At 50.7% G+C, this 69686-nt stretch overlaps 2 protein-coding genes and 2 long non-coding RNA genes across 8 annotated transcripts in view; 1 reads left to right on the top strand and 3 right to left on the bottom strand.

Annotated features, from left to right (window-relative positions):
* Positions 1–2001, bottom strand: part of LOC129511192 (uncharacterized) — a 5773-nt gene extending 3772 nt beyond the window's left edge. The window contains exons 1-3 of the long non-coding RNA XR_008664761.1: positions 1807–2001; positions 1109–1210; positions 662–729 (exon numbers count right to left, since the gene is read on the bottom strand). This is a non-coding gene — a long non-coding RNA (uncharacterized LOC129511192). The remainder of the gene's footprint in view (positions 1–661; positions 730–1108; positions 1211–1806) is intronic.
* Positions 2002–10735: 8734 nt separating this feature from the next.
* On the bottom strand, positions 10736–18138 carry RRM2 (ribonucleotide reductase regulatory subunit M2). Its single transcript, XM_055327754.1, has 10 exons — positions 17977–18138; positions 17828–17902; positions 17309–17452; positions 16887–17003; positions 16163–16296; positions 14193–14287; positions 13935–14068; positions 12938–13042; positions 12738–12851; positions 10736–12660 (listed from the first exon to the last, which is right to left on the bottom strand). The coding sequence occupies exons 1-10, from the start codon at positions 18088–18090 to the stop codon at positions 12508–12510; spliced, it is 1185 nt and encodes a 394-aa protein (XP_055183729.1). The 5' UTR covers positions 18091–18138; the 3' UTR covers positions 10736–12507.
* Positions 18139–18448: 310 nt separating this feature from the next.
* Positions 18449–52986, bottom strand: LOC129511190 (uncharacterized). Of its 5 annotated transcripts, none has more exons than XR_008664758.1 (7): positions 49944–52986; positions 47222–47281; positions 45939–45997; positions 45707–45841; positions 40396–40525; positions 38079–38195; positions 18449–18844 (listed from the first exon to the last, which is right to left on the bottom strand). It is a non-coding gene; the product is annotated as an uncharacterized LOC129511190 (long non-coding RNA). The 5 variants fall into 5 exon arrangements; XR_008664760.1 differs by lacking the exon at positions 18449–18844 and adding an exon at positions 19727–19880; XR_008664759.1 differs by lacking the exon at positions 18449–18844 and adding an exon at positions 37882–37973.
* On the top strand, positions 49312–68050 carry CYS1 (cystin 1). The gene is made up of 3 exons (XM_055327753.1): positions 49312–49701; positions 62400–62452; positions 66125–68050. Exons 1-3 carry the CDS (start codon positions 49339–49341, stop codon positions 66237–66239), a joined length of 531 nt encoding a protein of 176 aa, XP_055183728.1. The 5' UTR covers positions 49312–49338; the 3' UTR covers positions 66240–68050.
* The last annotated feature ends 1636 nt before the right edge of the window (positions 68051–69686 follow it).

The following is a 69686-nucleotide window of genomic DNA, read 5'->3' as shown; positions in this document are numbered from 1 at the left end:
CTGGAACCAGCCTGCCCTGCTGCCAGGCTCAAGTACCAGTTCCTCCCCTTAACTGGCTGTGTGACCCTGGGCAAGCACTCAGCCTCTCTGTGCCTTTGGTCCCTCAATCGTGAAGGGACTTTGTGAGGAGTGAATGAGTCAGTATATGAAAAGGCCTTAGAACAGCCCACGACAGCGCCTCATAGCAAAGGTCTCAGCCTCTCGGGACCAGAACGCAGGGTAGTGGTGAGACGGGGAGGAAGCAGAGCTAAGGCGTGAGGGGACGTGGGTAGGTGGTAGTAGCTGCAGAGACGGAACAGGATGGGAAAGGGTGTCCGTCACCTCCCAAGGATGCATCACAGGAGGGATAGAGAAGCCCAGATGTGGGGTCCGAGCGCCCAGCACCCTGTGCCCTGCACCCCTGCCTGGTTGTGGCAGTGCTGGCTGACTGGTGTGAATGCCGACCCTACCCGCCCATTGCCTGCGTCCTCTCCTCCAGATAAAACTGCTTGGCCCCAAACTGAGTTCACCCTTCTAGGACCCTGGAGCCTCTGACTCCTCTGTCATACGCAGGCAACCCCTGATCTGATCCCGCTGGCTGTCTTTCCAACCCAGAACTCGGCCTGCCTGCCACCTCCACTATCGCCCCTCACCACCCCTGCAAGTCTCCAGCACCTCTGACCTGGACAGCTGCGACAGGCTCAGAGCAAGGCTCCTGCTTCGCCTGGGGCACGCCCACTGACACTCGACCTATGGAAACAAGAGTGTGCCTTTGAAAAGGTTAAGACTGATCCCAAACCTCCCACGCTTCTCATTCCACTCAGAATGAAATCCAAACTCTTTACCGGGGCCTACAAGGCCCCACCAGACCCACTGTACACACACACACTGCCACCCCCATCCCTTACTCTGCTCTGGCCACACAAAAAACAAAAGCATCCCGGCCGCAGGGCTTTTGCACTAGCAACGCCAATGCCAAAAACAAGCTTTCCTCTGCTAACCATGCGGTTTGTCCCCCACTTCCTCCTCCAGTTCCTCGGAGCTCTTCCTCCACTACCCACATGAAAGAGCATGACCCCTTTGCCTGTCGCCGCCTCCTCCCTACTTCCATTTCCTTCCCCCGACTTACCGCACATCAGTTAGTTGGCTGGTTTCCCAGGTCCCCCGGGCTGCACAATCTCCACGAGGGCCTGCGCTTCACCTGCTTTGTGTTTCATTGTCTCCCTGGCACCTGAGCAGAGCAGACACGTAGTAGGGCTCTCAGTCAACACAGGTGAGTTAACGGCCTCTCCACCCCACGCCTCACCCCTCCTCCCAATTGTTTTGTGTCTTGTGTGCGCTACTTTCTGGCCCTGAAACAGCAGTCCTCTCACCCACCCCTCCCCTCTTTCCTTCCCAACAAGAACAGGTCGGGACCTGCTCTCAACCCCCTCCTCCTCCCTAGACCCAATCCCACCCTTCTCTTCACCCAATCTCTGGGACCTTGGGACACAGGACCCTTCATCGCCTGCTCTCTCGACTCCAAGACCAGGCCTCAGACACCAGGCTCCCAGACACAAGCAGCCACCACCTATGCTGAGAGCTGAGGCCTCTGTGGCGGGAACCAGGATGCAAAAGGAGGAGATGGTCCTGCCCCCGGGTTGACAGCCTCCCCGGGGCGGCCACCTCAACAGAAGGGACGTCATCCCAGCACAGCCTAACGCTCCGCCCGAGGTCCTGGCTCTGCCACCCGCAGACTTCAGCCCTGGGCCCTGGAGAAAGTCTCCTGAGCAGCAGGATGGGGACGTAGCTGGGTGTGCTGGGCTCCAGGGCCCAAGGCTTTCTGACCTGAAAGGGGGGGCTTCAGAGCTGGCCCCCCGGGAACTGGCTCCGGGTTCCCTGAGCTCCAACCAGAGGCAACCGCAGAGGAGTGGGCCGACGCATGAGTCACCAGCAGGCCCTGCGAGTGGCCATGACGTCTGCGTGATTCAGCCCGCACACTGCAGGGCACTTCCGGTGACAGCTCCGGGGCAGGCCCAGCCCTCCAGGCTCTGGGGTGTGGGTGGTGGTGGTGTGGTGGGGCACCAGCCATCTGCCCGGGGACGTACCGCCTTAGTTGCCACAACCGCTCCTCAATATTTATTACAGGAAAATTAAAACAGGAAAACAGAACAGAGAGAAAAACTGCTGTCACTCCCACCTCCCTGTTTTCCTTTCTCCATTTGCGATACCTCCTGTCTTTACCCGTATGTACCCAGATTTTTATGCCATCGTAACCACGGTACACGTATAATTTATGTGCTGCTATTTTCATCCACCCCTCTTCTGCGAGCTGCTCTCCGTGTGGCTGCATGGCCTTCATTTATTTACCACCCATAGTGACCGGTTTCGCACTCCCTGGTAGAGATACTCCCTAATTCGTTCACCTGTTCTCCTCTGCTCGGCGTTCAGATTATTTCCAGCTCGAACTCTAACTGGAGACGAAAGCCGAGTCCCCTTTTAAAGATTTCAAAATGAATGGGAGGATGCGGCCATTCAGCGAGCATCCCCGGCGGAGAGCCTTCCACCTGCAGAGGGCACAGAGAGAGCAAGTCCAAGTCACGGGGCCTTGCTTGCACACTCTGTGCACAGGCACAAATGCAAACCCACTGACAGCCACTAGTCCACTCCTCACCTGTCCCTCCCCGCTGCGCCCAGCTCCTAGCCTTTCAGTGGCTCCCCAAGGTCCTGCCCAAGCACCCATCACCAGTCTCTTGGATTCCCATCAAGGGACTCCTGCTCTACTGGGACCATAGGCCGCCATCCCCATCTCTTGCCTCAGGGCTTTGCAAACCCAGGTCACCCCACCTCCCCCTCCATGGTGCCCCTTGGCATCCTCTCGTCTATGAAAACCTTCCTGCCTCCCCAAAGCCTGGCATCCTCCTCTGTACCGCATGGCACCCAGGCTGACCACCTCAGCCCTTAGGGCCCCGCACCAGTGCTGTGTAGTAAATGTTTCACCGCCAGCTCTCCAGAAAGGGATCCTGAATTGTAGCATTTACTAATTCCCATGGTGTAAACACTCCCACCAAAGCCAATTCTGAGCTACCAAATGCTCAGCAATACACCGTTATACAGTTATTTCTATGGTAGAGACGCAACAGGTGCAAGACAGCCTCAGGAGCACAGATGACAGTAACAAGTGGTAAGACAGGGTTTGAGTATTTCCGCTATTTTTCCTTTAATATAATTTATCTAACTTTGAGCTTGTATAATTTACTTTCTAATGACTGTATCTAACCTAGCTCAGTGTTACAAGCTGAATTGTGTTCCCCTAAGAGTCATGTGCTGAAGTCCCAACCCCCAATGCCTCAGCGTGACTGGTTTTGGAGATAAGGTGTTTAAAAGGGGTAATTAAATTAAAGCTAAATAAAATCATAAGGGTGGATCCTGATCCAGTCTGACCAGTGTCCTTGTAGGATGAGATTAGGATGGAAAGATGGAGGAGCGACCGTGTGAGGACACAGAGAACACGGCCCGTCTGCGAGCCAAGGAGAGAGGCCTCAGGGAGAAACCAACCCTGCCGACACCTTGGTCTTGGATTTCCAGCCTCCAAAAGTGTAAGGAAATAAATTTCTGTTGTTCAAGCTGCCCAGTCCATATTTCCTTATGGCAGTCCTAGCAAGCTGCTAACACACTCACAAAATTCCTAAAAATTTAGTAATTTGCCTACTGCTCGTGCTCCCCGGCTTTATCACTGACCATCTCCCACTTTCCCTTTTCCCAACTTGACTGTGGACCCTCAAGAGCAAGGTCACGTCCCACTGAAAAGTCACCAAATGCCTTCTGGAAAGGTCCAAACAAAAAATATTTTAGCTCTACCTAAATATGGCCGGTCCACTCTGCCGTGGCAGCGTGAAAGCAGGTAGTGGACGCGGTACACATGTGAGTGTGCCTCTGCCCCTGGGGAGCCATCCGTGAGTGCTGAAATGTGGACTGTGTCATTTAAGAATACAAAGTATTCTTCTGACAAATCTTTAAAAATTCTTAGCTCAGAATCTGTACAAAAACAGGCAGTGGACCAGATTGGGCCCTGGGCTAGTTTTGGGGGCCCCACCCTTTGGTCTGTCCCCCCCCCCAAGTCCCCACCCCCCCACCCCCACCGCAGCACAGAGCCAGGCACAGAGGGAGGAAAGACGCTATGTTAACGTTTGATGATCCAGGGACGAAGAAACGAAGCTCAACCAGCCGGCTCACAGGCTCTCCAGCTCTGCTGCCACAGACCACTTCCAGGCAATGTCATGAATCTTTTTTTAATGCAATTTTTTTGTCTAATATGCAAGAGAAAAGAAGAGCTTTCTGAAACATTAATCAAGTCTCTCCCTGCAAAGTAGACACATCACCTCTTTGTTGGCTCTAACATTCTAAATCATCTCTCAGAAATAAAATCCAGCACCTCTTCCATTCGTAACTTGCATTTACTGAGCATTTCAGAAACGTGCCAAATCTAACCTACGGAGACAGAGCTTCTGGGCAGGGGTTTGCCAGGGGTTGGGAGGGGAAGGGGCAGTGGGGAGGGGCTGCCAATGGGTGCAGGGTCTCTTTCCAAAGGTAGGAAAATGTTCTAAAGTCAACTGTGATGGTGGTTACACAACTCTGTGAATATATAAAAGCCAGTGAAATTTGCACTTTGAATGGGTGAATTGGATGGCCCGTAATTATATCTCAACAAAGCTGCTTGAAAATATTTGCTAGGCATTAGTCACCTGACTCTCACAATGTAATTTTTTTTTTTAAGATTTTATTTTTTAAAGGAATCTGCACCCAACGTGGGGCTCAAACCCATAACCCTGAGATCATGAGTCGCAGGCTCTATCAACTAAGCCAGCCAGCGCCCCTCAGAGTGACAATTTCTAAAGCCAGGCTTTTTTGCTGCTGTCCTTGCACCAACAAACAGGCCCCCTGTAGCATGAAGCTAGCTCAGCAACTGAAACTCAGATGGGCCCAAGGGAGGCCGGGGCAGCCCCAGGCAGGCACCTGTTTGCACACCTTCCACGGTAAATGTGACGGTGCCTGTCCTTGGCCTCTGCAGGAGAGGCTGCCCCCCCCAGGTGGAGGAGAGGCACATTGCAAGCCACACACAGGTAGCTAGTTCCCAAGCCTTCTAGAAACAGCTGGAACCTTCCTGTTTTCCACCTTCAAGTTCGGTTACTGAGCTGGAGGTTCCAATTAGCTGTGTGATGTGTCACCCTCCGCAGGCAGCCTTCGTAGGGCAGTGCAGACTCTACAGGCCCACGACCTCGTTTGGGAGTCTCGAGCAAAGGTTGGGAGTGGCTCCCTGGGTCCAAAGCCTGTGCCCGTGATGACAGGCGAGACTCCCGCCCAGATAGGCCACCTGGCCCCCGTGACACTGGTTGAGGCAGCGCAGAACAAGGGGAGCGAGGACACGGTCCTTGCTGAGTAGAAGCCACTTCCTCAGGTCCGGAGTGGAGGCCTAGGGCTGGGGGCAGGACACCCAAGTTCCAGTCCTGGTGGGCTGCCGTGTTTCTACCTGTGGTCCTCCGCAAGGCCCATGACCTCCCTGAGCCTCCTGAACACAGTTGTAAAATGGGCCTGGTCATCCATGTCCCCCTCTCCACCCCCCCCACACACACACCCACCAGGGGTGGTTGTGGATCCCTTGAATTCAGAGCTGTGGCTTCTGTTTGGGTAGAACTTGGCTGCATGTGGCACAAACATCCTGATTCTGTCAGGACTTTATTGGCTTACTTAAGTGAAAAGTCCGGGGAGTGGAATTCAGGCATGGCTGGATTCAGAAAATGAGCAAGGTGACGAAGACCTCGTCTTCTCTGAAGATCCGCAGACCAGCTCCCCTTTCCTGAGTATGGGCTCCTCTCTCGACAGGCCTGCCTTTCTGGCTGCCAGGTGGCCGCAGCAGCCCCATCCCCTCGGCACCCAAAATGCCAAAGCCAAGGGTAAAAACAGTCTCCCTCTCCTCCCCAAACGTAATGCAAGTCCTAAGCCTCTGGTGGGGAAGAACAGAGCCCTCATCACATGAAGTCTGGAACAGCAGGGGCTGTGGCCAGGGAGCTTTTGATCCTGGGCAGGTCAGTCAGTGGCCTGAGGGAAAAACCAGGCTTTCCAAGGCCCTACCCAGTCCCAAAGCATCTAGCCAACACCAGGAGACACAACAGCTCCCCTCCCACCACCTCCACCCGATTCAGAGTGAGGAATGAAAGGCCTTCTGGGGTGCTGGGTGGTTCATCGGTTCATGGGTCCAACTCTTGGTTTCAGCTCAGGTCATGATCTCAGGGTCACGAGACTGAGCCCTGGGCTCAGCAGGGTGTGTACTTGAAGATTCTCTCCTGCCCCTCTTCTCACTCACACACTCTTGCTCTAAAATAAATCTCAAAAAAAAAAAAAAAAAAAAAAAAGGCCTTCTTTGGGTCACAGGCAGCGTTGGCCCTGATCCTATAAACTTTCAGATCAGGCTATACCCCGCAAGGCTCAGCCCACCCAAACTGGGAGGGCCTGATGCACCCTCTCTGCAAGCCATGCCACCCACCACTGTCCAGGCCCCAACTCCTTGCCCTATGTTACTGTTGCCCAAATGGTACCAGTTGCACCAGTTCGTGAACAGCCAGTAGGTTACATCTGCCCAACCCACACTGGGCCCCAGAACCCCACCCCGGTGCTCCTGCCCGGACACAGGACTAGGCACCTTCTCATGTCTGGAAGGAATGCAAAGGAAGACAGTCTGTAAAGGCTGGGCTCCAGGTCTGAACTTCCAACCAACTGCATCTAAACTCAGAGGGCTCTCTAAAATTGGCATAAAAGCAAACACAGGGACAATGCAACTAGAGAAGTTAAAAAAAAAAAAGTGACTAAAGAGGATTAGATTTGGGACACCTGGGTGGCTTAGCAGCAGTTGAGTGTCTCCCTTGGGCTCAGGGCATGACCCCGGGGTCCTGGGATCGAGTCCCCGCATCAGGCTTTCTCCAGTAAGCCTTTCTGCCTTAAAGTCCTTTTTTTCTTACGACACAGGGTAGCCCAGGGCTTTCCCTCATCCTTCCCACCCCTTTGCATTACATAACATTCAGAAACAGCTTCTAGCTAGAGTTCTTTTCATCAAATCTTGAGTTTCTGTGACTTTAACTGGTCTACTCACATGAATTGGTCTTATTGATCTACCAAGCTTTCCATTGACTTCTCTTGCCTTTTTTTTTTCTATTAGACCGATCACCTGTTCACTGCCACCGCTTTGAAAGTGACACACTCTGGTGTGTTCTTGTAAGGACTGTAGACTCTTCACGTTATCTGGTGTTGAGCCTGCTGGCCTGCTCTTATTTACAGCACAGGGACCTGCTATATCATCTAGTGTTCTGGGTCCACTTGATTTTATCAGTACTTAGATTCACTACCTGCTGACCTTTCTTCACTGCCATCCTTTCTTTTGGCTCAATTTTCTCTGTAAAGTGTATTCTTTAGTCATTCTTTTGAAGAAGGGGTATGAATGAACTTTGTCTGAAGTCTCTCTTACTTTCAAATAAGTTTATTTTCTCAGCACTTAAAGATTTGGTCCCATAACCTTTTGGCTTCAACTGTAGTGCTGTTGAAAATTTTGCTTAATAATTACTCCTTTATAGATCTACCATTCCTGTAAACTTTAATGACATTTGCCCATATACTCTGCAGATTCACTATATATAAATGTGTCTAGATATGGATATATTTTAAGATTTTATTTATTCATGAGAGACACAGAGAGGCAGAGACACAGGCAGAGGGAGAAGCAGGTTCCACGCAGGGAGCCCGACGTGGGACTCGATCCTGGGTCTCCAGGATCACGCCTGAAGGCAGCGCTAAACCGCTGAGCCACCCATTCTGCCCTGGATTTATTTTCATTGGAATTCCTTGCACTTTTTGATTGAGTCACTTCTAGAAAGTTATCAGTCATTGTCTCTTTAAATATTAGCTATCCAGTCCCTCAGGAACACCTTGTTTAAAAATAACATGCACCCCCTTCCATCATCCACATCTCCCTCCCATCTACTTCTCAGTAATCCCTCAGGTCCCTTCCCATCAATACACCCTCAGCTGTGTCTCCTTTAAGCATCTTTCTTTTTTTAAACTCCAAGATCTTTAATTCCAGTAATTTTGCTATATTCCAAAAACTGTAGCAAGTTTTTAAAAAATCATCCCGTTTCTTTAGAATATTCTGTTCTTTGGGTTTTCATTTCTCCCCCTGAACCCGTTATATCGTCATGTATCATCTTAATTTTAAGATTCTGGATTTTTAAAAATATTTATTTTTAGAGAGAGGGTTGTGGGTAGGAGGAGGGCCAGAGGGAGAGACTCTCAAGCACTCTCCATTGAGCACAGAGCCCAACCAGGGGCTTGCTCTCAGGACCCCGGAGATCATGACCTGAGCCAAAATCAGGAGTTGGCCCCTTAACCAACTGAGCCACCCAGGTGCCAGTTTCTGGATTTTCATACCTGTGGTTCCTACAATCCTGTGGTTTCCTCCTGTGTTTTAAAATTGGCAAGGATGAACACCATCTGTGAGAATCACATGCACCCAGGTTGGGCTGACATATGTTTCTAGACCACAAACTTGTGAGTGGTACAGGCCTGGGGTTGTGACTTTGGAGTTCAGGAAAACGAACAGGTTTATCCCCCCACCCTACCCCTCCCATGGGATTATCTCCTAGCCCCACTTCACTAGGGGTCCTGGCTTGATAGCGGGTTCTGGCTCTAGCTCCTCCACTAATAGAGGTTAATCCCTCCCCTCCAGATCCAAGAGGTGTTTGGTCCCTCACCCCCCAATTTCTCTAAGGGAGGAAGAGCTGCAATGAGCCTGTTTTCCCAGTCCCGGTCTATTCCCAGCATCAGAAAATTGCCATTCCTTAGGAAATCATTACCCACTTAACTTTTATGATTACTGGCCAAGTGTTTAAAACTGTGGGGGAAGGGGGGGTGTCCAGGTCACCTCAGTCTGCTCTCTTGCTGGAACCACCAGTCCTTAGAGGCAGGCCAAGGGGTCTGTGGTCCCTGAACCTTACATCCACAGTAGGTTTAGCCACTCATAAGAAAACATCCTGATGTGAGGATCCCCTACAGGGAACATGGGCCATCACTGATCACACTCTCAAGTGCCCAGAGTACACCAGGGGGGTAGCCTCCTCTATAGGAGCAGAGTCGGGGGGAGAGAGATGATGGGGTGTGGGGTGTGCTATCAGCCTTCTCTGGGTCCAACAGGCCAAGCCATACAATCCTACTCTCAAAAGCCAAAGCAGTTCCCCAGGGAGCTGCAACCATATTGCTATGCAGAATTAAACCACTATTAGGATCTCCAGGCCAGTGGTGGCAGAGCTCTTCATCCTCAATGGCACACATAAACAGCCAGTCAGCAACCTGGCCAGATGGCCTTAATACCCATCCAGTTCCAGCTCCACAAGAAGCTGGTCGTCAGCTCAGATCACAGGCCATGGTGAGCGGATGATTCTGACTCTGTGGCCTAACCACTTAACTGATGCAGGTCCTCTAGGTGAAGTATGAGAAGTGTGTTCTACAGTGGGCAGCTGGCACAGGTGGCCCACAGGGAAGCTATTTTAAGTTGATCCTGAGAGCATGGCTGCTCGGAACACCCCACTGGGCCTGTCACCACCCTGATCTTACACATCCAATGACATTTAGAGTGCCCTTGGGGTATGAAGGCAACGATCTCAGGTTCGTCCATGACACAGAACACACCTGCTCCCAAGACCTCACCCACCCCAAAATACTCAGCTCAAATTAATTTCTCATTCACCAGGGCCCAATCCTAGGAGGCTTTATGCTAAGACAGGGGCACAAGTAAGGACCTGAATGTGCCTTCTACAGGAGCCTTGGCAGGAAGACCAGGAAGGGAATCTGGAGGACCAGTCCCCACCTCCCTCCTCCTCCTCCACAGAGAAACAAGATCACCCCCGCAACACAAGCTTCTCCTAATGCTCCCATCCACCTCAAGTTCTCGGCTATGCCTTCCCTGCCCTGGCTCATGGTCTAACCAAGTCACTCACACCTCAGCTTCCTCTTTGAGAACCTAAGCTGCACAGAGGGCTGGTTAGGTTCCCTGCTGCCTCTCCTATGGTTCAGAACAGTGCCTGATGGGGCAGCTGTGGTCACACACATACCTGCAGATTTCAAGTGGCAGGATAGACAAGGTCATGAGTTCAGAAAGGCTTTAGGAAGGTGGGCCAGGAAAAGCCATTCATAGACAGAGGGGCCAATCCCAGCCCACCAAGAAGTCCACGCAGCTCAATTTGGTGAGGAAGAGCAAAGCAAGGAAGACCCACCCGCATCGTATAACAAGATAGGAAAACTGAGGCCGAGCAGCAGCTCACCCACGGATGTTGGGAATTTAAGCCCCCTCTATCCTGACTCACAGACTCCGTGGGCAGCATAGGGCATGCTTTTGACCATCACCTCTCAGGCACCCCTTCTCCTATAGACCTTGTGCCAGAACAGGGATCAGAAGTCCCCTCCTCAAAATGGATGAAAAGCAAATAAACTCAAATCTTCAGGAAAAGTATTTTTCTTCCTAAACTGAAATGCGAATTAATTTATCAAGGAACAGACATAAGAACAACTCATTTAATCCCAGTGCAGTATTCAATTTTGAGACTTTGAAACGCTTGACTAAAACCTGCTTCCCTCTAAACGGCTTAGGAAACGGAATCGGAGTTGGCAAAAATTAATCCTCACGTTACGCACCAACGGGGAGGCAGGATCTGAAAATCTGCTTCCGACTTCCGTCTGCACCCGACACGCAAGGCAAAAACGTTTATTCACTTTTGTGTTGCACAAGGGTAAGAACCACATTATCTAGATTCACTTTAGGTAACAATAATTTAAAAGACAGCCACCGTTACAGAAATTTTTAAATTGACTATTTGACAATTTATACAATAAATGAAGAAAACTGACAAAAGAACAGTTGGTCAGTGATCACCCAACACAAAAAGACAGGAACAAATGTGGCCAAAGGATCAGTGCATATCATCCACATCCACCACCTTCTCGTAACCTCCTGGCTGGGTTTTTTTTTTTTTTTTTTTTTTTGATGGGGAGGGAGAAAGCAGGGGTAACACAAAGGCAGGTTGATTCAAATTAATCCTATTAAGTATATTATTTTATACTTTTCTAAAATTACTGTGTAAACAGAACATGTATTAATATAGCTCATGCAACTCTAGTTTTCTACTGCAGGTCAGGAATCCAACAAGGTAATGCTCAGATTGAGGCAAAAGCTGGAAGTAAGTGCCCTGAAGACTATCTGCTCCAATCATGAACTGCACTAACTGAGCAATTATTTCAAAATATGAACCAGATATAAAAGAACAAAAAACAGAAAAAATATCTAATTGAAAAAACATGTAGTAGACACAAATGGATTAGGTCAACATTACCTACTTACAAATTAGACCAAATAAGAGAAAATGGTCAACTTTCCAGGGAGCCAATTTCAGTTCTTGTTGTGCCACTTAATTGGAGCAAGATCCTAAGTGGGTCAATTCGTGCAAGGATTGATTTCAAAATCAATTTACAATATTATCTCAGACCCTACAGCTAAGGATCTAAGGATCTTCTATAAGAACTCAAGGTGGGGGAAAATGTGATTTGAGAAATAAAAGGATGCTGCTCCTCACACACCCCCAGGCGACCAGCAGTCAGCCTACATCACACTTCAAGCTCTAATGATTTAAGAATTAGAACCTCCTTTCCCCTCTTATTCCACAATACTTGACCTGGCCTCCAAAATATAAAACACACAAAAATTATATGTATATATAAAACACATCCTGCGTTTCTTCATGGCACCAAGTGGCTAATACCTAGGTATATGAAGGATTGACTTTAAAGTTGATTAAAGAGAACATCAATTCATTATAGAAAATAAACTGAAATAACATGCTTGATTCACACAGGTTTGATGGACTTTTTGGTTACCTAGTAAATTGCAAACTGGCTCCCATTAGTGGTCAATAGAATGCTCTGCATTTGGGCTAGAAACCAGATTAAGTTAAATCAAGCCTTTATTTCAACAGTACAAACTATGTTTATTTGTGTGTAAAGTGCCAGTTTTATATAAAAATCGGTACGTAAACTTAAAAATCTGCTTTGAAGCACAGAGGCTGATACCTCCCAAGGGCCTTAGAGTAACTGATTAATCGTGCTAGATCAGACTCACTGGAGTCCCCACACTTTGGAGACCTGACTGCCACCGAGAGCCATTGTGAAGTCATTGGACAGCCAGCCTGCCCGCAAAAGCCAAACACGGCCAATATCTTTCATTAAGAATCCGAGTAGCTTTTTGTCTATGCTTCTTTCTGGGTGAGACGACTAGCATTAACTGATCAACAGGCTTGCTTATGAGGTAGCTACACAGTTTTAACAATACTATTAATGAACGTTATGGATGATTCATGGTGTAGCTGGTTTGATACACTTCAAGTAGCTGATTTTTTTTTTTTTTTTTGGATGAGAAAGGGGAAAAAAAAAATCAGCAAAGAGCACATCTTCATTCACTTAGAAGTCAGCATCCAAGGTAAAAGAATTCTCTGTTGGACTTGACATCACTCCCATCCTCTGATACTCGCCTACTCTCTTCTCAAAGAAGTTAGTCTTCCCTTCCAGTGAAATATTCTCCATAAAGTCAAATGGATTTTCTACTCTGAAAACCTGAAAAGGTTCACAGGAAAATTTAAATACAGAACAGCAGTTTCAGGAGAACCAGCAGGCTATAAACAATACTGTACCTTGCTAAAACCGAGCTCCAGCATAAGTCGGTCTGCCACGAATTCAATATACTGCTTCATTAATGTGCAATTCATCCCAATGAGCTTCACTGGCAAGGCCTCCGTGAGGAACTCCTAGGGATCGAAACACAGCTTCTCAATAGAACAGAAGCATAAAGACCTCTTCTGGTGAGCACAAGAGACCCTCATGTATCACCCACCTGTTCTATCCTAACGGCATTGATAATTATTTCCTTCACCCTCTGCTCTGAAGGTTTGTGGACCAGGTGTTTGAACATCAGGCAGGCAAAATCACAGTGTAAACCCTAGAAGAAAAGGTTTAAGATCACTATAAAACCAGACATCTATCGTTAACATGAAACAGGAAATGGCTTTACCCTTTTCTGCATTCTCCTCATATGTCTCGTGCGACCATACTAAAAGCACTTAAAACTGTCAAAGGGAAAAGGATTTCAACTGCCATCTGCTCTGTGTAGGTCACGGCAGGTTTAGCCTCATCCCAAGGCCCTCAACACTGCTACCCAGGGCAATGACAGCAGGCCAAGTCTGTTCCCTGCTGCCCCATACAGGAGCACAGGACAGGGTAGGACTTCAGCTCAAAGCATTTTTTTCTACATCCGTGAGCTCTCATTTTGCCACTATTCCCAGCAGTGACTAGGCTGCTTTGAGATTGACTTGGCTGGTTTTGAGATTTACAACCTAATGGTCAGGAAATCGTGATGCAACTGCCAGTGAATGGAGTCTACAAGTCTTAGTGCCAAGTAACCCTGATCTTCCTAGATCGGAAGGAAGAACTTCTTACAAAGCAAGATCAACTCATTGGTCACTGGGCTCCAAGCATGACAGGGTCCGTGGCTCTGGCTTTGCCAACTAGAATCAAATGAGAGCATCTAGACATCTTCGCCTTTCCCTCCAGCTTAATCCAAGTGCAGTCAAAGACAGGACACTGGACCAGAAGGATTCTCACTTCCTTTAGGATGCTTATCGACGAACTTTGGAGCACAGTAGGCTCACACAGGAGACTGGACAAGTATTGAGAATACGAGTACTTTCAATATATTTCATGTTCTACCAAGCCCAGATATGGCTGAACTCACATGTTCAATGTGGACATGAGGCAACATTTTATCGAGTTCCCTTCAGTGAACCAAAGAGTTGTAGATGTTTGGGGTGCACATTAGCCTGAATTAGACTCACCTCATCTCTGCTAATAAGTTCATTGGAAAACGTGAGGCCAGGCATCAGGCCCCGTTTCTTGAGCCAGAATATCGACGCAAAAGAACCCGAAAAGAAGATTCCTTCCACGGCAGCAAAGGCCACAACCCGTTCTCCTGTGAAGAGTTAACACCGACATGGTTCCAGTGAGCAACTGTGCATGAGCACAGGAAGGGCCAACAAACCATGATGTCACTTAGAGGATGAAACTCAGGCATCCGTGGGGCCAGGTGGCCTTACCATAGGTAGCTTCTTTGTCCCCAATCCAACGCAAGGCCCAATCTGCCTTCTTCTTTACACAAGGCATCGTCTCGATGGCGTTGAAGAGAAATTCCCTAGGAGACACCCAGAGTGTCAGCAATTACAGCAAAGACTTCCTACCACAAACATGTAGAGAACACTGGGACCAAGGCGAAATCAAGACTCAAAACTGAAATGTTTTCTCATTACCTTTTTTGCTTCCCACCCCCACCAAGTGTTCTTTTTAAAATCCCAACATTCATTTGGCTCCTGTTAATACCAATATAGGTATTCTTTACTTCACAGGGAGCCCTGAGATCTACTAACCTTAAAAGTCTTAGTCCATTACACCAAGAACATTTATCGGCTTTATTATCAAGTCCAGGTCATGACAAAGTTCACAGGCCCTATCTTTAAACTTGAGAAGCCATAAAATCTTAACTGCTAAGACTATTTAAGCTACGCTGACCATTATCTTCCTAGGTAGCACCATCTTCACTAATCATATCGGGCTAATTATATAGGCCCCAAATGCCATATATGCATTTAATAAAATAAATGCCATATGGATATAATAAAATAATTAAAGCCAATAAACCGAATAATCTGAGCTTGCTTCCTACTTTTAAGTCTATACTACACTGATGATCCCAGATCAGGAAAGTAAATCAACTGTCCCCCCAACTTGCCTACTTCTTCCTTATTATCCTCTTCCGCCTTCATTGTATCTCTGTGCCCAGTTTGGGAGTCTAGATTCCCCAACCTGTTCCTTTATCAGGTGACCTTGTCTTCTGAACCCAAGGTCAACAGAGCAACCACATTGCTCTCTTCATTCTCTTTCCATGTCGACATCCTGAGACCAGGGTCTGCCTCTCCCTAGCTTTTGAACCACCAGACCCTCCTGATCCTACTGCCCGTTCTGTTTATTTATCTCAGTCAAGCCTACGTTTATCCTTCCTCATTTCGGTCTATACACTTGTCTCCCTAAGCCTGCCAGCCCTTCCAAGCCACCACTCATTTTTCCCCTTCACATTATTCCAGATAAGCCACAAGAGCCTACTTTACAGCTCTATCACTTCTGTACCACGCAGGACTCTCATCCTGAAGTTGACCTTGGTATCTAGACCACTCACACAGCCTTTTCTAACTTTCTCCTCCTCTCCAATCTGGAAAATGTAAAACCGGCCTCAAGCTACCTTGATTTCTCCTCTGTGATCCCATAATGCAAACCCATCTCCTCACAGTCCTGTGCCTAAACTCATCTATCAGTAAACTGCTGCCTTTGCTTCACTCTAGAATCTCTCTCTTAAACTTGTTTTCCGTACCACATTTCAAGGTCTTTAAGAGGAAAAGTAACGTTCTATTTGGATGTGTCCTCTATTCCCCTCCACTTTGCCCCAGCTTCTCGTTTGAGGTTAACAGATTTGCACATGAGTAAAAACTGTCAGACCTAGGATTTCCTTCATCATACAGCCTCAATGGATGTGTTTTGTTTTGGAAGAAAGACATTGGATTCAATGACCAACAGTATACTCCCACCTCTAAAAATGGAGTAACCTCATGACTTTTTTTTTTTAAGATTTTATTAAAAAAAAAAGATTTTATTTATTTATTCATGGGAGACACAGAGAGAGATGCAGCAGAACACAGGCAGAGGGAGAAGCAGGCTCCATGCAGGGAGCCCGATACGGGACCCGATTCCGGAAACCTCAGATCATGTCCTGAGCTGATGGCAGACGCTCAACAACTGACCCACCGAGGCGTCCCTCATGACTTGTTTTTAAGTGACTGGCCAATAAAGTGAGTTTAGGCCTCTTCCTCAGAGCACACAGGACCAGGGGCAGTAGAAACTGCCTTGTCTGCCTGCCTAGTCTCTTGGAATCCTTCTACCCCTATGTAAACGCGAAAACTTGAAATATTTTAACAATTAGTGAATCCTGAACACGTTGGCAGACCACCCAAATACTCACCTTTCTTTGGAATCTTTAATATAAGTGTCAATGAGGAGACTATACATCTCAGAGTGGATGTTTTCCATGGCGATTTGGAAGCCATAGAAACAGCGGGCTTCTGTAATCTGAACTTCTTGGCTAAATCGCTCCACCTAGTGGTAGAACACATCACAATTCAGCTCCAGGAGCATCCCCTCAGGATCCTGGATACATCACACTCCCTTTATAATATTATAAGGTTTGTTTCTATTTTTAGAAACAATACGTCTTCACTATTCTGGGGTAAAGCTGGACATTTTATGCCAAAATTTTACCTCGATTTACAGATCAGGAAACAGATAAGGTCTATTTTATAGGGATTCTGCAAACATTCTTCATTTCTTCCTAATCCACTGCAGGAAGGAACCACTCACAATAAGACATCTATGGAATCCAATTTTTAAAAAAGCAAAGCCACAAAAAAGAAACAATGTCATAGTCATAAGGAGCAAACCTACTCCTACCACTTGACATTGTCTTTAAGCTTCTTGAGCCCGGAGGGGGGACAATGACTAACAAGACTAAAGAAGAAACCACTGCAAAGCAGATTATAAAACAGGAAACACCATGTAAGAGAACTACCAGCTTACAAATACAGAACTTGAAAAGATGAGGAAAGAGGATTAGTTTTTTTTCTGGAATAGCTTGACCCATTTCTTTAATCTGGAAGCGAACGAAAGCAGATGTTTTTCTGGAAACTCACCAAGTTTTCATTTACTATGCCATCGCTCGCTGCAAAGAAAGCCAGAACATGGGATATAAAATATCTCTCCTCAGGCTTCAGGGATTCCCAGTGCTGAATGTCCTTGGAAAGATCCACCTGAGGTTTAAGAGGTTCACAAGGGTCGGTAAGCATGTGGGGCCGTACACACACATACCTAACCCTCAGACCTTCTTCTGTTAAGTGTCCTGACACCACTTGATCGGGAACATCCCTCCCACGCACGGCTCCCTTTGCCACTTGGAACATCTCACATCCTCGGGGGGCAACCATCCCCAAGAGGGGCAAGAGGAAGAGTTAAGTATATTTCAAGCAAGTTGCACCCACTCCTGCAGGGGGCTTCCTCTGGGGGCAACGCTTACTACACTTAACCTTGTAGGGCCCCAGCTCCTGCCTCGGTTTACCTCTTCGGCTGTCCAAAAGGAAGCCTCCGCTTTCTTATACATCTGCCAAATATCATGGTACTCGATAGGGAAGATGACAAAGCGACGGGGGTTTTCTCTCAGCAGTGGCTCCTCCTCCGCGCTGGAGGCAAGTACCTTAGTTTTCTGTGGGGGCGAGAGAGTAATGAAATGTCTCTGGTAGGGCGAACCACATGAAATCGCCACTTTTTGCGGCCGAGCGCGTTCAGTTACCGGCAATCCCGTGTGGTTCGGCGTGTGAAGTGTCAGCTGTCGTCGTTCATCGTACAGAGAACACAACCGGGGTGCAAGAGGGGAAAGGGGGGAATCTGCGCAAGTGTGAGGAAGGGCAGACGGGGCGGGAGGGAATGCCTTGGCGGGAAAGGAGCGCGGGCCGGGAGGGGCTGGGTTAGAAACGCAGGGGAGACAATGAGGCTTTGGCGCCAACAGGCGGCGGGCGCCCCCTGCCGGCAGCGCCCCGCCCGCACAGGCCGCTTGCCCGCCGGCCGCCCCGCCACTCACCGGCTCGGCGGGCTCCTGGAAGATCCTCCGGGCGGTCTTGCTGGCCAGCACGCGGGTGCCGCTGAGGGCCGGGGGCTGCGGGGAGACGCGCGGTGAGGGGCAGCCCCGGCCCGCAGGCCCCCCGCCCCCGGGCCCGCGCGCGCGCTCACCGTGTTCTCCTTGTCCGCCAGGCTGAGCCCCTTGAGGGGCGAGAGCTGGAGCTGCTGCTGCTGCTGCTGCTGGGGGTCCGCGATGGTGGCGAGCGGGACGCGGACGGAGAGCATGGCGGCGGCAGGCAGCTCGGCGGCGCTCGGCGGCGGCGGCGGCGCGCAGGTCCGGGGAGCCCCCGCGCCGCCGGGCCGGCCTTAAAAGCCCACCGCCGAGGGGCGCGCGCGGTGGGCGTGGCCAGGCGCCGCCTTCCCATTGGATGCGCCGGCCGGACGTCCGCGATTCGAGAGCCGCGCGGGAGCCCCCGCCGCCGGCCGCCCCGGACCCTGCGGGACCCCTCGGGGACCCCCGAGACCCCCGGGACCCCCGGGCCCGCCGACCGCGCGAGGGGCGCCGCCGCCCGGGCCCCTGCGGGCCCCCCGCCCGGGCGAAGGGTGCAGCCCCCGCGCTATTCGGTGGCCGTGGCGCGCGCGGGACTCGCCTACCCGGGAACCGCTCGGGATTGAATGAAGCAACGCGATTGGAGGCCGCCCGGGAGCGGGCGGGAGACCATTCCCCCACCCCTGAACCGTTTTCGCGGGTTGAGGCGAGTGGTTTTGCAAATGAGGTTGGTGCAAATGCCTGGAAACGCCCCCGGCTGCGAGAGACGAGCGCGGGGGTGCGACCGTTTAGGTACGTGTCCCTGGGTGGGGGTTTAGGGGTCCTCGAGTTCCGGCTGACCTGGCGGCCGGAGGGTCGGTGACAACCGTGCTGCCTAACGGTTAGGGTCGCTGGCCACTGAGTCCCGCAGTGCAGTTGCTGTGTCCCTCACCTGGTTGTAAAAGATTCCTTGCCCTCCTTGGTAAAATGGGACTAGTCGCCCGACCTAACCTGTGGGATCATTAATAAAATGAGATCAGCGCGATAATTCTGGTAAAAATGCACAGTCCTTTGTAAAGCCGAGTTAACTAAATGCCAGAGAGGGCCTTTGGTACAGTTTGCCACTGAACTTGTGCCTGGTGTCAGACCACCTTCCCCTATGTCAGCATTTTTAAAAATCAGAAGCTGAGCAAAAACATCTTGAAAGCTTGAAGAACTGGGAATTCATCTGCTGCTTATTGGGCATCAAGTAGTCTGAAGAGATTGAAAACCTGCATTGTCATGAGGCAGACACGAATTAATTAACAGTTTTTGTTTTACTTTGTATTTGGTTTTTTTCAGATTTGCCAGACATTTGCCGTGCAAGTGGCAAAATGCCAGAAATGAAGAGAAAGAAATGTTAATAACCAAGAAATAAATGATTCCCCTGTGAAAAGTTCCAAAATCTGCAAACACTCTTAGGGCTGTCACTAAGAGAAACACTGGACTTTTTACAGGGTCTTTTGTAGATATTATAAAGAGGTCCGAGGTAGGGAAGATCCCCCTCCTCACTTGGGTCTGTTTCTTCCATTTCTTAGTACCACGTACATACTGTGTTTAATGTATTCTCAAGCCTCAGAAAGATCAGTGACGATCCTAGCCCTTAGACAAAGCAAGAACTAAAACTTTGGTCTAGCATCCTTAGTTTTAAAGCAACTCGCAGGCATTGTCAATTCCACCTTCTTTCAGCATCCAGCTCCAGAAAAACGGGTATTGTTAGGGATGATTTTATGGCTGATAAAGCCATTATCACATCTAATAAATGTGTCAAGGATACCCTGGTATCCTCCACTACCCAACTCACATTCCGATTTCGCATCATCCATAACGAAGTGCTCCTTTCGGTTGCTGTCTCGGGCACCATGTGCTTTTTGCTTAGCTCCTGTTATATACTCTGTATGTACAGGAACCCATGAAAGTATCACTCTGGGAGCCAGCCAGAATTTGACTTCGTTCTTAGCTTCACTTTTTCCTGACTCCCCAAACAACACGGGTGCACTGTAGAAAACTGGGGAAGACCAGAAGTAGGTAGCACGAGGCAGAAAGAAAGGTCGCCGCCATTCTCCCCTTCACCCCTCCCGACGGTGAGTCACGGGGGCACGTCCCGTGCTCCCTCCCCCGCGCTCCGGCTGCTCGGACTTTCCAAGAGGAAGCGGGCGCCGAAAGCTACGTGGCTCCGCTCGGAGGTCACACCCCGAGGAGCCCGCCCGGCCGGGCTTCGGGCCCCCGGTGCCTCCTCTGCCCTGCGGCCCGGAGAGAGACGGGGGCGCACGGCCAGACCGGGGGACCCGGGCGCCGCGACAGGATGCGCCCCGCGGCCGCCACGCGCCAGCACCAGGCACCGGGCGTCTGCGGTTCCTTTTCGTTTCCTCTGGGCGCCCGTTTTGACATCTGCTCTACGATTGGCCGGCGGGAGGGAGAGGCTCCGCCCCCAGCCTCCAGGGGGCGGGGCCTCGGCGCCCAGCCCCGCCCCCCACTTCCGGGCCCGCGCTCCCGCCGCCCCGCCCCTCGCGGTTGCGCCTTTACCCATCCTCCTCCCTCCAGCTGGCAGGGCGAGGTGGCCCCTAAGGGGTCACTTCCCCATCCACCCCCCACAGGCAGAGGCCCGGGCCCGGGAGCTCAAGCGGCTTTCTCAAAGCCACTGCTCACTCCCTCCGCCAGACACCTGCCAGGGACGGCCTGTTAACCCTCCTGGTGACAGCCACCCCGCAGCCCCTGGGCACCTGAGCCAGGTGCTTCCGGCTTGTAACCCAGACAACCGTGGGGGGGGCTTTCAGGCCTTTTCAGGTGAAGAAAGGAAGGCCTAGGAGGCAAGGAGACTGCCCAAGGTCACACAGCTCCAACCGCACAGCTAGAATTTTTCTGTCCCAACTTCTTTTTACTCGTTTTAGAGGTAGGATTGGGTGCTCATCAGTTGCACAGAACACCCAGCGCTCACTCCCTGCCCTCCTGAAAGCCCATCACCCCTAACCCTGTCCCCCTACTCACCTCCACCCCAGCCACCCTGTTTATTTCCTGGAGTTAAGAGTCTCTTATGGTTTACCTCCCTCTCAATTATCCTCTTACTTTATTTTTCCTTCCCTTCCCCTGTGTTCATCTGTTTTGTTTCTGAAATACCACATATGAGTGAAATCATGGTATTTGCCTTTTTCTAACTGACCAGTTTTGCTTGGCATGATACCCTCTAGCTCCATCCACATCACTGTGAACGGCAACGTTTCATTCTTTTTCATGGCTGAGTAATATTCCATCGTAGGTATATACCACCACCTCTTTCTTTTTCTTTTTTTAAGATTTTTATTTATTCATTTGAGAGAGCAAGAGCACTAGCAGATGTGTGTGTATGGGGGAGGGGGTTAGAGGGAGAGAGAGAAGCAGACTCCCCTCCCCACGCAGGGTGCCTGACCTGGGGCTCAATCCCAGGACCCCAGATCAGGACCTGAGCCGTAGGCAGACACTTAACTGACTGAGCCACGCAGGTGCCCCTACCACATCTTCTCTATCCATTCACATGTCAATGGACATCTGGGCTCTTTCCATAGTTTGGCTATTGTGGACATTACTCTAAACATTGGGGTGCATGTACCCCTTTTAGTCACTTATCTTTTGGATGAATACCTGGTAGTGCAATTGCTGGGTCATAGGATAACTCTATTTTTAACTTTTTGAGGAACTTCCATACTGTTTTCCAGAGTGGCTGCATGAGTTTGCACTCCTACCAACAGTGTAAGAGGGCTTCCCTTCCTCCACATCTTCACCAATATCAGTTATTCCTGGAGTTGTTCATTTTAGCCATTCCCTCCCTCAACTTTTTATTAGGAATATTTCAACAGACACAAAAATGGAAAGAATTCTCCAGCATTCACCCACCACCAGTGTAGGATTCAACAATCATTTCCCCTTTGCCATATTTGCTTTCTCCCCTTCACTGGGTATGTGAGGCTTTTGGGTTTTTTCTAGATCATTTGAAAGTGAGGTGCAGATGCCATGCCATGTCACCCTCAGACCTTTCAATATATTTCGGCAGGTATCTCCTGAAACTAAGGACATTCTCTAAACATAACCATGGGAACATGTTCACACCTAAGAAAATTAACATTAATTCCTTAATACTATCTAATATCTAGCCCATAATCAAGTGTTCCCAGGTATTTCAAATATGTTTTTTTCACTTTGTCCATTTTAAGTGCACACAGTACATTTGGTTATTGTGTCTTTTTGTTCTCTTTTATTCAGAACAACTCTCCTATTTCTTTTTCCCCATGACATTGACTTTTTAAAGTTCAGGCCAGTTTTCTTGTCAATTGTCCCACATTCTACACTGGCCTCATTGGGTCTCCATAGTGTCATTTAACTTGTTTTGCTAACCCCTGTATTTGTGTGTGTGTGTGTGTATTTTTAAATATTTTTAATATAAAAAATAAATATATTTATATATAATGGGAGTTCTGTCTAAAGGCTTTATTAGATTTAGCTTTTTTTATTGTAGTAAAATATACATAAGCTATGATTTACCATTTGAGCCATTTTCAAGGAGCAAATCAATGCCATGAAGTTCACTATACTATTGTGCAACCTTCAATCACCACCCTGCATCTCTAGAACCCCTTCATCCCAAACCGAAACTCTGTCCCCATTAAATACTAGCTGCCCATCCCCCCCGCCCACCAGGCTCTCATAACCAGCATCTGTCTTTGCCTTCCTGAACTTGACTAAGTGCCTTAGGTAAGCGGAATCTTACAATATTTCTCCTTTTGTGACTGGCTTATTTCACTCAGCATAACATCCTCCAGGTTCATCCATGTTGTGACCTGGGTCAGGATATCGTTCATTTTTAAGGCTGAATAAGATTCATATTTAAGAAGAATAATAAGAATAATGATAAGAATAAGATTTAATAAGAATAAGATCCATATTTAAGGCTGAATAAGATCATAAGATATGCCGAATTCTGTTTATGAAATTTCCTTCCTACAACCCACCTGTCCCTTCTGTCCGGGGAGTTCTTTTGTTTCCCAACCATGAGGCAGCAAAGTCAGCCATTCTCAAAAACTGTGAGCTGCTCCCGGTGTGGCTCCAGAGCAGCCCCTTCCTCCCTCTGAACTTGACATTCGCCTTTCACATCTTCAGGATGCTCAGAATCCTGTTGAGGAAACTGCCTTGGAGGGAAGCCGGAAAACACAATACTCCATCCCAAGTGTGACTTGCTAGCTGTGGGACTGCAAGAGTGGGGCGGTGAGCCAAGGGTAGAGTTGGGTCAGCCTTTTTCTGCCCTCCGGTCCTCCGTCAACCACAGAAAACCCAACTGGGGACCTCCCCTCCACTCATCTCTCATAAAAATGCTACCCTCCTGCTCCCTGCAGTTTGCCCCAGGGCCCTTTCCCTCCCTCTTTCTGGGCCTGATCACCAGGGCTTTCCCTACCAATCCTCAAACTCCCTACTCTCACCTTCCTGCCAGGCCAAGCCCCTCTCCAGGCTATGTCTGAAAGAGGATTCCAAGGTTGACTTGAAAAAAGAAAGAAAAATAAAGGGCGCCTGGCTGGCTCAGTCGGTGAAACATCTGCCTTTGGCTCAGGTCATCATGATCTCAGGTTCTGGGATAGAACCCCCGCATCTGGGCTCCCTGCTTAGCAGAAAGCCTGCTTCTCCCTCTGTCTCTGCCCCCCAACCCCCATCTCTCATGAATAAATAACTTAAATTTCAAAAAGAAAGAAAAAAATAAGGATGGAAGGGCACAATGTTGTAGGCCCAGGATAAGTTTATTTCCTCACAATCAAGATCAGCTTCCTGTTGGCTTATTACTGATAATTTTTTCTTAATAGCCTCCTTCCCTGGATAAGGGGCCACAATAGTGAGTTCTTTCTAGGTACTGTGGTCGCATACATGTATGTTTGGGCAGAGAGGGGACAGCAGCTGTAAATGTCATTCTGAACTGGTAGACTTAGAGCAACCTATGCAAACGGGTTTGCAAGTAGGAACAAATCCCCATGGGGTGGGGGGGAGGGCTGGGAGGGGAGGGAAGGGAGGATGAAGTCCGCAGAGAAGAACCCAGGAGGCCATACTCACCACTCATGCATTTGAGCTAAATGATAACTTCAGAAGGAGGAGAAGCAAAGCCCAGGCAAATCAATCCTCCAAAGCCCTGAAGACAAACTTCCTAGTTCAGCTGCTTCCAGACTCAGTCAGTGTGATGGAGTGACGGGGACCAGCCCTGGATTCAAGTCTGAATTCCAGGGTCGCTTCTTATTTATTAGATGACCTGGGACAAACCTCTTGATATTTCCGAGTTGGTTGCTTTACTGATAAAATGGGCACGATAATTCCTACTACATGGGGTTCTCCTGAGGATTAAAGGGAGCAGGATATTTAAAGCGCCTTAAAGGTGTTTATGAAAGTCCAGTCCTCCCCATTTAGGGAGCCTTGCTGACCTCTTCTAGTCTTCTGAAAGACAAAACTGAAGCTATTCCAATGTGTCTTTCCTACTTCATTTGCAGGTCCCCAGTGACCCACAGCCCTGGTCATTATTACAGCCCCCTCTGTCCCATCTTTCTTCTGTCTCCTCCCCACCACCAGCACAGTAGTCTCTAGGCAGGCGAGCAAAGCAGAAGTGGGGGCTCCCACTCAAACCAGAGGTCCATGCTGCACCTCTGGCCATCACAATGGGGGGCCAGCCTTCCCCCAAGGAAATGAAGGAGTGAGTCATGAGCAAGAGGGGCCAGCCCTGCGTGTCTCCATCCACAAAGCCCCCCACATCCCCCCTCTGGCCTGAGTCCTACTCCCATGAAGCATCAGGCCCCCTGACAGGCACGTGAGGCTGATCTGAGGACACTCCCCCCCCCCCCCCCACCACCCAGGTTTGGTAACATCCATGCTCAAGTGTGTGCCTGGCCTGGGCTGCCACCTTGACTGCTTTCTCCACACCGTGTGCCAACAGTGTGCTGCAGAGCTGCCTCATTTTCCTCCCTGGCACTGTGCACCCTGTTTGGATAGACCCCCTAAGCAGACAGGTAGGGCACGGCGGCGGGGAGGAAGGAGGTAGACCCGGTGAGCAGACATTGGTTGGATTACATGAATAGGGAAGACGAGGCATCGTGGAAGAGAAGTCGTGAACCTGGATGGAGAATCCCAACTTCACCAGTTAGTGGCTCCTGAGAATTCCCAACACATTGTCCTTGCCACCCTGGGTCAAACATGGCCTTGCACCAGACTGCGGCACACACAGCCTCGGCCAAGAACACGGCAGAGATGTAGAACCCTGGAGAGCAGCTTGGGGCAAAAGCCCAGACTCTCTCTTATTTAGTGAGCAGAAATTTTTTCGTTGCTCTAAGGGTACTAGCATTTGCAAAAAAGAGCGTCTCTTCTTAGATTCAGTGTTAGCTCTTTAAACTCTGTTTTGGGGACACCTGGGTGGCTCAGTCGCTTAAGTGTCTGCCTTGGGCTCAGGTCATAATCCCAGCATCCTGGGATCAAGTCCTGTATCAGGCTCCCTGCTCAGTGGGGTGTCTGCTTCTTTCTCTGCTCCTCCCTCCTGCTCATGATCTCTCTCTCACATTCTCTCTGCCAAATAAGTAAAAAATAAACAAACAGACTCTGTTTTGGTATTGGGAGTTGTTACAAAGGAAAACACAGGCCCCCAAATGGATCCACTCCTATTAAGATCCCCTGGTCAGCAAACCAAGATTTAATACCTAACTGCAGTTGCAACATTCCCCCCCCCCCCCGCCCCCAACACCGGAATGTAACCTTTAATCAGGACACCTGGAACCCTGACACTTGTAAGCACTAGGAAAGTTACAGAAGTTACAGACAGAACCTTTCAGTAAGTTACGGTAGGAGGACAACTCACCTGAAACATAGGATTCTTTGCTACTAATTTTCTTTTCCTCAAGTCCTTCCTTTAAAAACACTTCCTTTTCTGCAGCTCCATGATACTCCCTCTGCTTGCTAGATGGGATGCCGCCTGATTTCATGAATCGATTAATAAAGCCAATCTGGGGCTCCGGAGTGGCGCAATCAGTTAAATGAGGGACTCCTGATTTCAGCTCTGGTTGTGATCTCAGGGTGGTGGGATCAAGCCGCGCAAGTAGCTCCATGCTTAATGGGCAGTCTGCTTGAGATTCTCTCTCTACCCCTCCCTCTGCCTCTTACTGTTGCTTGTATGCACGCACTCTCTCCCTAAATAATTTAATTAAAATTTTTTCCAAGATTTTATTTATTTATTCCTGAGAGACACATAGAGAGAGGTAGAGCCATAGGCAGAGGGAGAAGCAGGCTCCCTACAGGAAGCCCCATATGGGACTCCATCCCAGGACCCCAGGATCATGACCTGAGCCCCTAATTAAATATCTAAAAATAAACAAATAAAGCTGGGGCACCTGGGTGGCCCAGTAGGTTAAGCGGTTAAGCATCTGCCTTCGACTCAGGTCATGATCCCAGCATCCTGGGATCAAGCCCCTCATCGGGCTCCCTGCTCAGCAAGGACTCTGCTTCTCCCTTTCCCTCTGCTTCTCCCAACTCTGCTTGTGCACTCTCTAGCTCCATCAAATGAATAAAATCTTTTTTAAAAACTAAAAAAAAAAAAAAAAAGTACGATTAGATCTTTGAAATTTGCTCAGCTAAATTTTGGTTTTTAACACAACAAATGAACTATTACTTCACTCAGACATAAATCAGGGCCATGTGCATGGTAGCCTCTTAAGCCCAGGGAGCAGGTCCCTGCTTTGCTCCAGTCTCTTTAGGTTAAAACTTTGTAGTTAGTTTCCATGCAGCTCACTCAGTCCTGGACAGGAAATGGTTAAGCAGGAAGCTCTCCCATTCCCCGGCCCATGCCCCCAAATGGATGAAGCTTTTGGATGTGGGTGTTAGCCACAAAGTGACCCTATTTTTGTTTCTCCCAAAGAGGGGTAGATGCATTTTTAAGCTTGGATTCCAATCAAGAAACTGCTTTCTAGCCAGAGTGTAGACAGTTCTTGCCTCACAGCCTTAGCAGAGCTCTAAACCCAGGATGTGCACACTCAGAGCTTGGGCCTTCAAAAGGCCAGAATCAGGCAGCCAGCACAGTGCAGGGCTGGGGTCGGTGTCTGCTTTTTGCTTCAGTAACCCCTAAAACGGTATTGAAAAGTGATGTGCCTCTTTGCATACACTGAATTGACATTTGAATTTTTTCATCCTACATTTAAATAGTTGCAGGGGGGCAGCCCGGGTGGCTCAGCGGTTTGGCACCACCTTCGGCCCAGGGTGTGACTCTGAGGCCCGGGATCAAGTCCCATGTTCCTGCATGGAGCCTGCTTCTCCCTCTGCCTGTATCTCTGCCTCTCTCTCTCTCTCTCTCTCTCTCTCTCTGTGTGTGTGTCTCTCATGAATAAATAAATAAATAAATAAATAAATAAATAAATAAATAAATAAATAGTTGCAGGGGATGTAATTCCCACCACGTTGCCAATACCAGCATTTTTAAAGCTTGACAGGCATGACTTTTAGAACCTCAGATCCACAGACTTCCACGTTTGTTATGCTTATTTATTTATTTATTTGGAAAGGGAAATACTTTTATTTTTTTTAAATAGAAAGCACCAATTTTAACAGCACTAATAGATTTACATAGTTACTTTGTAAAGTCATATGTAAAATCTAAGCTCATATTTAAAACATAAATAATTCCTTACCCAAAAAAGAAAAAAAGAAATGACAACTGGATTTATCTCAAAAGGCTTTAAGATAAAAGAAGTTCTTATGAGATTTTCTTTTTTTTTTAGAATTTTTAAAAATTTACTTAAATTCAATTAATTAACATATTGTGTATTAGTTTCAGAGCACAAGTCAGTGATTCATCATCTTATATAACACCCAGTGCTCATCACGTCACGTGTCCTCCTTAATGCCAGTCACCCAATTACCCTGTACCCCCCAGCCCCTCCCCTCCAGCGACCCTCAGTTTGTTTCCCAGAGTTAAGAGTCTCTTTATGTTATGTTTATTCTAAATTCTTGGTGTGTCCCTTCTAATCTCCAGTTTTTGATGGTATTTGGAATCCAGTTTGTTGTTTTTCTTTTGAAGTAGTTTTACTTTGGCCTGTGATCTCCTGTTCCCTGGGGCGGTGTCAGCTGCTCAGGGAGGAGCCAACCCTGAAGAGGCCTGGAGAGGGTGGCCCACCACCTACCAGGAGTCAGTACCTACTGCAGCTCCAGGACCTTCCTCTACCTTTACCTTCCGGGGAAGGACCTCAGCCAGAGGGAGACACTCCCATAGCAACGGGGATGGGGAGTGGAGCAAGTGCCTGCAGCTGTTAAATTCCTATCAGGTGTCTCTCTCTCCCTCTCTCCTCTCTCTCCTCTCTCTCTCTCCTCTGTCTCCTCTCTCTCCTCTCTCTCCTTGCTCCTCTCTCTCTTATATGTTTGGGGTCTGTTACCTTCAAATATCCTTATAATCTCTCCAATCATAAAAGTGATACATTTTGTATTGTAAGAATTCAAATAGTATAAAAATGTATAAACAAAAGAGTAAATGTTTCCCATAATAGCTAGCCCCAAAGATAAAGTCAGAAGTTTCTTTATATAAACACACTGTTATCTGGGATCCTGTTATGCATACTGATTTTCTCACTCTAATAACACCTGCACATCCGTCCACATTAGCACTTGGAAATGTGATATTTGGCTAAGGGTACAGGTTCTGGACCCAGGCTGCCTGGGTGCGAATCCCAGCTTTCCCACTTGCTAATGAACATGTTTCCCCAGTTGTGAAATGAGCCTAACAGGACCTAGAACCTATTTCATAGGATTATTGTGAGGATTAACTGAGTCGACACATGTGAAGCCCTTAAGAAAGTGCCTGGAACGTCAAAAGCCCGAAATAAATATCCACGGCCTTTATTGTATTTTGTCTAACCAATTGCCTGTAACGAACATGTCAGTCATCTCTAATTTTTCACTATTAAAAACAGTGCTGCAGTGTAGATCTTTGTATTTCTTGGTGTAGAATTACTTGGTCAAATGCTGTAAACATTTAGCATTTGAGTTGGTGCCATCAAGCTGCTTGCTAGAATGTTGGCCAGTGGGCACGTGGGTGGCTCCGTGGTTGAGCATCTGCCTTCTGCTCAGGTCTTGATCCTGGAGGTCCTGGGATCGAGTCCATATCAGGCTCCCCAGGGGAGCTTGCTTCTCCCTCTATGTTCCTGCCTTTCTGTGTCTCTCATGAATAAATAAATACAATCTTAAAAAAAAAAAAAGAATGTTGGCCAGTTTATGCCTACCAACAGTGAGTGGGATGCCCCTTGTCTATAGCCTGGCCAGTCTTGTATAGATGGAAACTAATATTTGCTTATTGTCTTTTTCTTTTTTCTTTTCTTTTCTTTTCTTTTCCTTTTCTTTTTTAAAGGTTTTATTTATTTACCTGACAGAGAGAGCGCACACATACACACAAGCAGGGGGAGTGGCAGGCAGAGGGAGAGGGAGAAGCAGGCTCCCCACTGAGCAGAGAGCGGCAATGAGAGGCTTCATCCCAGGACCCAGAGATCATGATCTGAGCCAAAGACTAACACTTACCCACTGAGCCACCCAGGAGCCTTTGTCTCCCCCCCTCCCGCCCCCGAGATTTTATTTATTTATTAGAGAGAGAGAGAGAGCTCGAGCACGGTGAGGGGCAGAGGGAGAAGGAGTCTCCCCACTGAGCAGGGAGCCCAACATGGGACTTGATCCCCGGGCCCCAGGATCATGACCTGAGTGGAAGGCAGAATGCTTAACCCACTGAGCCACCCAGGCACCCCTGACTGATTATTAATGAGATTGAATATGAACACATGGATATTTGCCTAATGTCCATTTATGTTTCTCCTCAGAATTACCTGATATCTGTCACTACATTGATTGGGTTATTCACCATTTTCTTATTGATTTATAGGATCTCTTTTTATTTTGGATGGTACCTCTTTTTCCATTACATATATAGCAGTTCTATTTTCCTAATTTTTCACGTATGTCTTTTTAAAAAGGATAACTTTCTAATTTCGAAATAGTTTAAGACACCTAAGAAGTTGCAAAAGCAGTACAGAGTCCTGGCATGCCCTTCACGCTGACTCCCTCAAAATCTTACATAACCGCAGTGGATTGTTAAAATCAGGAAATTGCCATTGGCGCAACTCCATTAAGCACATTTTGAAGATTTTTTTAAAAAGATTTTATTTATTTATTCATGAGAGACACACACACACACACACACACACAGAGAGGCAGAGACACAGGCAGAGGGAAAAGCAGGCTCCATGCAGGGAGCTGCATGTCAAGTGCAGGACTTGCAACTCCATGCAAGTCCTGACGTGGGACTTGATCCCGGGTCTCTAGGATCAATCACGCCCTGGGCCGAAGGCAGGCACTTAACCGCTGAGCCACCCAGAGATTCCCACATTTTGAAGATTATTTGGATTTCAGCAGTTTCTACATGCGCTTCTGAGTGTGTGTAGACGGTTCTTGGAAATTGGTCACGTGTGTAGATTTGAGTAACCATCACCAAACAGGATGCAGAACTGTCCATCACCACAAAGTAACACCCCTGTGTTACTCCTTAATAGTCCAAATCACCCCCCTCCTCAACTGCTGGCAATCATCAGTCTGTCTCCATCACCATAATTTGTCACTTAGAGAATATTATATACATGGAACCATGCAATGTGCAGTCCTTGGAGACTGGCTTTTTGCACTCAGCATAAGGAGCTTGAGCTGGATCCATGTTGCTCAATGCATGAGTAGTCTGTTCCTTTTCATTTCTGAGTTGGTATCCCATGGTACGGATGTGCCACCGTGTGTTTAACCACTGCCCTGGTGGAGGACATCTGGATTTTTCCCCCAGGTATTGGCTATTACAAATAAAGCTGTTGTGAATACTCATGTATAGATTTTTATGTGAATATAAGCTTTCATTTCTTTAGGACAAATATTCAGGGGTATAATTGCTGGCTCAGACACTAAGTGTCTGTTTAACTTTACAAGAAGCTGCCAAGCTGTTTTGTGGAGTGGTTGTACCATTTACCTGTTCACTAGTGATGAACGCGAGTTCCAGTCACTTCACATCCTCACAAGCACTTGATATTGCTGGTAGTTTCTATGTGACCATTCTAGCAAGTGAATAGTGATGTCTCAATGGAGCTTTAGGGATTTCCTTCCTCGCTCATGGTAATGAACTTTTCCAGTGCACTTACTTTGAATTCACACATCCTCTCCATCGAAGTGTCTGTTTGGGTCTTTTGCTCTTTTTCTACTTCAGTAGTTCTCAGCTGGGCGTGATTTTGAGCCCCCAGGGACATTTGACAATGTCCGGTGACATTTTTGGTTGTTTGCTTACTGTTGAGTTTAGAGAAATCTTTATTATATTTTGGATACAAGTCCTATGTCAGGCAGGTGGTTTGCAAACATTTCCTCCTGGTCTGTGGCTTGTTCATTTATCTTTTAATATCACTTATGGTGTCTTTTACCATTCAGAAGTTCATAAGTGTTCATGCGGTTAAGCTGTTAAATTTTTCCTCTTCTGGTTTCTGGTTTTGTTGTCCTGCTAAAACACCACACAAAAATACATTCTCGTGCAGACATTGATGACTTACTTTGTACCCTTGACTCTCTGGTCTGCTGAATAAGGTTGAGGTCTACTCTACTTTTTAATAGCTGAGCTCTACTTTTCTTTTTAATATTTTTTTTTAAGCAAACCTGACACCCAGTGTGGGGCCTACACATACCACCTGAGATCCAGAGCCTTGTGCTCCACCAAATGAGCCAGCCAGGTGGCCCTGAGTTCTACTTTTTAAAATCGATTGGTTATTGTCCCAATACCCATATTGCATAATCTACTTATCCTTTCTATACTAATTTTAGTTGATAGGGATTTTATGTTTGTTTTGTTTTGTTTTTTAAGTAAGTTATACTTAGCTCAAAGTAGAGCTTGAACTCAACACCTGGAGACCAAGAGATGCATGCTCTACCGACTGAGCCAGCTGGCCGCCCCTTTTTCTATACTAATGTTAAATGTATCTCTATCCTATAAAATACAGTACTAAATTTCCATATGTATGATTTCTGAATGCTCGATTATGTGTCATTGATCAATTACCATATTCTTTTAATTTTTGTATTTATGTAATTTACTTTTTATGTCTCCTGGGGCATGACTCTCTCATTCTCCTCCTCCTCCTCCTCCTTCTTCTTCTTTTTTAGGCTCCACACCCAACATGGGGCTTGAACTCAAGACCCTGAGATCTAGAGCCACATGATCTGTGGCCTGAGCCAGCCAGATACCTCTATAAGTATTTCAGGACTATTCTTACACAGTTACTTGTCAGATGAATCTTAACAACTCATTTGTCAAGTTCCAAATTAAAACAGACTAGAAACAACAACTAGAATTTTTAAATTATAATCACACTGAGTGTGTAGATCGTTTGGGGGAAAATATTATCTTAAGTAATGTGTCCACCCATTCATGAACCTGATATACTTCTTCAGTAAGGTTTTGCTTAACAACTACCAGTGAATTTTATCATATTTTTCTTGTAGGTTCTGCACATTTCTCCCTGGATTTAATTCTCAGTAGTGCTTGTTAGCTTTATAGCTTAGTGCTTGTTACTTCTTTGTGTTTGGTGGCCATTCCAAGTTGAGCCCACACAGAGCCCTCAGGGTAGCTGTTCTCAGGGTCTGAGATGCCCTTTCTCCTGGTCTCTTTCACAGCCCACTCATCTCATTCTGGTCTCAGCATACTGTCACCGGCTTGGTCACTCTGGCACACCCACTCTGGCACATTGTAATGTTCTGCATAGTACTTGTTAATCACTTGAATTTTTTCTTGTTTAGAAAGTAACCTTATGAGAGTAGGACCCAACAAACGGTTTTTCTTCTGCATTTCCTGCTTGGGATCCCAGTATGTTCTTCTTCTTTTTTTTTTAAGATTTTATTTATTTATTCATGAGAGACACAGAGAAAGAGAGAGGCAGAGACACAGGCAGAGGGAGAAGCAGGCTCCATTCAGGGAGCCTGACGTGGGACTCGATCCCCGGTCTCCACGATCACACCCTGGGCTGAAGGCGGCGCTAAGCCGCTGAGCCACATGGGCTGCCCCCCAGTATGTTCTTGATAAATAGTCATTGAATGAATGAATGACGAGAAAGAGAATCTATGATCTGGCTTCACGTCATCTTCTTTATCCAGAAGCATCTGTTGTCAATATTTGATACATATTCTTTATTACATTCAATAAGTGTCACGGTATTCCTAAACCACAGAGAGCTTTTATGAGAAGTGTTGAATTTAATCAAAAACTCTTTTGGCATCTACCAAGAAAACTGTGTGATTCTTCTCCTTAAGTCTATTTAAATGTAATTTGCTACATTGCATCCTGGAATGATGTTAATAATAACAGCCAACTAATATGCAGAATTTACTATATACTGGGGTTGTCCTAAGCACTTTTTGTATTTACTTCTTTTAACTCCTGACAACTGCATAAGATAGGTGTATAGTAGTGTACATATTTAAAAAAATGAGACAGAGGAGTTAGGTATCTTACCCAAAATCAAACAGGTCAAACTAGATTTGAGCCTTACAGTCTTGTTCTTGAATCTGTGCTATTAACCACAAAGTTAGTCTTTGTCTGTCATGGTCTTCTATTCTTTTACTACTCTCCTGGAACCGATAGGATTATTGAGATTTTGCATCAGTCACAAAAAAGAAATGCTAATATTTAAATTATGTTCTTTAGCCTCATGTAGTTTGGAATCCAAGTAGTTTCATTAGAATAAAATTCAGAATCTTTACACATTTTTCTTTGCTCTAATATAGTTTAAGTGATCTGTCTCTTGTAAGTTGGATAGAATTTGCCTGTAAAAACTATCAAGGATTGGCACCTTTTTTTGTGCAGAGGGAAGTAAATTTTTGATAAACTTTTTCACTTCCTTCTACAGAGTATACATATTCAGTATTTCTATCTGCATTTCAGTTAAGGGTCATTTGAGAATAGCAGAAACTATTATAGCCAATTTAAGCATAAAAGGGTTGACTAGGGGGAGTTAATGCTCACAAAATTATAGAAAGTGCTAGAGGGGTGGGCTCTGGATGGAGCTTTCAGGAGCAATTCCCAGATGCTGTAGAACTGCCCACCTCAAGGGAGCTGCTATCATGACCAGAGGACTGGCATCAAGAGGCCAAAGCCAGCCCCAGTGCAGGGTTCAGGTCCACACTGCTTAGTCAGGAGCCTTGCCACCAATTGGATGCTCTGTGCCTTTCCTCTTGACACCCATGTAGCTATAAGCTGCTTTGAACTTTTTCTTTTGAAATAATTTTAGATTTACAGAAAAATTGCAAAGATGTTATAGAAAGTTCCCATGTACCCTTCATTTAGCCTCCCCGAATAATGACATCTAACATTTGTTAAAAGTGAAAAAAAAAACTAACATTGATGCAAAATTATTAACCACAGATTTTATTCTGATTCTACCAGATTTCTCATTGTCTCTATTCCAGCATCCAATCCAGGATCCCACGTTGTGTTTAACAACTTTTTTTTTATGAAATCATTAATGCCCTTATATGTCCTTTTGAATATATTTTGGCCAAATTCCACAGGTTTTAATGGGTTTGGTCTCATTTTTACATTCTTTTCCTAAGTAGTCTGAATTTTTTATTTTGATTTCCACCCTGATCTGAGTGGCTCAGAAAGTCAAAAATGTTAATTATCCATACAACTCAATTTCAATTTTAGACATCTTTTCGTTTCCATTCTCTTTTTATTGCATTGTGGTCAGAAAAGCAGGCATGTACTTTTTCATTTCTTCCACATTTTTTAAAAATTAAAAAGAGACAGAGAATAATGTAATTTTAATTTTTTTGAGGGACTGCCATGGTGTTTTCCATAGCGATTACATCACCTTACTTCCCACCAAGAGTGTATAAGGGTTCCTTTTTCTCCACATCCTCACCAACACTTGTGTTTTTATGGTTTTTTAAAACAATAACCATTGTGGTTTGGGTTTACATTTCCAGCATTAACTTTTATAGGAGCATTTTTTTAAGATTTTATTTATTTATTTGACAGAGAAAGGGAGAGAGAACACAAGCAGGGGGAGTGGCAGGCAGTGGGAGGGAGAGAAGCAGGCTCCTCGTTGAGCAGGGAACCCAACGTGGGACTTCTCCCAGGACCAGGATCATGACCTGAACCAAAGGCAGATGTTTAACTGACTGAGCCACTCAGGTGCCCCTATAGGATTATTTTAATAGGTTGACAGTATAGAATTTGGAACAAAATTGATTCTGTTATCTGTTGCCCATCACATAACCCTATATGGTGAAAAGGTTGACAATGTTTGACAAGAGACCAGCGATCCATTTGAGGTGGGATGTGAAAATACAGGAGCCGTAACTTCAGCACCTGGGCGTTGAGTCACACAGACCTAGTCTCCTGCCACATCCTGGCTGTGTAACCGAGCAAGCTGCCTCTTCATCGAGCCTTACCTCCCTCATCTATAAAACGGGGACATTGATATTTCAGTAGGATGCGAGAGGCTTCAGTGAAAGAATTTATGGCATCTAGTGCAGTACCTGGCATTTGGTAATCCTCAGTAAATGGTAGCTATTATGAGGATTAGGAGTTTTGTTCTAGGGTGTTCCAAGTCTTCCCCCTCCCCATCCAAAAGCCCCACTGCATTGCCTGATGAGACCCAGGAGAGTTGTCACTATTCTTTCTCTGCTGGTGCCTGATGGGCAGGCCCAGGGAGGCTTATCTGGGCTTGGCCCATGGCTGAGGACAGCAGTGTGGGGAGATTACAGAGGTTAGAGACTGGTACTGCCAGATGGGCAGGTTCAAAACCTGCAGAATCACACTTTGGGTGGGTTAACATAACCCAAAGTGTCAAGAAAGTGTTCCAGGAAGTAGAGGGCCAGGATGCCTGCCTTGCACACCCAGCATGGGCCCGATCATTCTGACTTCACTGGTCTCATCTTGTGCAAGTAGATGTCCAAGTCCCTGCAAGGCCCTCAAAGCCCATGGGTCAGCTCCCCACTTGTCTTTCTGGCCTCCAAAGGTATAGGGGGGAAGACATGACCCTGGCAATTTCTTGGCTCTCAACCCATTAGGCATGGGCAACCAACTCAAGCCCTGGGCCAAAGAAGCCCAATTTCAGGCCATTTGCTGGCCATGGGTGGAAAGAGAAGCTCTGATGTCCTGCTGCGTTTGGAGCTTAGGAGAATTAAGTCTGAGATTCAGAAGCACAGAATGGAAAGTGGACTCAGTGCAGAGCCGAGCAGAGCAAAATGAGAAGGGGACATAGAACTCTACTGGTTCCAAGTGATAAGACACTTGAGCAAAAAGGGTGTTTATTGATTTAGGGGCCTGAAAAGCCCAGAGTAGCTGTCCCACCCTGCCTGTCCCAACCCCCAGCACCCAGCAGTGCTGTCAGTGTGGCTGGTCACCCTCTACCTCTACCCCATCTCTGGTACCATCATTTGGCCGTGCTCATGCACTCACCCCCTGTTAATTCCCAAGCATCTTCTTACATGCAGCCCCCCTTTCCTGCCCTCCTGCCCCTTCTAAGACCAGAGGGTGTGTGTGTGTGAGACCCTCCAGTTCTGTGTTAACAATTCAAGGAGAGGATCCCTGGGTGGCGCAGTGGTTTGGCGCCTGCCTTTGGCCCAGGGCGCGATCCTGGAGATCCGGGATCGAATCCCACGTCAGGCTCCCGGTGCATGGAGCTTGCTTCTCCCTCTGCCTATGTCTCTGCCTCTCTCTCTCTCTCTCTTTGTGACTATCATAAATAAATAAAAATTAAAAAAAAACAATTCAAGGAGAGCTAAAGAATGGTGCAGAAAAGGTCTAAACATTACTTACTGTTACTTAATTAAAAAAAAAAAATCCAGGGATCCCTGGGTGGCGCAGCGGTTTAGCGCCTGCCTTTGGCCCAGGGCGCGATCCTGGAGACCCGGGATCGAATCCCACATCAGGCATCCCGGTGCATGGAGCCTGCTTCTCCCTCTGCCTGTGTCTCTGCCTCTCTCTCTCTCTCTCACTGTGTGCCTATCATAAATAAATAAAATAAAAAAAATTAAAAAAAATCCTCCCGATATTTAGTTCTTTAAAATCTGAACTTTTTACTTACTTTCTCATAGAGACTGGCAATTACTTTAGGGTCTAACAACAAAAGACATGTCTCTGGAATTTAGACAATATTCCCTTAAAGACATGTACACACACACACACACACACACACACACACACACACTCCTACCCTTTCTGGAGCACACAGCTCAGGCATCATGTCTAGGAAACCGTCTCTTGTCCTCCTCTCCCCCTGCACAGGGCTCTGTCCAGCTTGGTTCTTGGACGTGGCCAGGGCTGATTTTCAGAAGCACCAAGGACAGCGGCCGTCCCAGCAGGCTGCACAGAGACCCCCCCCCCCCAAAGCCCTGGGGGCTCTGTTTCCTCTGAAAACTTATCCCTAAGACATACTCCTTGACAAAGTGTTCTGGGAAATGGTGCCTCCTCATCTCCCCGGAGACCACATCAGCGGATTGAAGACCCAAGACAGTCCGGGAAGAGGGGGCACCGCTGACGGTCGGCAGGAGGCGCGCTCGGCGCCGCGTCGGTCACCGGCTCTGGGCCTCCAGGCTGGGCGCAAAAACCCTGGAGACCTCTGGGGCTGCCCAGGAGCTGGGAGGCAAGACCATGTAAAACAAACAAGGGTCGTGGAAGGGGAGGTGGGTGTGGGGGTGGTAACTGGGTGCCTGGCACTGAGGAGGACACTTGATGGGATGAGCACTGGGTGTTATACTCTTATGTTGGCAAATTGAATTTAAATTTTAAAAATGTAAAAAAAAAAAAAAAGATTATCTTAAAAAAAATGACATAAAGGAGACGCTGCAGGAGGGATCTCAGGCTTCGCGTTCGCCTGAGAGCAATGACACAGTGTTTGTTATATAGGAGATGCTGGGACACATTTTTATTGCAAAGGAGACATTTTTATTCCAACCAATGGTGATCGATACAGTCCTGCTGAACTCAAACGGAGCAGGATTTTGGACAGGAGCAGCTGTGTGACCCTTGGCAAGTTATTTATATCCTCTCCAGGCCTCAGCTTGCCTATCAGGAGAGATGGCATTTAAGTGTCCTTTGAGCTGCTGACAACTGATTTTGACCCCACCTGATGGTTCCAGAGCCAGAAGGTCTCTGAGAAGTCAGTCCTACCTGTCACAGGGACAGTGGCCGGCATGTGGCTGGTCCTCCAGAAATGTCCACTGAACTGATACCAGGTTGGAGCCGGTTACATGTTCTCAGTTCTGTTACCAAATTTTCTCAGGAGCTCTAGGGAATAATTAGGAAAATAATAATTAGGGAATAATTGGGGAAAAAATACTTAATTTTTTTCATTAATTTTCTGGGGAAAAATTGCATTTCGAATTGTCAACAGTCACCTTTTACAAATGCATTTTTAGCTCACATTCTTTCGAGTGCTTCTTATGTGCTAGACATTATTGTGCCAATGGCTTGAGATGCATGACTACCCTGAATTGCATTCACTTCTCCCAACAACACGACCATGCAGGAATTATGAATCCCCATGTGATGGATGAGGAATCTGAAGTGCAGTGAGATTAACTAATCTATCTGGAGCTACACAGGTCGTGGAGACCAAACTCATACCTGAGAGTCTTCGTTTGCAAGCATTACTGCCCCATCAAGCTAGCACTTGAGAACAGACCCCATTTCTGTTTTGACATTGGCTGGGCAGCATGCATGTAGCCAGACATATTTCTGCTCTAGGAGAACAAAAACCTATGAAAGAATAGTTCTGTGCCCTTGTTGGTCTCTGGAGAGGAAAAGGCCATCCTATACCCTTCTGGTCCACTAATCATTGACTCAACAAGTGGTCACTGATGTCCAGGTACTATTTGCTGGGAGCAAATGGTAGGGAATAATACAGAAAAAATTCCTGCCCCCAGGGGTTTACATTCTAGCAGGAGGAAAACAGAAGCCAACAATAAACTAATAAGTATATTAAATTGTATATTAGAAGGAGAAAGAGCTATGGAGAGAAAATAGAGCAAAATGAAGAGGGTCTGAAATGTAGGGTGGAGGGTTGATTTAAAATAGGCCTCGCTACAATGATGAAATGGGAAAAAGAGGGATCCGTCCATGTGGATGGATGTGAGTGGTGCAGCTTTCTGAATGAGCGACACAGGTATAGTCAGTGCAAAGGCCCTGGGGTGTGCATGTGTCTGGTATGATTGGGGATGGGCAAGGACAGCAGGGAGGCTGGCGGAGGAATGAGAGGGGCTCATGGAGGTGGTCAGAAATGGCCAGATTCTGGATCTGTAACTGGAAGGCTGAACCAAGGGAACTGCTGATGTTTGAAGGTGTGTTGTGACAGAGAGGAGGAGTTAGGGATGACCCAAAGGTTTTTGGCCTGAGCAACCGGAACAGTAAAGAATCTAGGAAAAGGCTGTAGCATTAAGAAGAGGCCAGCTGCTCTGTTTCCCCACAGCTTCTCGGCCTGAGTGACATGCCTGTGTCACCGTGCGGGAGACAAAGAATCAAGGCAGTCTGGCGGAATTAGTTTATGAGGTCCCAGGATCGGAAAGGAAGTATCTCCTTTTACGCTAACGAAGAAAAACACACGGTTTTTAAACATTTTATTTTGAAATACTTTTAGACCTATGGAAGACTTGCCTAGACAGTACAGTGTTTGCATGGGGCACCCAGCTTCCCTTAGCGTCAACATGTGGCATGACCACTGTAGGGTTGCGAAACCAAGACCCTGACTGTGGACGATACTATCAACGGTCCTGCAGACTTGATTCCATGCCCTGAATATTCCCTTATGGTCATTTTTTGTGACACAGGATCCCTGCCACCTCTCCTCACTGTCTAACCTGAGACAGTTTCTCCGTCTTCTTGTTAACCGCCTGGCACCTCTCTTCTTTCCTGCTGAGCACCAGGTCTGGGCACCGGTCTGGGGCGGGTGGCACCTGGAGCTCCAGCCACGGGCCCAGGCAGCCAGCACCACGAGGGGAGCAGCCAACACAGGACTTTTTCCCTGGCCTGGCCCACCGCCCTGGTCCCCTGCTTGCTGCAGCTCTTGGCCTTGGGGACTGCCAATCCCTGGACACCCTGGCCACATCTGATCAACACAGCTGGGGGGGCACCTGGCTGGCTCAGTTGGTGGAGGGGGTGTGTGGCTCTTGATCTTGGAGTTGTGAGTTCAGGGTGCACGTTAGGTATAGAGATTGCTTTAAAAAATAAATTAAAAAAACCCATCAAACAACAACAAATCAAAATCAGAGCTGGGTCTAGAAGGCAGCAAAAAGCCCCCTTGTGATGCCAGATTCCCCAACAAACACAGATGGCTAAAGAAAAGCTCTCGTGGACTCCACCAAGATCAAAGTGCTCCTGAGGCTGGAGAACACGCAGCTAGTAGGGAGAGACGCCCCTACCCCGCCCCACCTCACCCCCGCGGGGCACCCCCACCCAGAGTTCTGCAACCAGAGGCACCCCGCTGACTCACCCCAGTGCTGCGTTGTAGAGATAAGACCAGGGTGCAGTTGCTGGCACTATTTAAGTCAGGAAGCATCTGATGGCCCAGTTACCACGGCAACCAAAGTTTGCTTTGAGAATAGCTGGTGCTCAGATCTTATCTGGACAGTGAAGAGACACAGAGATGCATGTCGCCAGGACAGTCAAGGCTCCAGATGCATTCAGATAACTCTCTTCTGCAGTTGGCCACCAGAGCTGGGCATGTGAGGGCCGGGTGATGCACACTGAAGATGGACTGGGATCTTTCTAAGATGCTCAATCTGTAAGAGAGGCTCCTCAGAGGACAGGGGCATGTGCCACATAAGTGCCACCAAAGCCAGTTGTGCTACTGTCAGCTGGTCTGCTAGTTGGGGTGGCTCACTGGTGGTGGAGGGCACAGCCAGGGGCCAGGACACGCGGGTGTTAGGGGAGCATGGGCTCTGCAGTGGGACCGCCCAAGGCTCTGGCACTGATGAGCTGTGTGACTGTGGGCAAGTGTCCTAGGCTCTCTGAGGGCATTTGGAAGAAGGTGCCAGCTCTCATCTCTCTGCCCTCACACCAAGCTTCCCAACTTCCCATGCCTTCAGAACTCTGCTTTCCAAGATGCAACTTCTGCTCCTCTTTTATTTTTTTTTATTTTTTTTAAAGATTTTATTTATTTATTCATGAGAATATACAGAGAGGAGAGAGAGAGGCAGAGACACAGGCAGAGGGAGAAGCAGGCTCCATGCAGGGAACCCGACATGGGACTCGATCCCGGGTCTCCAGGATCATGCTCTGGGCTGAAGGCAGGCGCTAAACCACTGAGCCACCCAGGCTGCCCTCTGCTCCTCTTTTAAAACCCAGCTTTGGTGTTTTCCTTGTGATGCCTTCTCGACCACTCTTAGCGTTATTAACTCATGTTAATCCTCCTTCCTCTATATTTTGTACTTGTTATTTCCCAGGTCTCCCTTTATTTTAACTTTTTAACACTATTTTCTCTCCCACTGGTCTCCCAATTCCCTGAGGGTTGGGATTATGGATCATTTGTTTGTTTATCCCCCAGATTTATCATTTTAAGTAGAATTACTCGAATATATGTGGGGTATATACTCGTTCAAACGGATTGAGTTTCTTTTCTGAAACTTTTGGTTACAAAAACTGGAAATCAGATTTTCCCCTTTGTGTGTGAATAAGAGAAAAAAATGAGGGGAATGGAATTGCTTTCAACATTTCACCTGTAAGAAAAAAAAACGTAAAAGTAGAAATATAAGGATGGCTTGCAGATCTAGTTTCTGGCTCATACAAAAGAAGGAATTTAAAAATTGAGAAGGCTGGGGTGCCTGAGTGGCTCAGTAGGTTGAGTGTCTGCCTTTGGTTCAGGTCATGATCCCAGGTCCCGGGATCAAGCCCCAGGCTGGGCTCCCTGCTCAGCGGGGAGTCTGCTTCTCCCTCTCCCTCTCTCACTCCCTCGCTTGTGCTCTCTCACTCTCTGTCAAGTAAATAAATAACATCTTTTTTAAATAGTTGAGAAGGTTGGTTTGTCTACAAGAATCTTTTACTTTGTATTTCATAGTTCAACAAGCTCACCCAAGGCCTTGGGTGAGAATGCGCTGTTAGGTACAAAGGCAGAAATAAGTTACTAAAAATCTTAGGTGGTTAATATTAACTTCCTTTGCTCGCAGGAATAAGCTATATCATCTGGAACGACTGGGTGAAACTCAGAGGCCTTTCAACTAACCTGGGAATTGGCACAATTTCTGGGAAGGGCCAGATGGTAAATATTTTAGGCTTTGCAGGACAAAGGGCCTCTGAGGCAACTACTCAACCTTCAGAATGATGTAAAACCAGAGGAGGGCTGCACATGAACAAATGAGGGCATGGCTGTGTCCAATAAAATTTTATTTACAAAAACAGGTGGACGCTGTTTTGGGCTTGCTGGCTGTAGGTTGCCGACCCCTGACCAAAACAGCCCATCGTCAGGTCCACCTGTCTCTTCTCTTAAACACATCAAGCACAGATGAGCAGAAGCCATGTCGACCAAGCTGTAAGGTTATTATGGGGTGCAGTTGTTTTTTTAAGATTTTATTTATTTATTCATGAGAGACACAGAGAGAGGCAGAGTCATAGGCAGAGGGAGAAGCAGGTTCCCTGTGGAGAGCCCGATGGAAGACTTGATCCCAGGATCCCGGGATCACAACCTGAGCCAAAGGCAGATGCTCAACCCCTGAGCCACCCAGGTGCAGTTTTTTTTTTTAATAATAAATTTAATTTTTATTGGTGTTCAATTTACCAACATACAGAATAACACCCAGTGCTCATCCCATCAAGTGCCCCCCTCAGTGCCCGTCACCCATTCACCCCCACCCCCCGCCCTCCTCCCTTTCCACCACCCCTAGTTCATTTCCCAGAGTTAGGAGTCTTTATGTTCTGTCTCCCTTTCTGATATTTCCCACACATTTCTTCTCCCTTCCCCTTTATTCCCTTTCACTATTATTTATATTCCCCAAATGAATGAGAACATACAATGTTTGTCCTTCTCCGATTGACTTATTTCACTCAGCATAATACCCTCCAGTTCCATCCACGTCCCGGGTAGAGCCCCGCTCCTGCTGCCACGGACCCTTTCCTTACCATCCGTCCCACTGTCTTCAAGATCCGAGGTCTGCTGAGCCCATAAGGGAGGCTGCTGGCTGTGCTGATCTATGGCAGTGTTGGGACAGCACCGAACTATGCAGGAAAGCCCCGTGCTGCCCCAACCAGAAGTGCTAACTTTTAATCAATGTAGGGAAATAAAATTTGCTTTCTTTATTACTCAGGGATTTTACGTGGCTTGGTGTATTAGCCAGGGTTCTCTAGAGAGCAGAACCAGTAGGATATGCAGAATGCGGTATATGTAAGAGGAGGCTTACTATGGGGACTGGCTCACACGGTCATAGGGGCTCAAAAGTCCCACAATCTTCTATCTGCAAACTGGAGACCCCGGAAAGCTGGTTGCATAACTCAGTCTGCGCCCAAAGGCCTCAGAACAAGGAGCACCGATGTCCAAGGGCAGGAGGAGATGGGGGTCCCAATGCTAATGTCTTCTGGAAACACTCTCCCAAATGCTCCCAGAAATACTGTTCTACAAGCTATCTGTGCATCCCCTAGCTCAGTGAAGTTGACGCCTAAAATTGACCATCACAAGTACTATTAAAGTAACTTTTATCAGAAGAAGATTATGGTCAAAGTTTAAAGAATTTCGTTTCGAAGAATGTATTTAAGACAAACCCTCTTACAAAACCTATTTATGCTTAACAACCTCAATGAGATAGACTAGGGTGGTCTTCGGAAACTGCCAATCCTACTCTACTCCTCTCCAGAGGCCTATGCACAGCTCACAGAGTCAATGTCCGTTTTTTCACCATGGGGTCCTGTGGGGCTAGGTTATGCCACGGCAAGAAGCAACCCCCAGCAGAACCGGCTTTTGGCAGCAAATATTTATATTTATTTATATATTTTTAAGATTTTATTTATTTATTCATGAGAGACACACAGAGAGAGGCAGAGGGAGAAGCAGGCTCCATGCAGGGAGCCGGATGTGGGGATGCGGGCCGATGCAGAGGGGAGAGCATGGCTGAATTGTAGCCACTACTTGCTCCTTGGTCAGGCACTTTTGTTCAGTAAATCACCTGTAGAACCCTACGTGTGGGGCAACGGACTCATTGGGTGAAAGTCCCACAACCCAAGAATACCCTCAGTCCTGAACAAAGAGAAATGGTCAGTCACCTTACCTACATGGGTAGCCCTGGGTACCAGGTTGGTAGCTCCTTAGACCGAGCTCAGTTGTGCAATATTTGGGTATAGCTAGCATAATGAAAAGACCATGAGGACCAGACAGACTTGGGTTTGCGTCCCACCTTTGCTACTTACTGGCTTCAAGACCTTAGGCAAGTCTGCTGCTCCTCTGAGCCTCAGCTTTGCCATCCATAAAATGGAGAAAGGTGTTATCTACCTTATGAGGTAGCTGAAGGGCTCCTTTAAGGAGCCAACATCTCTCAAGGGACCAGAAAGTGCCAGGTGTCCTCCCTGGGTGGTGGTTGATTGCATTCCACAGGACAGGTGGTCCTTCCCGGCAGGAGGACCTGTACAAACAATTCCCAGGCATCCATCCGTATGAGCAGGCTGAGACTCAAGGCCGCTAAACAAGTTAAAACACTATGAACGAAAGGGCCAACAAACTTAATATTTAACTTGACCTTTAATAGGAGTCCTCTGTTCCTTTAGCTGCTCAATTCACTGGGGAATTCTCAGGTCTTCCAGAAGAAGTTGGAATGTAGTAAGCATCTCCCCAGCTCTCTGGGACCATGCACTGGTTCTGTGCAAAAGCTACCAGAACAGGGTGGTCTCACATTGCAGAGTTGCCCTTTACGGTGGGGTTGTTCGAGCTTAAAGTTGGATGTTTTGTGTTTGATGCATCGTCTTTTTTTTTTTAATATTTTGTTTATTTATTCATGAGAGACAGAGACAGAGAGAGAGAGAGAGAGAGATAGAAATGCAGACCGAGAGAAACGGGCTCCCTACTGGGAGCCCAATGTGGGACTTGATCCCAAGACCCCAGGATCACAACCTGAGCCTAAGGCAGATGCTCACCCACTGGCCCCCCAGGAGCCCATGATGCATACTCTTTGGCCAGTGGTATCGCAAAGGTTAACTTCCATAATGAAAACGTGTTAAGGCCATGTTCGCCCTGGCTTCATTGCCCCCTCCTCCTGCCACTGCCCTCTCCCTCCTCCCTTCTCCCCTCCTGCTACACAACTTTCACAGGATGAAACAGAACTCTCACAAAGCCTAGAGTCTAAGTAAGCTTTGAGCGGCCTCTAGGTCTCCAACTCCAAGTTGTGTGTGTGGGACAGTGAGTCAGGCTCTGGCTGTCTGTGCAGTGGACCTACAAGGGAGAAGGAAACAGGTCCCCTGAGACCAGCAAGCACAGATGCTGTACTGGAGAGTCGTGCTGCTCACCCTGTCCACAGCCCCGGCCACACGGGCTACGGCACCATAGCTCACTGGGCCTGGTGTGGGTGCCTGAACCTAGCATAGCCCAACTCCAGATGGCCTGCTTCCTGCCCCTTGTGAACACCCCACAACCAGAGCTCCCCACTCCAGGTAAAACCTCACCAGGAAGTGTCTTTTTTGCACAGCAGCAGAGCTCTGCACCAGTGACCCCATCCTTATTCCTTACCCATGAGCTGGGTGAGGTAAAGGATGATGCACTGTCCGTATGAAGACCTTCCATCAATCTTCTGGTTTGTACCCCTACTTCTTGCTCCCACCTTCATTCATACCTGCTGCCCAAGTCCCCGAGCCTCGCTGTTGGAAGACTGACTCCTATCTCCTCTTCAGTCTCTGACATCACGGGCTGCAATTTCTCTTCCTGTTTCATCTGGACACCCTCTTCTCATGATGAAAAGGTGCCAACTCTGAGGATTTAAAGATTTCTTATTTCCAACTAAATACTGCAAAGGAGTTCTGTAATTCATTGATTATCCTTAATGAATAGCATCAACTCTCCCTTACATTTCTCTCCACCCGCTCAGCGGTGAAGCCGTGAAACCAAATGCAAAAGCGTGGACACTCTGCAAGAAGACAATAGTAATTCTATGACATCGCTGCCATCCAAAGGTATCAGCAATAATTGATAGCATCGTGGCTCTCTCAAGTTACTGATTCAGCATTAAAAATAGAAACATGGCTTGCCTGTGTTTCAAATGCTGTTTCATTTTTCACCTGAATATAAATATGATCTTTCTGTATATTCATAATAACCAGAACCTGCACAGTGTATCTCTCCTCACACAATCCCTGGCGATGTGTCAGGAATGGTGGACGATTATAGAGGTCCTGAGCAGAGATAGTAGATCTGGAGAGTCCCTGATGTAGGGCACTCGAGTAGGGCTTAAAAAGGGGGGGTTGAAAAAGAAGGGGGGTGGTCCTTGGGTTGTGGTAAGTAGAGTACCTGCTTCATCTCCAGATGTCAGGCTAGTCCTGTTGCCAAGGAAAACATCACTCAGGACACATGTCCTGCTGAAAGTATCAACAACTACAATTCTCTCCCAAAGTTTAATTTGCTCACTGCAAGGAAGTTATTACTTTCCAGGAGTTAAGCAGACGTCTCCCCAGCTGGATCTCATCCTCCATCCCCCTCACAGCTACCACCAGGGTCACTGCATAAAGAAGTCCTTTCGCTGGAGAAGTGTGGTTGCCAAGATGCCTCCGTAAGAGGGATTAGGCCTCATTTCCTATGTCCCAATATTCCTGGGATTTTGTTAACCCCTTGGGACAGAGAGAGTCTTGTTTATTTCTAGAGATGATCTTAGGAGGCATTAGTCATGTGGGAAAACTTAGGTTGTTTGCTTACTATGGGAAACTACTAATAAAATCAATCTGGGTTTTTAGCATATTTGTTGGAAGCCAGGTCTCCAAAGCTGGATTCTTAAACGGAGTCTCAGAGTGGCAAGAACAGTCTTTGGCTTTACTGTCATTGGAGCCAAGCAAGCTAGACAAGTCTGGGGAAAAAGATTGGGATCTAGAGCGGTCAGAAACATCAATTGCCCTGGGAGGTGAACACAGGGAGCTCTGAATATAGTTTAACTGAGTCACATGACTAGACTCTACTTGGGCAGAAGTAAAACATGTTTTCCTTTAAATGATTAAACTTAGTTGAACTTAGTTCAAGAAAAATGTCTTTCCCCACTGAATGTTTCTCTTTCCAGGCTTAAAGAGTTTCAAGATGAGATTTGTTTTTTTAAACAGAAAACTTCTATCAATAGCTTCCAAATTAGACACATCTGTAGACTTACAGCACCCAGATGACTTCAGATAATGTATTTGGCCCATCTCCTGCATCTGGATGGTTAAGGCTGTATGTCAAAAAAAGAAGAAAAAAGGTGGTGGTGGGGGGAATGTTAGAAAGATTTCCTTGGTCTGTTGATAATAAAATAAATGAAAATGAACTTGAGTCCCATGTTTATTCCATCTTCTCTGGCATAAAGCTTTTAATCCCTACTCGTGGAGCGATAAAACAGTAACATTTCAAGTCCATGGTTGGAAAAGGTTAGCCAACATTTCACCTCACCAACTGTTCTGCAACTCGGTCAAGATTCTGCTTGACGCCAAGTCGAGATGGGTGAGTGAGACTCACGATGTTGGCATTTGTCTTACTTTGGAACCAGAGTTGGGTTTTTAAGTAAGCGGAAAAGAGGAACAAATCAAGTCTAAACAATACAGGCAAGACCAACAATAACATCGCTGGGGTTGAAGCAGACTGTTTCTAGGAGCCTTCTGCCCTTATTTTGGGGTTAGTTCATTTAAAATAAACATTTTTCTTTTCTTTACTAGCCAATGACCAAAATCTAGAATTATGATTAGTATCTATTCGGTCTTTCCTTTGCTTTTTTTCCTGGGTGGGGGGATGCATTCTCTGTTCCCTCTTTTATAATTTTTCTTTCCTAACAGTGATTGCTTTTTACTATGAGGGTTTTGGATAAGGCTCAGGGCTGGGGCGCTGGTCTCGGATGGGGCAGGAGCATGGACGGACATGAGGGCCACCCCGCCTGCTGCTCGCCAGCCAGCCCATAGACTGGAGGGACTGTCCCCCGGGCGGGTGGCCCCTTCCCTCCTCCAGCGGAGGGAGAGGGTGGCAATTTGAGGCCTAGGGGCCACTAGGGTGCAAAATCCCACCCATTATCTTACTCAATCCTCAGGCGCTGGCCCCTTCTGAGGAATGGGAGGCTTGGCAAGGCGACGTCGCCCACCACCCACCCAGGTCTGGTGGGGCAAGGCTGTGATGTCACCTCTCTACTCTCATCACGTCCTCACGCTGTTTTCCCTAAATGAACCAAAAGCCCGGCTGAGTTTGTCCCAAGGCCTGTCGGGCCCGGGGCTTCCAGTCCCAGGCAGCGGGGACCTGGCTGACCTGAGGGTCGCAGAGCCAGAGCCTGGCAGGTGGACCTGCAAGGGGGTTCCCACCCCAGGCGGGTAGGAGGAGAGCGGGAAGGAGACTGAGGAGGAGGGGGCACTCCGCCCTGGTGTCCCCGACCCCCCACCCCAGTGCCCCGCACCGGGCTCCAGCTCCCAGCACAACGGCTCACAGGCCCTGGCGTGCCCTGCCTCCCGGCCTCCCCTGGCCCTGGCCCTCGCCCGGGGTCTGGATCCCTCACCCCCGACCCGGATCCGCGCCACCCTCCAAGCCCGGGTCTGCACCCCATTTCCCCGGGCGGCTCCTCTCTCCTGTGCCCTCGCTCTCTGCGCCCTACACTACCCCTCCAGGGTCTGCACCCAAAACCCCGGCTGCGCCCCCTTCCGTGTCTCCGCCCCCGGATCCCATCCCTGCTCGAGCCCTTACACTCCAGGCCCGGAGCCGCACCCCTGCATCTCATTAGCCCCCCCCCCCCCCCCCCGCCCCGCTAAACACAGATCTGCATCCCCATCCCCTGGTCGCCCGCCCATCCCTCTAGCGCCTTCACTCCCACGCCCCCAGGCCCGGACCGTACCCCAACCCCTTGCGGTGCCCTCTCCCGCGTCCCCGCCCCCAGATCCCTTCCCCCCATCCCCGGCCAGGACCGCGCCCCCGCCTTGACCGCATCCCCGCCCCCAGATCCCGTCCCCCCATCCCGTCCCCCCATCCCGTCCCCCCATCCCCGCCCCGGCCGCGCCCCCGACCGCGCCCCCGCCTTGACCGCATCCCCGCCCCCAGATCCCGTCCCCCCCGCCCCCATCCACCGCAGGACCGCACCCCCCCGCGTCCCCGCCCCCAGATCCCGTCCCCCCATCCCGTCCCCCCATCCCGTCCCCCCATCCCGTCCCCCCATCCCCGCCCCGGCCGCGCCCCCTCCCGCGTCCCCGCCCCGGCCGCGCTCCCGCCCCGGGGCCGCGCTGGGGCGGCGAGACCGGCTGCTGGGCCGGCGGCGGGGGCGCCATGGGCAGCGGCAGCAGCCGGAGCGGCCGGGCCCTGAGGCGGCTGCGCGGCCCCGACAGTCGGCGGGCGGGACCCGGCGGGGCGGCCCCGGAGGGCGGGACGCGGCCTCTGGCCTCGGCGACGGCGGCGGCCGCCCGGGAGGAGGCTCGGGAGGCGGAGGCGGCTGAGCGCGCGCCGGACCCCGACCCCGACCCCGGCCCCGGCCCCGGCCCCGGCCCCGGCCCCGCGGCGCCCCCCGACGGCGGGGACGAGACCCTGCGCCTGCTGGACCAGCTGCTGGCCGAGTCGGCGGCCTGGGGCCCGGGGGAGCTGGCCCCGCGGGGCCCGGAGCCGCCCCGACCCGCAGCCGGCGCCGGGAGCCCGGTGAGTGTGGGAGCCCGCGGCGCTGTTGGGGCCGCGCCTGCCCCCGCCCCAGCCCCTGCCCCCCGCCCCAGCCCCAGGTCCCAGCCCCCAGCCCCCAGCCCCTGCTCCCTGACCCCAGCCCCTGCCCCAGCCCCAGGTCCCAGCGCCCAGCCCCCAGCCCCAGCCCCAGCCTTGCGCTCCCTCCCCCTCCTCCTCCCCCCTCCCCCGCCCCCAGGCTCCCCTCTGTCCCCAGGGTCACCCACCGCCTCTGTGCCTCCGAGTGCCTCCGAGCTCTGCGGCCCGCGCGGCCTCTCCTTCCCTAACCCCGCCCCGGATTCCCCCCCCCCCCGCCCCCGGCTGCGGCTTCTGGGTGCGGGTCTCCCTGCGTCCAGTGTGGGGTGCGGGTGCTGGGAGCAGCCTGCAAGAGCAGGGACGCGCATCCCTTGGCAGAAACGCGTCCCCCGGGCTGTCCTCTGGCCAGAGCTCCGCCTCTCCTTCGGCTCTGGAAGCCCAGCGCCGGGCCCCTCCAGCCGCGGGGCGCGGGCGGGGGTGCTGCTGCCCGTCCTCTCCTGCGAGGCTGCTAAGTGGTGGCACCGGTAGCCACGCAGCGGTTCACAAATGCCCTGCGTGTCAGACACATCGAGAGCCTTGCCTGGCCAGCCAGGCCATTCACATGCTACCGGCTATTTTTAAGATGCTGTGGAATCTGTTTTTGGCTTCGGGATCCTCTCTTCCAGAACACTTGTAATAACAGCCTCGTTGTTCTACAAAAACAATAAAAACGAGCCCTCCGCTTTGGCAACAGTCTTCACTCGGCGGCGGAGCAGCAGGAACAAGATCTTTACCCTCGGCTCCTGGGCTTCAGGACGGTGCCAAAGGCGGCACCCCCTTCCCTGCAGCCCCGCAGGCTTTGCTTAACCGCCGGGACCGGGGAAGTGTCTTCTGGGGCAGCCACGGAGCAGAGAATCCTGCAGAGCCACTATCCCCTCCCGCCGCCCCCCTCCTGTCCCCCCCTACCCTCCCGAAGTGAGCGGCAGCAAGCAGGGCTAAATTCGTTCACGGGATTCCTTCGAGACTACGTCACCATTCGGTTATATAACACTAGAAATGGATAAACAGTAGAGAAATTTGGGGGAAATTCTGAGCTTGGAAGCGAACGTCTAGTGTCCAAGTTTCAAGCGCCTTGGAAACTTTAGAAGTGAAAACGAGAAGAAAAGAAAAAAATGGATTTCCCCCTGATATACTGAGCATCAGTGGCTCCCCGGGTGCAGGGCTGCTGGACTCCCTCTTTCCGCTATGTCTGTGTGCCCGGCACCCCTCTAGGCGCTAAAGCGAACACAGATGGCCCCGATCCTTGCCCAGAGAAAGCCAGTCTCTTGGGTGGGGGGTGGGGAGACCCGCAGACAAAAGGCAGAGCACAGCGTGGTGAGAGGTGCACCTGCACCTGCACAGCGAGTCCAAGGGGGAGTGACGGATCCCCTGGAGAAGTCAGGGTGGACTCCTGAAAGACAGCACTTGACCAAATCTGGAAGGATCTGTGGCCTTAGGCAGGCAAACGAGCAGAGATGAGCATTTGTGCAGATAACCCCGGGTGCCTGTGCATGTGCGTGTCAAAGGTGATAGGGTGGGGCCTGCGGTGCACAGGGTGTGGGTGGGGGGGTGAAGAGGCCCTGGAGGGCACGCGTCATGCCACCCTAGGTCGTGCAAGGGGTTCCCCACATTAAGGAGTTCAGACCTCCCCCTAAGAGCTGTGGCTATCCCTGAAGGGCTAGGGGGAGCGGTGCTTTGTGTTCTAGGAAGCTGACACGCGGGGCTGTGGGGGGATGGACGGGGCCAAGCCTGAGGCCAGCATGGCCAGCTGGGGGCTGCCCCGGTGGTCTGGGTGAGCAGGCCCCGGGAGAAGCAGGACAGTCGGAGGGCCGAGGAGATGGAGATAGGAGGGAAAATCGGCCAGCCGTGGCTGATCGTACGGATGTGGACTGTATGTATCCTCTGTGCCATAAATATTTCTTGAGTGAATCCTAGCATCTTAGATTATTAGGTCTGTATAAAAGCTCCTGGAGTCCAATTTTTTCCGGGTGTGGGGAGACAAAGCGGGAAGGTCAGGGCTCCTAATCTCTTGATTGTAAAGGTCGCGGAAGGTTAACTGTATATTCAAGTGTGAGATGTAGGCTTTTTGCTAGAGTATGTCCTTTGATAGATTGTCTCGGCAATTGTACCTCTTACAAGACTGAGTTAACAAGACGTCATTGAGCTAGGGAAAACTTGGTATTTAGATGGATCAATATTGATCCAACATTTAATGTGCACTTGGGTCTTAAACATGCATTAACTCTTTTCATCTTTAATATTATTATCGCCCGGGATCCCTGGGTGGCGCAGTGGTTTGGCGCCTGCCTTTGGCCCAGGGCGCGATCCTGGAGACCCGGGATCAAATCCCACGTCAGGCTCCCGGTGCATGGAGCCTGCTTCTCCCTCTGCCTGTGTCTCTGCCTCTCTCTCTCTGTGTGACTATCATAAATAAATAAAAAAATTTTAAAAAATATTATTATCGCCCATTTTGACAGATGGGAAGGACAGAACACAGAGAGGTTAAGGCACAGAGAGGTCAAGAACTTCACTAGAGGGATCCCTGGGTGGCGCAGTGGTTTGGTGCCTGCCTTTGGCCCAGGGCGCGATCCTGGAGACCCGGGATCGAGTCCCACATCGGGGTCCCGGTGCGTGGAGCCTGCTTCTCCCTCTGCCTGTGTCTCTGCGCCTCTCTCTCTCTGTGACTATCATAAATAAATAAAAATTTAAAAAAAATTAAAAAAAGAAAAGAACTTCACTAGAGCCACACAGTTATGGTGGAGCAGAGGTCAGCCTCTGGATGGCCAGGCTCCTATACCTTATCAAAGTGGCCCCGACAGCTGAGACACTTGCTACTGGCCTTGGTCCACGGTCTTACCCCTGTCGCGTTTTAACCATTGTCGGTCTACAGTGCAGCCAAGCAAGCTTCTCTGAGTCCCCCGGCCTCGTGGACGCCTCTCCGAGCTGCCCTTGGAGGGTAGACTCACATAACCACGCCCGCTAACTCTGTGTTTAAAGGAAGAGCAGGGCCCTCCGAGGTCGGGCCTGGGAGATGCTCTTTCCTGGCCCGAAGAATCATCTGTTCAGCCAATGGGCTTCGTGGCAATTATTTTAGTTGATCAAGTGCTCGTTTTTTGTCTTATTTCTTAACAATTGGTTGTTTTCCTGACACAGTTAAGGGTGCTGGATCAGAGTGAGGTATTGCCGTATCCTAAAACTGGAATTTTGCAAATTAAGTCTTAAGAAGTATTATTTATTTATTTATTTATTTATTTATTTATTTATTTATTTATTTATGACAGGGAGAGCTGGAGGGGGTGGGGTGGGAAGGGGCAGAGAGAGAGAGAACCTTAAACTCACTCCATGCCCAGAGCCTGACGTGGGGCTCTATCTCATGACCCTGAGATCATGACCAGAGCAGAAACCAAGAGTCAGACACTTAACCGACTGAGCTACCCAGGCACCCCTTTTAAGAGGTGTTTAAAGCAATCATATACATCTCTATATATGATCGATCGATCGATCGCTCTATCTAGGTGTATGTGAGAAATGTGTATCTACATGTATGTAGGGGCTACTTCAGTGGCCCCAGTGACATTGTGTTGATATCACTGAAATTATAATATTCTGTTTTGAATTTTTATACTTAAACTATCTCATAAATGTTTTTTTATATTGCTGCATGATATTCATAATTATTTTAATAAGTGCAAAATATCCATCAAATTCATGTACTTCAGTTCTCTAAACCGTGTCCTCTTGCTGTCCTGGATTAATTCCCAACCCTGTGCCCGTGCGGTGTGAGGTGTGAGGAGAAGAATTCCTTTCTTAAAGTCAGTGGAACTTGAAAGTCAACAGCATTTTAGTGGGACATTGAAACTGAAAACTATTTAGGATGGGAAAATCATGTGAGAAAAGCTAATGGTTTGGGTTTGGGTTTTATTGAGCTATTTAATCAAATTATAGTTTTTTAAAAAATGTAGCAGTACCTCTGCCACTTAGTGCTCTATTAATTGAGAAAATGTACTGTCTATTGATCCATGCATTCAGCGTGTATTTTAAAATATATTTTTTAAAGACTTTATTTATTTGAGAGAGAGAGAGAGTACGAGTGGGGTGAAGGGCAGAAGGAGAAGCAGGCTCCCCGCTGATCAGAGAGCTCGATGCAGGACTCATCCCAGGACCCCAGGATCATGACCTGAGCCAAAGGCAGGAGCTTAACCTACGGAGCCACCCAGGCGCCCCCATTCAGGTATATTTTAGAGCGTCCGCACGCGTCAGGTACAGTTCTCGGTGCTGGTTATACATCAGTGAACCAGGTAGACAAAACCTCTGCTACCATTCTGATTGTATAAAGTCCAGCAGTGAACAAACTAAAGTATAAAGATCAATAAAGCAGGGCCACCTGGATGGTTAAGTGTCCGACTCTTGATTTCCAGTCAGGTCATGATCTCAGGGTCGTGAGATCGAGCCCCTCATCGGGCTCCCCGCTCAGCTTGGGGTCTGCTTGGGATTCTCTCCCTCCCTCTCCCGCTGCCCCTCCCTCACCACTCTCTCTCTCTCTAATAAAAAAATATCTTAAAAAAAATAAGTCAGCAGGGGCTGGGGAGAACAGGAGTGCATCTAGATTGTCATTTGTAATAGAGAAAGTGTCACTGAGGAGGTGGCACTTGGCAAAGCCGTGAAGGAGGCGAGGGCCGCGGTGCTTCTGTGGGAACCGGTGCCGCAAGCCGAGGGGTGGTCCAGCCAGCAGTCCTTGGGGGTGGGGGGGGACCTGGAGGGTCTGCTCAAAGAGCAGTGGGTCGGGCAGGGTGGCCGGAGTGGAGAGGGCGCGGTCAGGGCAGTGGCAGACGGGGTGGTGGCCCGGATGGTGGCCGGCGTTTGAGCAGAGCACAGCGGTCCTTTGGCCACCGTTAGGCCTTTGCCTTTCACGTTGAAGGAGGTGGGAAGCGCTGGAGGGTTTTGAACAGAGGACGACCCGATTTGTGCTGAGGCTCCCCCCCCCCCCCGCGGCCGCCGCTGGAGACACAGCCGAGGGGCGGCAGGGCCACAGCTGGGATCCCTGAGCACGGAGGGCGGTGTGGGCGCCGGGGCCAGTGGCTGGCCTGTGGCCGCAGACCAGAGACAGAGGCAACCAGGTCCCCAGGGGATTGGCTGCAGGATTGTGAGACGGGAAGGGCTCAAGGACGACCCCAGAGTTTTCGGCTTGGGCAGCTGGGAGCATGTCCTTGCTGTTGATCCGCCGATGTGGAAGCGTGGGGTGTTCATGAGAAATGTGGCTTTGAGTGTGTCTGCCAGACACCCGCTCGGAGAGGCAAGTGAAGAGGTCTTTGCAGGAGGCTGGCGCTCGCGGCAGACGGTGGGTTTGGGGCTGCGAGTGTGGGAGCTGCAGGTCGGAGCCGAGCGCGAACAACCACGCGAGCCAACCCCCGCCTGGGCCTTGCCTTGCTGCCGGGCGCTGGTCTGGGTGCGGGTGGGTGTGCGCTCGCCAGGAGCCGCCGAGCCGGGCCTTGGTGTTCAGGCTGCGAGCCATGGGGGGGCCCCGCGGGGACCACCAGTGGAGGGGGGAGAAAACCAAGGGTGGCACGTCTGGAAGCCGAGGGAGGAAGGCGTCTCCAGCGCCCAGCCAGCAAGGCAAGGCCCAGCAAGGCCCCGCCGCCCCGGCCGCGGGTTCAGGCCCCGGCCCCCCTCCCGGCCCGGTGCCCGCGGCCCGGGGGCCTCTCGGCGTGAGGCCCGGTCGCTGGTCCGAAGGCGCCCGAGGCCCGGGACGCGCACGTCTCCTTTCTCGGAGGCTTGGGGCTCGCCCCGGGTCACCTCCTCCGTGCCGGGGCTCAGGGCGCCGGGTGGGGCGACGCCAGGGCGTCCGGCCACGTCCTCAGGGCTCGTCACCGTGACAGCGTTTGGGGACGTGCGACACAGGGCGCGACACGGCACAGGCGGTTTACCGTCCCGTCCCCCGAACCCCACCCCTCCGGCTCCTCCAGGGCGGCCCGGCCGGTGCGCTCAGAGCCACGGGCTTCTTTTGGGAAAAGTCCGGTTGTCATTATATGAACGCGGATGGGGGTCCCCGCAGAGCCCGCCGGGCCCCCGGGGCGGTGCAGTGGGCCGTGTGCGGGCGGGCGCGCCCCCTGGCGGTGGAAGGGGGGCTGTGTGCGGGCGGGCGCGCCCCCTGGTGGCGGGAGGCGGGAGGCAGGAGCTAGGTGAGGGCAGGAGCGTCCCCTGGTGGCGGGAGGGGAGCTGGGTGCAGGCGGGTGCGCCCCCCGGCGGTGGGAGGGGGGCTGGGTGCGTGCGGGCGCGCCCCCTGGCGGCGGGAGGGGGGCTGGGTGCGGGCGGGCGCGCCCCCTGGTGGCGGGAGTGGGGCTGGGTGCAGGCGGGCACGCCCCCTGGCAGCGGGAGGGGGGAGCTGGGTGCGGGCGGGCGCGCCCCCGGTGGTGGGAGGGGGGCTGGGTGCGGGAGGGTGCACCCCTGGTGGCGGGAAGCGGGAGGCGGGAGGCAGGAGCTAGGTGCGAGCAGGAGCGTCCCCTGGCGGCGGAAGGGGAGCTGGGTGAGGGCGGGCGCGCCCCCTGGCGGCGGGACGGGAGCTGGGTGCGGGCGGGCGCGCCCCCTGGCGGTGGGAGGGGGCCTGGGTGCGGGCGGGCGCGCCCCCTGGTGGCGGGAGGCGGGAGGCGGGAGGCGGGAGGCAGGAGCTAGGTGCGGGCAGGAGCGTCCCCTGGCGGCGGAAGGGGAGCTGGGTGAGGGCGGGCGCGCCCCCTGGCGGCGGGACGGGAGCTGGGTGCGGGCGGGTGCGCCCCCTGGTGGCGGGAGGCAGGAGCTAGGTGCGGGCAGGAGCGCCCCCTGGCGGCGGGAGGGGGGAGCTGGGTGCGGGCGGGCGCGCCCCCTGGCGGCGGGAGGGCGGAGCGCGGGGCCGGAACGCTGAGCATCGCTGAGGCTGAGGGGCCAGGCACCAGGCGTCCCGGCCCTGCTCTCTCCACTGTAGGGGTTCAAATGTCCATAATGAAACACAGAAAGCCCAACCAACCGAACCAACCTGGGCTTCAAAGAAGGATAATTCTCTGACAGTGAAGAAGGGGGAAATTTTCCAAGGCTGTGGAATAATGACCCAGCGATAAAAGGGAGTAAACTACCGGGATGCCTGGCGGGCTCAGTCGGTGGAGAGTCCAACTCTTGATCCCGGGGTCCTGAGTTCGAGTCCCATATTGGGCACAGTAAACTATTTTTTAAAAGGTTTTATTTATTTATTTCATGAGAAACACAGAGAGAGAGGCCGAGACATAGGCAGAGGGAGACGCGGGCTCCCCAGGAGAGCCAGATGCAGGACTCGGTCCCAGGACCCCGGGATCACGACCTGAGCCCAAGGCAGATGCTCAACCACTGAGCCACCCAGATGCCCCGGACACAGTGAACTATTGATGCACAGTGTGGGTAGATCTCAGAATCGTTACACTGAGTGAAAGAAGCCCGGGAAGGGGTACACACTGTAGGATTCGCGTGTCGTGGCTTCCAGAGGGGAGAGTGCACGCAAATCTGCAGTGACCCCAGGCAGATCCATGGTTGCCTGGAGTCAGGAGGGCGGCGAGGGAAGGAGGAAGGGCCCCGGCGCTGAGGAACGTGTTCAGTGTGCTGGCCACGGTGATGGTTTCACAGGTGCACACATACGTGCTCGCCCAGCGAACCGAGTATTTACACATCTGTGGCTTGTTCTGGGTCAGTTCTCTGCATCATCCGTGTGTGTACGTGTCTATAAAACTGGTCAACGTGAGCAGTTAAAGGGCAGGAGGGCTCTAGACAGAAGAAGCAGGACAGACACATTTTGGCAAATAAAAAATGCAGTGGATTTTCTAGAAATTAACCATTGATACTCACTTTTTCCCAAAAAACCCCAGTTGTAAGAGCGTGAGGAGACCGTAAAGATTGTCTGATTCACTTCCTCCCCCTTCCTGCTTCCCCTTCAGCTCTGGTGTGTTCCTCAAAGCCCGCGTGGGTTCCCCGTGACACCTGCCGCACCCACCCAACACGCTCACGCGCTCCCCGAGCTCGCCAGTTCCCACGCTGGCCCCACCCCGCACCGCGGCCCCAGGGTCCCCTGTCTGTGTGGCGCACAGGTGGCAGGCCGCCAGCAGGCAGGTGGGGGGGCGCTTGTGTCTGCCCTGGGCCTGGAGCCACAGCAGGGGCTGCTGTGCTTCTGGGAGGGCCTCTAACACATTCCACAGCTGAGAAAGTCAAGGTAAAGGCGGAGTCGAGTTGACAAGGAGAGGACCCCGGGGTTCAATCCTGGGGCACAGACAGAAACATCAGTAGGACCGGAGCAGATGTGACAAGGCTGAGCCATCAGGGAAACTGCAGAAGCAAGAGTCCAGCGCTCCTTCCGAACCCCAACTGTAGGGTGTGCGGTTCACCCGGGTGACGTGGGCCCGGCTGCCCCATTAGGTGCCCCGTAGGTGGAGGGGGAAGCAGCGGGAAGCAGAGGAGACGGGCTGATCCCACGAAGGTTTGACTCTCGGTTGCCCTCCCGATGGGAGAAACTGCATTTGTAACAACCTTAACGGAGCCTGGTGATGCGGGGCAAACCAAAGTAGGTGACAGCAAAAGCCGGTTCCAGCTGACAAGCGGGCACAAGGGTGCAAATAGGATGACGTCATAAAAAGCAGCTCAAAGACAACGGGGTAAAAGTATGACCCTTCTTCTCTGGCGCCCCTGGGAGCGGAAGCAGGTGCAGCGAACGAAAGCTGGAGGGAGGCAGTCTGGTGGCAGTGCAAGGGAGGACTGTCATGTGTACCCAAGGGAACTGAAAGCAGGGCCTCAAAGCGATCTCTGGACACCCATGTTCACACGAGTGCTATTCACAACAGCCAAAAGGTGCAAGCAACCTGACAGACTAATGGAGAAGCAAAATGCGGTGCACACACACGACAGGATATCATTCAAAGGGGAGGAAATTCTGGCACCTGCTCCAACGTGGATGAACCCCAACGACATGCCAACTGAAACCAGCCAGACACTTGGCTTGGGCTGAGGGGTGCACAGGGATGGGGAGTTGATTAATGGGACATCGTTTCTGTTTTGCAAGATGGAAAGAGCTCTTGAGATTGGTTGCACAACAATATGAATGTAGGTGATACTAAAATATACACTTCAAAATGGTTAAGATGGCAAATTTTAGGCTATGTGTGTTTTGTCGCAGAATTTTGTTTTTAATGAAAAAGGACATTCACAGGCACCTGGGTGGCTCAGTCAGTTAAGCATCTGACTCTTGATCTCAGCTCAGTTCTCAGTCTTAGGATCGTGAGATCAAGCCCCACACTGGGTTCCACACCCAGCATGGAACCTACTTAGGAAAAAAACAACATTCAGATGGTCTGAGCTACTCTGAGGTGGGATGGGGGGGCTTCAAGAGGCAGTGGAAGTGTGTGTGTGGGGGGGTTACTTCCCGTCCTCTTTCTTTGCTCCATCCCACTCTCTGTCCTTCTCCCTCTGAAAATTCTTTGGTAACTCCAAGAGTCATCTCCTCTTCATCCTTACACTCCCCAAAGGCAAAAATGAGCGTCCAAAGAAATGTGCCATGATACTGATGCCCCCACAGCAAGATCACCAGCCACCAGCAGCCACAGTCGACTCTTCAGGGCACCCCCAGAACAAGAGTGTGCACCTTTGCTCTGGGACCAGCCTCCACTTGCGGTGTTGCACCAGCAAAAACAACTTTTATTTATTTTTATTTTTTTTAATTTTTTTTATTTATTTATGATAGTCACAGAGAGAGAAAGAGAGAGAGGCAGAGACATAGGCAGAGGGAGAAGCAGGCTCCATGCACCGGTAGCCCGATGTGGGATTCGATCCCGGGTCTCCAGGATCGCACCCTGGGCCAAAGGCAGGCGCCAAACCGCTGCGCCACCCAGGGATCCCCGCAAAAACAACTTTTTAGGGCAGTGCGTTGAGGCTGCCTGGCCTTCCACTGCCCACCCCCTGGCTTACATCAGAGGCCATACCCAGTGTGTGCTTGCTTCCACTTGCCACTGCTAACGTTTCCGAAGAAACACATGAGAACTAATTTATCAGGGAAGAACATGTAGGGGAACCTCTCCTTACACCTTGAAGACCAAGATGTTCCCTGGGCTCACCTCATCACACGCTCTAGTTATCTTCCAGTGGGGCTTTATCAGAGGTTACTCTAGATTACACATTGGTTCAGATACTTCAAATGATGTTTATTGGTCATCTAGAGGATAGGTGTTACACTAAGGATGAGCTGGATGGATAATCTCTCATCTCACAGTAGCCCTGAGGGGTAAGTCCCCATTATGCAGTTGGGTAAACTGATGCTCAGAGGGCCTCACAATTCCCCCAAAGACATATCATTGTTGAATGGCAAAACTGGGATTCAAACCCTTTTTTGAATTATGCTGTTTTGACTCTACTATGCCAACTGCTATATAGACCTTAAACAAGATTATAACAACCCAGCAACTTGACATTCAGCTTAATTTGGGAAAGACCATGTTTATCCTGTGCCCAGCTTGGAGAGCTGTAAATTTGGGAGAAGTGGTACTCTTGCTGGGAAGGGCTGACTAATGCTAATGGGTTAATAGCTAGAGAACGGCATGGTATAGAGCGTTGATCTGTATAATAATAATAATAATATAATAATAGAAATAATAACAGCTAATGTTTACTGAGAACTTACTAAGTGCCAGGCACTTTGGAATGCTTTAAAGTATCCCACAGTAAGCTCGCTTTACACATCAGGAAACCACTGCTTAGAAAGGTCAGGAAAACTGCCCAGAACTACATGGCTGGCAGGGCAGGGTTTGGTCTGTGTCTCTTTCAAAACCCAGGCCCTTAACTGCTCACGATCTCCAGTTGCACATTTTATAGCAACACCACCTCCCTCCCAACTCTGTGCTCTTACACATCTGGCTATGTGTTTAAGGCTTACTTCTCTGGTGACATTGCCAGCGCGTCAAGAGTGTAGAGCCCGCTGGGGGTGCTGGGTAAATGGCTGGTGAATGATTGATCCATGTGGTTACATCTCTGAGTCAGAGGACAGAGGGGAGCTTTACAAGAGAATTTGGAGAGAACGTAAGCGGCTTCCTGTGGGGGCAAAAGCCCAGTTCCCTCTCTTGGCAGTGTAGAATCATGGAATGAGGGAACACAATTGCTCCACTATTAAATGGAAAAAATGAAACCTTCAAAACTCCCCAATGTCTGCAGAATAAGTAAGGTCCCGATGCCCGGCCTGAATGTGTAGATTTAATTTCAAATGGATCCAGACTGGAAATGCTCATGAGGTATCTGGCAAAAAGCCATCTTCCTCTTAGGCCTCAGAGAAACTCATAAGAAGTTTCCAAGGATAATGAGCAGCAAACAATAAAAAATAATCAAGTGGGGATCCCTGGGTGGCTCAGCGGTTTAGCGCCTGCCTTAGGCCCAGGGCCTGATTCTGGAGTCCCGGGATCGAGTCCCACGTCGGGCTCCCTGCATGGAGCCTGCTTCTCTCTCCTCCTGTGTCTCTGCCTCTCTTTCTCTCTCTGTGTCTATCATTAAATAAATAAGTAAAATAAAATAAAATAAATAAAATAAAATAAAATAAAATAAAATAAGAAAGATGATGTTGGGGTGCCTGGGTGGCTCAGTAGGTTAAGTGTCTGCCTTTGCCCCAGGTCATGATCTCAGGGTCCTGGGATGGAGCCCTGCATGTGCTTCCCTGCTCAGTGAGGAGTCTGCTTTTCCCTCTGTTTTGGCCTCTTCCCCCTTTCCACTGCTTGCATGCTCTCTCTCAAATAAATATGTTTTTTAAAAAGACACTAAAGAGACCCCTGCATGGTTCAGTCAGTTAAGTGTCTTGCTTCAGCTCAGGTCATGATCTCCAGGTCCTGGGATGGAGCCCTGCATCAGGCTCCCTGCTCAGCGGGGAGCCTGCTTCTCCCTCTGCCTACTGCTCTCCCTGCTAGTTCTCTCTCTCTCAAATACATAATTAAATAATATCTTTTAAAAAACACATTAAAGTAGCCATGAATGAATGGAGAAATAGGCTCTGTTTATAAATCAAAAGGCAGATAATTATAAAAATATCAATTCTCCCCACATGATCTAAGGTTTAGTCCAACCCCAACAAAATCCCCCAGATTGTTTTGTCCCCATAGAGGAGGCCAAGCCAATTCCAATACATATATGGGGAAATGCAGAGTAGTCAATACTTTTTTTTTGAAAAAGGTGGGAGGACGTGCATGAGGATGTTTAGGCTCATTCTGAAGCTGTGGTCACTGGGACACGCTGGTGCCGGCATAGGGCCAGGCTTGACTACAGACATGCGCTCCATCTAAATAACCCTGTCTCGGGACAGAGAAAGCTTGGTAGGGCCCAGGGGAAGGCGGATGTGACCCCTGGAGGTGAGAGATGGGGGTGCAGGTGGCCAGCTGGCCACAAGGCAGGGAGTTCCTTGCGTGAGCTTTGTAAAGTCACCCCTGCCCCAGCCTCAGCCTTCCCACCGGTGAAGAAAGCAGATAGAAGTAGGAAGCCAAAGGGACCTTCCCAGCTCTGCTTTATCCAGTCCTGTGTTGGACGTGGTGGCCATCGTCTGCGGCACAAAGCCAGAGCATTGGGCAGGCTGCACCACTGACAACCTTTTGATGCTTTTTCCTTTTGTCCTCCTCCAGGTGCCCTCAAAACAGAGCGCTGGCGAGCACCCAGAGGGCAGCAGCGTCTCCAGGTAGGTGCCAGGATGGGGTGAGCACGTTTCCTCTGCCAGAAGCCACAGCTTCTTGTGTGGGCTCTAGCTGCCCACGGAGCCATTGTGGCTCGCGGGTCCCAGCTCCTCCACCAGATGCAGCTGCCTCCTGAGAGGGAAGGTCCCAGCCGTGGGAGTGTGCAGAAGCTCCATGGCCTCACAGCCACCTTGATCTTCCTCCTGAGAGAGGCCCCAATGCAGATGCAGATCATCCGGGGCGTGCCCAGTCCTCGCTGCTTCACTCAGAAATCGTGTGCAGTAGCACATCTGTGGATGAGGCTGCACGAGTTTGCAGCCTACAGGGAGGGCAGGTGGTCCCCTGTAATCCCATTACAATTTTAGCAGTAACATGCTTTTAAAACCCCTGGGAAATGGGGGATCCCTGGGTGGCTCAGCGGTTGAGTGCCTGCCTTCAGCCCAGGGCGTGATTCTGGAGAGCCAGGATCAAATCCCACCTCGGGCTCCCTGCATGGAGCCTGCTTCTCCTTCTGCCTGTGTCTCTGCCTCTCTCTCTCTCTCTCTCTCTGTCACTCATGAATAAATAAAATCTTTAAAATCAAATAAATAAATAAAATAAAATAAAATAAAATAAAATAAATAAAATAACTCCCCTGGGAAATGTCAGCAAAGGAACCCAGGCCCAGAGCCCAGGCCTTCGGTGTCTGCTCCAGGCCTTCTGCATGGCTCCGGGCCGCCTGAGGATTTCAGGGCAAGAGAGGCCCAGCACGAGGCTGGGCTGGGATGGCCTTGGGCCCCTGGCCACTCTGCCCCACCCTACCCATCTGGTTGCCATCCAGTCACTGGGATGTGGGTGACTCTGGTCCTTAAGACCATGGATGTGAACAGGTGTAACGCTGAGGGCTCACGGAGGAGCTGGTAATGATTAAACTGGCCTGAAGGCCAGGTGGGAGTTCACCCAGGAGACAGGAGGAAGGAGCACCCCAGGCATCGGGAAGGGTAGGTCGGAGCTGGCATCTGCAGGCAGGTGGCGGTTAGCACAGGGCCCGGCGGGGTCTGGACGGCGGGAAGCTCCCCGAGGGACAGAGGGCCTAGGTGCCGAGCTGCAGCCACTGGCCCCTGCTTTCGAGTGGGAACATCCTGGGACCCCTCGGAGGAGTAGAGGTGAAGCAGTGGGAACCCTTACCTGCCCCCCACCCCCAGCCCCGGCATCCCAGGCCCAGAGCCTCCACCAGCATCCGGGAGAGCCCCGGTGCTCCCTCAGACCCTCCTCCTCGGGTCGTCTGGACCGCCGCTGGCCGTGCCCGCCCCAGGGTGGTCTCGGGTGCCAGGACAGGGCAGAGTCCCGCTGCAGCAGCCACCCCAAGGGCCCAGGCCACTGCACTGGGCTGAGCTAGGTGCCTGCACCCTGAGCTCTGTGCTGGGGACCCAGGGACACGCCTGCCTGAGGCCCCGCAGGACCACTCAGCTGCCACTGATTCTAAAGAGCAGGAGCGGTGACTTTCTTCAGCTTTCATCAACCTGAGGAATTCAGAAGGGTTAAATTCTACCTGGAATGAATTAGCTCTTTCTTCTGCCTTTTAAATGAAGAGGCCCCTGCAGCTGCGCACTCCAGGAGGCGCCTCAGGCCTCCTCACCACCCTCACCAGGACTCCCCCTTCTCCCCTTCCCTCCCTCGCTCACCTGCTTTCCTGGGAGGCTCCCTCAGCCCCCCTCCCCTCCTCCCGCCACCCCCCGCTGCGGACCTCTGGTGGCTTCGGCCCCCTTCCTTCCCAGCCTCCTCCCCTCCCCCGGCTCTGCTGTCAGAACCCGGCTGAACGGCATTTCTGGGAGAAATGTCCTAACATCTGCAGGTTACTTTGAAATACCTCCAGAAATCAGATGAAGTTAGATGTGTGATAAAGTAAATACGGGGAAAAAAATGTGTATTGAGTTAATCGTTGAATCTACAATTTCAACCTCTCTGTATGCTTCGAAGTCTTTGTAATAAAATGTTGGAGAGAAAAATCCTTCAAAGCCCAGTTAAAATATCTTCCCACAAACTTTTGCCCTGCCCTCCATCCTGGTCAAGCTGGTGTCGCTCCCTTTGTCGGCGCCCAGCCTCCACACTTGTGACCTGTGAGGCAGCAGGTACACACGGCGGCCTGTCTGGCTCCTATCCTCGCTCAGCCTCACGAAGGCAGCACGGGCATCTGACTCATCCTTGGTCCCTCACCACACCGGGCACATGGTAGGTGGCTCATGGATGCTGGTTGAAAGGACCGTTTGATGTGAAACTGGCCATGAGGGCCTTGAACCCTGAGTCCTGATCATCCTTGATGACATCTGTGTCCTTCTCCTGAGGGGCCAGGTCGGAGAGACATGGAAGCAGCAGGGCTGAGCCGGTCAGGCTGGCTTGAGGACAGAGCTGGCCTGACCTGAGGTCCCAGGACTGGGTGACAGAAAGTGAGGGCCCATGGAGGGGAAGCCTGGCGACTCTGGTGGCTCCTGTCTGCACCTGCTGCTGAGGATCACCTGGCCCAGCTGCCTGGGTTCACAGGTGGGGAAAGAGGCCACCTTTTTGACTGGCAGAGGAGCATGGGCTCCTTCTCTAGCACGGCAGCAAGCCTCCGGCTGGCAGGTGGGAGGCCACTGTCCCACACCTGGTGGCGGGCAGCTCTGGGCTGCAGACCTCGCATCCCCTTCAGACGCAGCCTGACCCCACGCCCACACCCTCCCACCTATCAAAGGTTCTGGGGAGGCCAAGGCCAGTGCCAGGAGAGCAGCCTGAAAGAAAGGAAACGTTGGGGTACAGCGACCACCACCCAAAAGTTCCTGTGATGTCCAGAAAGTCAGAGAGTGGGGTTGGGCCACCAGGTGTGGGCTGGGGAGAAGCACTCTGTGGAGCCCGGGCAGCAGGAACAGGGGTCTGACTCTGGTCGCTTCTCCCATGCCCGCGCCTGTCCTGCTGTAGGAGCTCCTGTCTGACCCCCCAAGGGTGCAGGCGCAGTGAGGCAATCAGGCAGCGGATATCTCACAATGCAGCTCACATTTGCTAAGGGCTGAGCAGCGTGCAAGATTCAGTGTCATGTGGTGCATTAGTTTTTTTTTTTTTTTAAGATTTTATTATTTATTCATGAGAGAGAGACAGAGACATAGGCAGAGGGAGAAGCAGCCTCCCTGCAGGGAGCCCGATGCGGGACTCGATCCAGGGACCCAGGGATCACTCTCTGAACCGGAGGCAGATGCTCAACCACTGAGCCACCCAGGTGCCCCTCTGCATCATCTTATTTATGTCCCAGAGTGAACGCGTGCACACAGTTCTGTTTTAGAGGAAAAAACAAAACAAAACAAACAAACAAAAAACACTGATGCTCAGAGATGCAAATGCCTTGTCCAAGGTCACAAAGCTAGTAAGTAGCAGAGCTGGGATTCGAACTCCGGCCTTTCCACCCTGAGGGCCCTGACCCTCAAACGCCCCGGGCGCTGGCTTCCTCGCAGGGGAGGTCCCCTCTCGGCGACACCGTCCTGGGCCACGAGCCAGAGGAACAGGCAGAGGCCGCTCGTGTGAAAGATGGAGAAGGTATCCCCAGGGCAAAGGCTTTCGGTTTTGGTTTCAGGAAGGATCAGAAGTCCCTGAGGGGCCTTCGTAGAGATGACGCATTTAAAGGTGACATCTTGTCCCCTGACCCCCCTGTCCGTGTTTCTGGCCCACAGAGTCCCGGGCGGCAGCCCCAGGAGGCCCGAGAGGCAGCCGGGCACCTCGGTCATCTCGTACGACTACTCGGAAGAGGAGCTGATGGCCAGCATCGAGCAGGAGTACTGTCGCTGAGGGCGGGGACAGCCCTGCAGGCGCCCCGCCGCTCCTCCGCCACCCGCCCCCGCCAGACTGGGGACTGGGCCTGTGCACCCCCGCGCGCCCCGGCCCTGCCCAGGCTGTGGCTGGAGCTGAGCCCCCTTCGACACGCGGTTACGCCGGGCTCCTTCGAAATATGCGGCTTCCAGCTTGCAGCGAGGGGGTCAGCTGTGCAGCCCGGCCCGAAGGCGGCACGGGGCTGCCCCAGGGGTGCGGGCTGGGTGATCCCTCCCACACCCACCCTGGGTCTCTGGGAGGGCTCGCAGCGAGGCTGTCCCGCAGCCTGCAATGCTTCCCCTCCCTGCTGGCCCTCTGCCCCGCCCGGGGACAGCTCAGACTGGCTCCCAAGGCACTTCCTGGCACGGCAGCAGGCTTGCTGAGCTGGCGGGAGCCACCCTGGTTCTGCACTAGAACCACCTGGTCTGGGCCTGAGAGTCTGCATTTCTAACCAGCTCCCAGGTGACACCCAAGCTCCTGGACAGCCGCCTCCCTCGGGGGAGGAAGGATTGAGTCCAAGCTCTAGACCTTATGTGACTCTTCCTTCCTGGCGCTGGGGCTGCTCAGGGCCACAACCCCCCTGGCTCCCTGAAGACAGGCCCGTTCCCCTCCTCGGCAGGTGTGGCAGGAGGAGAGTGCACGGCTGGGAGCTGGAGCCCCCAGTTCTGATCCTGCAACCACTTCCACCCTGTGGGCCTCAGTTTCTCTCTCTAGAAATGGGGTCCTGACAATCTGGGGTTAGGTAATTCCAGGCTTCCCCTTCCCTGATCTCTGCTCCCTGCCTCCCCCCCACCCCCCACCCAGGGGCGCAGAACTGCCTCTGTTGCTGCAGGGGAGCACCCCGGCCCACCTGAAGGAGGTCTTGAGGAACACCCGCTATCACCACACCACCGACTGCCCAGTGGGACCAGTTTACTCTCCTCCCACTGGGTAGAAGGTTGAAAGTCATGGCCATGAGGCCAGGAAAGCCCCAGAACATTCCCATCTGACAGATGAGAAAGCCGATTTGCCAGAGATGCCTGTGAGTCCTAGGCAGGCCCAGGAGAGCCACAGCCAGACTGGAAGATGGGACTCCTGCAGGGGCCCAGGCGGGCCCGGCCTGGGAAGAAGGCTCTGTGGGTGGCAGGCGGTTCGGGGAGCAGCGGGGAGGGTGTCAGAACAAAGGGGCAAGTGGGCGCGACGTCAGCTTTGGCCAAAACCAGAATGGGTCTCAGCTTGTCACATTTACCACCAACTCAGCAGCCTCCCTGGCATCGTCTGCAAGATGCAAGAGCTTTCCGGACGCAGATGCAGGGCCCCTTGGCACTGTCCCTGGACCCACAGGCCTGTTGCCGTCACAGGTAAACGGGTGTTTCCATGAACTTTTATTACTTGACAAGACAGTCTTTGATCAGATGTTCCACGGCTGGAAGATTCTTACTGCCGAGCCAGAGGGTGGCGCGCAGAGCCTTCCAACTACTGCCCCTCGGGGAGCGGCTCCGGACACCCCCCCCGCCCCCCGAAGCGAGAGCTACTCCCTACCCAAGCCCAAATCATTTCTTTTGACTAAAGATGAAAGCCATTACCATTTTAATAATACAAATATTTCTTTGAAAAAGACGATAAAATTTTATTTCTCACCACCAGACCAGGTCTTCAATTTAATGATGCAAAATGTTTACAGTTTTACATCGTTATTCTGTTACAACAGAACATGTTCAGCCAGTTTCCTGAATTTTCCAGTGGAAACCTCATACAACTCTTAATGAGGTAAAAGTGTTAAGAAAAAGAATAAATTTCTCCTGTGGTTACTAAGGTCTGTGTCCATTCAAGGTGAATGCGCACAATCGAAGCAAAGCAGTTGTTCTCAGGCCTTTTTTTTTTTTTTTAAGTTCCCTGAATTTGGGAAAGTGTCTTCTGAACAGTGGCCAGCCAAATAAAACCGTGGCTGCGAGGTGGAGGGTGGCCAAGTGGCCTCGGGAGAGGTGCTAGCCCAGGGGGGTGCAGGTCCAGGGGGTGCCAGCCCAGAGGGAGTGCCAGTCTGGAGGGGTGCTGGCCCATGGGCAAGGGGGGGGGTCCAGGGACCCCGGCCAGGGGGTGCCGGCCCAGGGGGCGGCGAAGGCCTGGGAGTGCTCTTGCACACACTGCTTCAGCCCTTCCCGGGGCAGCTCGGTGTGCCTCCCGCACCCAGCCTTCGGCTCTGGAGCTGAGTGCAGGACCTGCTCACGGGCGGGGAGGAACGTGGCTGAAGCAGAGGCAGGAAGAATAAGGTCTCAGAGTCTGAAGTGACAAGGACACACATTGGTGCCTGGGACAGTCTAAGCAGCGCACGTGCATCTCCTGGTTTCTGTGGTGGCCACAGTCCTGTGAGAGCCTGCAGGGTGCCAGGAGTTCAGAAAACACACCTGATTCCCGGCTCTGAGAAATGTCGTGGCCATTCTCTTGGGGGAGGAGCACCATTGCCGTCACCTCCCTCTGCCGTTGTCCGTGTGTTCCCAAGCCACTCCTCTCGGGCGCCCTCCTCCTCCCTGTGAGATGAGCTTTCCTGAGACAGGTCCCTTTGATGGTCCAAAATCTTTTTTTAAAAAAAGATTTTATTTATTTGAGACAAAGAGCATGTGAGCGAGGGGAGGGGAGAGGATCTCCAGCAGACTCCCCACGGAGTGTGGAGCCTGACGTGGGGCTTGATCTCATGACCCTGAGGTCAAGACCTGAGCCGAAATCAAGAGTTGGATGCTCAACTGGCTGAACCCCCCGGTGCCCCTGGATGGTCCAACTCAGAGCCACTCCCATGGGCCACCCATCATGCACCGAGCCGGGGCCCCGGTGAGGCCCCGGAGGCTCCCCTCTGTGCCCCCCATGGCCCCGTCTCCTGAGCCCCTGCTGCCGGGAGCCTGGTCCTCTGCCGGGTGCCCAGGTGGCACCTGAGCAGGAGCTGGTCTCCGTCCCCGAGGCCGTGCTGTCTCCGGGGTGGGCACACCTGTAAAAGTATTTGCTGCGAGGGGACGGGCTTGGAGGAGTGCAGCCGACGCCCCAGCGGAGGCCCAACCTATGTGGAGGAGGCTCTCCCGCTCTGGCCATGATTAGGAGAAAAGCCTTCTGGGGGGCCGTGGAGAGGACAAACCACATCTGAGGCTCTGAAGGTCGGTGCCCTCCTCTAGGAAGGAGGCCACCCCAAATCAGCCCTTTGGTGTGGTGTCATCGGGACCCCTGGGGACAGATCTGACCTTCACAGGTGGACAGGGCTGTTTTCTGTGATGCAAGCATCCGTTTCCAGAGCTGGGGAGGCAAAGCTGCTTTTTCTGTGGGGTGTGGATCCTGGGAAGGGAAGGTGACAGGAAGTGAGCATCTGCTGGACGCCCCGTGGAGCTGGGGTCCGGGGTGTGGCCACACAGGAGGCTCACAGAGCCTGTTCCTCTTGCGGCATCCGGGGCACAGGGCTGCCCT

This window comes from Nyctereutes procyonoides, unplaced genomic scaffold (genome assembly GCF_905146905.1).
Source record: "Nyctereutes procyonoides isolate TBG_1078 unplaced genomic scaffold, NYPRO_anot_genome, whole genome shotgun sequence".
NCBI classification, from domain to species: Eukaryota; Metazoa; Chordata; class Mammalia; order Carnivora; family Canidae; genus Nyctereutes; species Nyctereutes procyonoides.
Note: the sequence above shows the minus strand (reverse complement) of the source record. Positions and strands in the feature narration are given on the sequence as shown.

Coding starts and splice junctions, on each gene's coding strand:
- RRM2 (XM_055327754.1), bottom strand. CDS start 18,090: ATGCTCTCCGTCCGCGTCCCGCTCGCCACCATCGCGGACCCCCAGCAG. Junction 17,453..17,827: donor TCCAGGAGCCCGCCGAGCCG/GTGAGTGGCGGG, acceptor TCGCCCCCACAG/AAAACTAAGGTACTTGCCTC. Junction 12,852..12,937: donor ATGCCGTTAGGATAGAACAG/GTGGGTGATACA, acceptor TTCGATCCCTAG/GAGTTCCTCACGGAGGCCTT.
- CYS1 (XM_055327753.1), top strand. CDS start 49,339: ATGGGCAGCGGCAGCAGCCGGAGCGGCCGGGCCCTGAGGCGGCTGCGC. Junction 49,702..62,399: donor CAGCCGGCGCCGGGAGCCCG/GTGAGTGTGGGA, acceptor GTCCTCCTCCAG/GTGCCCTCAAAACAGAGCGC. Junction 62,453..66,124: donor GAGGGCAGCAGCGTCTCCAG/GTAGGTGCCAGG, acceptor TCTGGCCCACAG/AGTCCCGGGCGGCAGCCCCA.